At 35.8% G+C, this 72,089-nt stretch overlaps 1 protein-coding gene across 1 annotated transcript; it reads right to left on the bottom strand.

Annotated features, from left to right (window-relative positions):
- Positions 1 to 28,823: 28,823 nt before the first annotated feature.
- Positions 28,824 to 52,784, bottom strand: LOC126765043 (uncharacterized). The gene is made up of 4 exons (XM_050482626.1): positions 52,583 to 52,784; positions 52,003 to 52,455; positions 51,439 to 51,930; positions 28,824 to 28,903 (listed from the first exon to the last, which is right to left on the bottom strand). The coding sequence occupies exons 2-4, from the start codon at positions 52,115 to 52,117 to the stop codon at positions 28,824 to 28,826; spliced, it is 687 nt and encodes a 228-aa protein (XP_050338583.1). The 5' UTR covers positions 52,118 to 52,455; positions 52,583 to 52,784.
- Between the last annotated feature and the right edge of the window lie 19,305 nt (positions 52,785 to 72,089).

Genomic DNA, 72,089 nt, shown 5'->3' with positions numbered 1-72,089 from the left:
TTCGAGATATGTATAATGTTGAAAGACTGTCTAACCCCTCTCTAAACCCACAAATATAAAACCGGAATTTCAAGGCTTCTATAGCAAAATTATCCCCATTCCACGCCGGTACAATTAAAGAGCAGACGAAAAAAAATATAACAATTTTCATGCAAACGTATCTGAAACGTCAATTACCCAAAAGAATTATAACTTCAACTTTACACAACTCCATTTGGAAACAGAAAGCTGCAAACTTTGCAAAATGAAACACCCTATTCGAAAAGGTCCCAAATTTATCGCAATGAATATAGAGACACGTATATACACAATCAAAAAATATCGTTATGGTTATAACTGTTCTCATGTCGTAAATATCACAAAAAACACAATACCCTGATACACAAAGAATCCAGCCTTCGTCCTGAATCCACTCCGATATTACCAAAATCATTGGTTCGAACCATGATAATGCTTCAAGTATCCCATTACCCACCCAGAGCCCAAATACAAATCTGTAAACCTGTGCTACAACTATACAGACCATTAAACCAATAACTCAAGACCTACCCAACCAAAGTAGGAAGCAAATATTACTCGGAACTGCAATGGTTCAGGTAGAACATAATGACCAGCGATATTCTGCAAGAACATTTATTGATTTGGGATTGGAAGCCACATAGCTCGAACACTTCAAAGAAGTTTGGATATATCCACTCACTCTGTATCAGCCCAAGTCACTGGACTAAACAATGCAGTTTCAGCAACAACAGCGAGTATTTGTGAAATCACACATTGCTCACCCTTAAACACAAACTACACAGCAGAAGCATTGATACATATTAAATAGCCTAACTGATAATTTACCTTTATACCCGATAGATCCAAAGCAGTGTCTTAAAAATCTTGGATTCACTTTTGGGGACACCCAATTCTACAAACCCATACCAGTGAATATATTAATCGATAGTGATATCTTTCCAAGTATTATACTCGGTGGAGTAAAAAGTAACATATGTACAAGGTTCACTCTTAGCTCAAGAAACTCGACGTATTCAGCGTTTCAAGTCAACCCTTCCTACTATTCGTGACGAAAAGAAAAATGATGATCACCATCACAGAACCCGAAAAACTATCTCTTATCTTCAGAAAAATACATCACATCGTCATATTGCTTGCGGAATATGTAAAAAAGACCATCGTCTAGTGGCTAACGAAATTGCTGTGTTTGATGACGGCTTCAAATTTTTTGCTTATGACGCTTATACGATGAGTATAACTCATCAAACATCGCTATTGCGTTAGTTGCTTAGCCAGGTCGCACAAGACAGAAGGATGCACAAATAAAAATCAATAAGGCTACTTAATATCGCATTTAAGGTTCTATCAAACATAGCTGGTGAAAGATTGAAGCCCACCCTGAACAAACTGATTAGACCTTATCAGTGTAACTTTAGGATTGGAAAATCAAGTATGACTTTAGACCTGGAAAATTTACTATCGACCAGTTTCTCAACATGCGCTAAATCTAGGAAAAAACTCTTCGTCGATTTTAAAGCCGCCTTCCACAGGACGAAAAGGAACTGGCTCTATGCCGCCATGTCTGAATGGTATCCCAGCAAATCTGTGTAAACTCCATCAGGATTAGGAAGAACTTCCTAGAACCGTTCGATACCAATCGAGGTTTCAGACAAGGGGATTTCCTATCAGGCGACTTCTTTAACTGGAGAAAATAATACAAGCCGCAGAGTTAAATAGAGAAAGTACAATCTTCTATAAGAGTGTACAGCTGCTGATGTACGCCGATGATATTGATATCATTAGCCTCAACAACCGCGTCGATAGTTCTGTTTTCACCATACTGGATAAAGAAGCCAAGCGTATGGGTCTGGTTGTGAATGAGGAGAAGACGAAAAATTTTCTATCATCAAACAAACCGCCATCGTATACGCGACTTGGCCCGCACCTTACTGATGACAGTCTTAACTTCGAAGTCGTAGATAATTTCGTCTGTTTTGGAACCATCATTAACACCAACAATAACGTCAACCTCGAAATCCAACGCAGAACAACTCTTTCCAACAGGTGCTACTTCGAACACCATAGGCAATTGAGAAGTAAAGTCTCCTCTCGGAGAAAAAGACTAAACTCTACAAGTCCCAGCTCTAGGGTGCGGAGGAAAGGACAATGACATCATCTGATGAGTCGGTCTTAGCAGTGTTCGAGAGAAAGGATTTGCGGAAGATTTGTGGTCTTTTGCGCATTGGCAACGGCTAGTACCGCAGTCGATGGTACAATGAGCTGTACGAGATATGCGGCGACAATGACATAGTCCAGTGTTTCAAGGGACGACGGCTGCTGGATAGGTCATATTGTCGAGATGAAAGAAAATACTCCATCTTTGTCGGTTTTCGATTCAGTACCCACCTGGAAGACCTCCACTCCGTTGGAGAGATCAGGTGGAGAAGGACCTGGCAGCACCTGATATCTCGAATTGGTGGACAAAACTTTTATACTCCATAGCAACATGTTGCACACTTCATTTTTATGAAATAATCTGGGGATTTATTTTAATTTTTTTTTTTCGATGTAATAGCAAAAACTACTAAAGTAATTACTATATAATTTTTATTACGCACAATTTTTATGCTTACTAATGTAGTATGAGATCAAGATATTTTATTTCTCTATAATCCATTTTTTTTTATCCACAGCACTCTCCTATCAGATGTTCGTAATCCAGCCTGGCTCAAATTCTCTCCGACTCTTTAAAATTATAATTAATTAACCTGATATTCGTTTACATATATGTAGGTATATTATAGGCCGACTAATGCCTCAGATTGTGTGTATGAGTATATAAATTATTGGTTTAATTTCATCACACGACAGAATGTTCATATCATTTTCAATTTCATAATTTGATTGCGAAATGATCAGGTTTCTTTTAAATTTGTATTTTTTCACAGATCTTAATTTTTATTAATTTACTGGATAACCTTGGCGTCAAAAATTTCTGAATTGCGACTGGAATGAATAATTATAACCTCATTTACGTGCAACTGACTTTTTAGATACTTACCTCATTGTAAATATTTCCACAACAAACCTTTTAACGCATCAAACACCTAATTAAGTGTAACAAATTGTTCAAAGTAATCATTTGTATATTATTATAAAAATTGTATATACTTACGAATTTACATGAAACTACATCTGCGCAAACAAGCCAAGAATGAAAAGATCATTTTGAGGCGGCTAATTGTCCAATAGCCTTATCAGGGATTCCTGTTAACGTTAGTATGACTGTTCTAACCGAAACTTTTTTGAACGTATGATCGTTCATCCCTTTCTTACACATTGGGCTTATGAGTTAGAAGGTGTGTATTGGTAAGTTTCCGCGTTAATTTCATTAAAGGGCTACATATGCTTCCCCGGGTAAACAACAGCAGCTTTTCAACAATTTTTTTGTCATATAAAATATGAAATATTGTATTAGAAGTTGTTCAAATATCATTGAACATGCTTATTTATCAGCAAAGCCGAAATTCTACTGGATACAAATATCTATTTATATATTAATAAACATATATATGTACATACATAATGCATTTACATGCAATGCGCATGCAATAAAAACAAAAATGCATAGGGACACATGTCATAAATTTAGAGAAGAGATAAGATTATCATACACACACATATGTATCAAAACAACCCCATGTCAAGCAGCAATAAACAATATGCTGCAATACATACACACATACGCATATATTTAGATAGATAAGATAGTTTTACAAATTGTATATAAGCAAGAAAAATACGAAATAAAGATCAGATTTGAAAGAAAATAAACAATATGCTGCAATACATACACACATACGCATATATTTAGATAGATAAGATAGTTTTACAAATTGTATATAAGCAAGAAAAATACGAAATAAAGATCAGATTTGAAAGAAAATCTCAATCGAAAACATTCCTTTTATTTACAAATTTTACTTCCCCCCACCAGTGGTAAGGGTAAAAGAAGAATTAAAAGGAAATATTTCAAATAAAGGAGCCGTTAGCTATCACTTATTGCCCCCCACCCGAGGTAAGGAATAAGTGAAGCAAAACGCTTAACCTTTATTAACATATATTTGGTCCTTCGAGCCGGATTGTGGTCTCAGCCAAAGAAAAAGACCTGTATGAAGGAAAATACAGGCAAGTAAGACCTGTATTTAAAAAACAGGCAACATACAAAAAAGCCCTGTTTAAAATACAGGCAACATAAAAAAATAATTGTTAGACGGGTCTATATTCCCGCATATTGATTAAATAAAAATATATGTAAGACGGGTGTATATTCCCGCATTAAAACCGATCGCATAAGCCGTTTTAGCATAGACTAAACGCAGTGATTAACTGCTATCCAAGAAATATTCAGCGGCTGTGAGTCGAGGCACAGCAAGGTCAACTAGGCGACCAAATCAAATACCTCCAACGATTTCTTTGGAGAAAAGCAAGCAGTTCATCAATAAATAGGAGAAGTTTTGCGAAAAAATTCTCGAAATGGGTATAAACAGAAAGAAAATTCTGGATGCCCAGGCAGATTTAGCCGAAAAAGTGTTGTCCACATCCAACACTATTTCAGGAAAGGCATTAAAGAAAGCAAAAATTGAAGAAAACATTAAAATTCTTGAAAAGTACCAAAAAGAATTCGATACCAATCACGAAAAGTTAATGGCAGATGGCATAGGAGAAGAAGATTACTTCAAGAAGAATGAATACAATAACACTATGATTAAAATCGAAGAGGCAATCAATGCATTAAAGATGAGCATTTTAAAAGATAAGCCTCTAGTCGAATTTGATCGGCAAATTGAAACAGTTCAAATACGATGCACTAATCCAGATCAAAAAACTTCCATATTCATGAGGAAAATTGAAAACCTCAGAAGAAAAATGGAAGATCTAAGCATGGAACTAACGATTGACAACGATCAAATAAAAGGCTTAGACTGCTTATTCAATGACATCCAAAATCTAAAAAGCAAATTAGATTTTAATGTTGAAATTGAAGACATATTCGAAAAAATATGTGACGAATATTACGAAGATCTTCAGAATTTAAAAAGGAAATTAAAAAAAGAAGAGCCTAAAATTTCTTTTCGCCCTAACTTTGAAGAAAGAAAAAAATAATAAAAATTCCAACATTTTATGGCGATATTAAGGAATGGGCCAATTTTTACAACGTGTTTCAAGTTATGGTACATGACAACGAGCAGATGCCGAACATAGAAAAAATGCTGCGTCTTCGTCAATGCTTAAAAGGCGAAGCTGCACGAGTAATACAGCATTTTCAAATTTCGTCGAAAAATTATCAAGCTGCATGGAGTCAACTTAAGAAAAAGTACGACAATCAGCCAATTCTGTTCATCATACCAAAATTATCTACAACTGCGACGAAACTAATTAATGCAGTGCAAAATATTGAAGACGAAAAACTAATAACAGTTCGATCACTCCCTCTATCTTCTGTTGAGGAAAAAACAACGGAAATAATAGAGGAAGATAAAAAAGAAAATGAATTTGAAGAAGAATTCTTTGAAGAATTACATAAACCTTCAAAAACTGAGGAATCTTACAATCTCATATCTCTTCCGGCAGGCTCACATTTTGGAAAAATGTGGGAAAATGAAGTCCAGGTTAAATCGTTTGAAGACGAAACTGAAGTAGCTGATCATATTTTGGAAGATGATGCTAAAACACAGAAGGAAGATTTTACTACTTCACAAAAATACATAAAGGAAAAATGCACCGATGCAGAAGGTGATAATACCGGCAGGAATTCAGCGCCAAAGAGTACAAAAACGGTTGCAGCTTTGAAGGACACAAGAACATCCAAGGGTGGATCCAGCAGCATTAAGGACGAACGCCAATGCAGCAAGCCCGATGACGATAAATCAAAGAGAAAAGATGAGAAGTCCGGCGACCAAAAGGATAAAGACATTAGTGAACAAAAATCATCTTCAAACAAGACTTCGCAGAAGGATGACAAAGTGAATACATCTACAAAATTGTCGTCCAAAGGAAAACAGACAAAACCTTCACGTAATCTTTTGGTATCGGGGTTATCTTCATTAACGAGAGCCAGTGATCTGAAAACTATATTTTCTAAATATGGCAAAGTTATCGGAGCCAAGGTGGTCACCAACTCCCGAACTCCGGGAACACGTTGTTATGGCTACGTAACAATGTCATCATCGTCGGATACCAGTCGAAGTGTCGCCAAAAGACGTGTGGATACAACAAAAAAAGATGAAGACAAGAAGATACGAGACACAACTTCTAAGACGAGAGACGACAAACAAACTATTGATACAAAGGACGATGCATCAAAGAAACCTGAAGTGGAGAAAGATAAGCAACGCGATAAAGAAATCCTTTTCCAGGACCATAATAAAAAAGACGTAAGTAAAACTATCGAAATAGCCGAAATAGATCCAGTTGGAAAAGCGGATGTAGTAACAACCATTTGGGAGTTACTAATACCATGGCAGCTTGCGTTAACAAACGAAACGTCGATTACAATCTGCGGTTGGAAGTCACTTTTGTCGCCCAGGAGAATGTTCAAAAATGAACATGGTAATTCAGTACGCATTGTTATTCTTTATAATCGGCGTGCTAGCAGAAATCTTCATTTACTATCGATTGAAAACCAGGCGACGACTACAAGCTGCAGTCACTTTTGCCGCCCAAGAGAATGTTCAAAATTGAACAGGATCATTACTTCAAAAAAGGCGGAATAATTAATATATTTATATTTACACGATTTTATATTATTTACAAATAAGATAAGAAATATTGTAGCTATTGTAATAAGTTATACAGTCCACTAATAATCATTTCTTTCCCTCGGCAATATGTTCAAATATCATTGAACATGCTTATTTATCAGCAAAGCCGAAATTCTACTGAATACAAATATCTATTTATATATTAATAAACATATATATGTACATACATAATGCATTTACATGCAATGCGCATGCAATAAAAACAAAATGCATAGGGACACATGTCATAAATTTAGAGAAGAGATAAGATTATCATACACACACATATGTATCAAAACAACCCCATGTCAAGCAGCAATAAACAATATGCTGCAATACATACACACATACGCATATATTTAGATAGATAAGATAGTTTTACAAATTGTATATAAGCAAGAAAAATACGAAATAAAGATCAGATTTGGAAGAAAATCTCAATCGAAAACATTCCTTTTATTTACAAATTTTACTTCCCCCCACCAGTGGTAAGGGGTAAAAGAAGAATTAAAAGGAAATATTTCAAATAAAGGAGCCGTTAGCTATCATTTATTGCCCCCCACCCGAGGTAAGGAATAAGTGAAGCAAAACGCTTAACCTTTATTAACAGAAGTTTTGTTTTTCAAACATACACTATTAACAAAGAAATTCTGAAAGTTAAAAAAAAATATATTTTGAACTCACCCATTGCCGAGTTAAAACTTGGATGAAGGAAACAAAAATGAATTTTTGGGAGACAATTAAAAAAAATTAAAATTTAAGTGAAAATTTTGAGACATATTTTTTTTAATTTTTGTAATCGAAAAAAAAATTATTTGTCCAAGTCTTTAAGAATTGTATCTCAAAGATTTGTGCAATATTTCATGAAGATCGGTTGAGTAGTTCTCGCGAAATCTTGCCAACCGACTTCCAGAACACAGTTTCGAGAAAAACAGCGCACTTAGCCTAGCTAGCCTCGAGCACACAAGTATTCAAAGCTGTATTTCCGAAACTATCAACTTGACTTGCTGCTATGTTTTCAAAATAAGACTTAACATTTCATATTATCAAACTATATCAATATGTAACTTTACACATACTTCCATATATCTCATACAGCTCATCGTTCCATCGAATGCGATATTCGCCGTCGCCATAAATCTTTCGCAGAACTTGTCTCCTTGAAAACTCGCAATGTTGACTCATCAGATGTTGTCATCGTCCATGCCTCTGCACCATATAGCAGGGCGGGAGGATGGAGTCATGTGTAGAAGTTCACGCAAGTGATGAAAGTTCTCTGATCACCATTCACTTGGGAGTGGTCAGAAACGATTCTTTTACAAATGGTTCAAGCAGCCCCCGACTTCCGGTCTTTGACCAAGTATCCTTTGAGTATCCTAAGAATGTCCGTTTGAAGGCGAGATGAAGTGAAAGGTTTAACATCCTCTACACAGGGTTGTGCGCTGGGTTTGGGACCCACCACGTGAGAAACGCCCCCAATGAAAAAATTACGTTACCTGGATGCATCGACGCTAAATCTGAGGAACATTGACCGGAAATAACAGCTTCTGATATTTTATAGAGATAAGCTGTGCTAAGTTGGGTCGGATTAATAACCTCAGAAGGTAATTGGCAGGATGGAAAACTTTCAAATTTGACAACAGGCAACTTCTCACAATCAGGGAGCAGTTTACCTATGTCGCCAGAAAATGTATTTGGACTCTTTGAGACACCATCTATGTGTTCGAAAAGAGCACGAAATGGAAGTTCGTTGAAATGTAGAAGACAAATAACCCACTGAATAACATAATATATGTATATCATAGAATTACATGGGTGCCTAATTTTCCTTCAAAGAACCCTTTTGTCACCCAAATCAATTTTTGGGGGAGAGGGAACGACGAGGAAACCCGAAGAGTTCGCTGCTACGAGTTTTAACATTCCATTTTGAAATTATTTTCATGGTTGCAATGCGCTTGGTTTTAAATTAATAAATACGATATGTTCAGACGATACGATATGTTTTCTAATTAATTTTTACACTCTTGTAACCTATTGCTACAGAGTATTATAGTTTTGTTCACCTAACGGTTTTACGTATCACCAAAAACTGAAAGAGAGGGTTTTATATATAAATGATCATGAATGACAAGAGAACTTGAAATCCGGGTGACTGTACTACTGTGATCACAATGAAAGGTGAATTTTGTCCATTTCATCTCCTTCAAAGTAATCAAAACCCGCTGCAATACACCTATGTCAACGAATTTTCCAGCCATCATGGCACTTGGAAAAATTCTCAGTCGTGATGGCTATCAGAGCCGTCTTTGATTGAGCTTTTATATCCTCAATTGAGTCAAAACGGTGTCCTCGGAGTGGGCATGTGAATTTGCTGAATACCCAGAAGTTACACGAAGGTAAATTAAGCGAATGCGGTGGTTGCGGCACGATATTAGTTGAAAATGTGGCGAAATGTTCACGAATAACCAATGCAGTATGAGATGGTGCATTATCGCACTTCTTTGTTCAATAAATTCATACATAGTGAAAATCGAAGAATTCGCTTTTAGAGCCTCACAAAATGATGCGTATCTCAAATATTACTGAATATTTCGAAATGATATTTAGCATAGATGTCACTAACAGCACTACCAACTTACAGAAAAAAATTCTTCTTCTTCTTAATTGGCGTAGAAACCGCTTAAGCGATTATAGCCGAGTTAACAACAGCGCGCCAGTCGTTTCTTCTTCTCGCTACGTGGCGCCAATTGGATATTCCAAGCGAAGCCAGGTCTTTCTCCACTTGGTCCTTCCAACGGAGTGGAGGTCTTCCTCTTCCTCTGCTTCCCCCGGCGGGTACTGCGTCGAATATTTTCAGAGCTGGAGTGTTTTCGTCCATCCGGACAACATGACCTAGCCAGCGTAGCCGCTGTCTTTTAATTCGCTGAACTATGTCGATGTCGTCGTATATCTCGTACAGCTCATCGTTCCATCGAATGCGGTATTCGCCGTGGCTAACGCGCAAAGGACCATAAATCTTTCGCAGAACTTTTCTCTCGAAAACTCGCAACGTCGACTCATCCGTTGTTGACATCGTCCAAGACTCTGCACCATACAGCAGGACGGGAATTATGAGTGACTTATAGAGTTTGGTTTTTGTTTGTCGAGAGAGGACTTTGCTTCTCAATTGCCTACTCAGTCCGAAGTAGCACCTGTTGGCAAGAGTTATCCTGCGTTGGATTTCTAGGCTGACATTGTTGGTGGTGTTTACGCTGGTTCCAAGATAGACGAAATTATCTACGACTTCAAAGTTATGACTGTCAACAGTGACGTGAGAGCCAAGTCGCGAATGCGACGACTGTTTGTTTGATGACAGGAGATATTTCGTCTTGCCCTCGTTCACTGCCAGACCCATTTTCTGTGCTTCCTTGTCCAGCCTGGAGAAAGCAGAACTAACGGCGCGGGTGTTGAGGCCGATGATATCAATATCATCGGCATACGCCAACAGCTGTACACTCTTATAGAAGATGGTACCTTCTCTATTTAGTTCTGCGGCTCGAACTATTTTCTCCAAAAGCAGGTTGAAAAAGTCGCACGATAGGGAATCGCCTTGTCTGAAACCTCGTTTGGTATCGAACGGCTCGGAGAGGTCCTTCCCGATCCTGACGGAGCTTTTGGTGTTACTCAACGTCAGTTTACAAAGCCGTATTAGTTTTGCGGGGATACCAAATTCAGACATCGCGGCATAAAGGCAAAAATTCGAAAGACACGCGAAGTATAAATTAAAAATTCATCTTACAATTTGATCAGAGTAGTGTGTCTGTCCGTCCTTTCGTCCGTGCAAGCTACAACTTAAGTAAAAATGGAGATATCTTGGTGAAACTTAATATACGGGTTTCTAAGTACAAAAAAAAAAAAATTACGAGGTAGTAGGTGATTGTAATCGGACCACTGGCACGGCCGCAAATGGCCATTAACCAAAAACTTATACAGTGCCATAACTAAGCACTAAATTTAGATATAAAACTGTAATTTGGCACAGTATATTGCAGTAGTAAGGGGCACCTGTGGTTTTTGAAAAAGTGGCCATGGCCTCGCTACAAAAATCAAATTCGCCCAACACAGATATTATAACTGCTCTTGCCTAAAGTGTGAAAATAGATGAAATCGGAAGATAACCCGCTCTCTCCCCACATAACGGTACTGTTCAAAATTACTAAAAGCGAAATAAATCAATAACTTAAGGGGCTATACCAGTGTGACGTATGAAAAATTAGGCGATTTTCGTGAATTTTTAAGAGAAAGTACGCGATTGAATATTTCGAACTTCTTGGAAGGTAATAAGGTATATCTTCAGCTATATTTTAAGATTTTTTTTTACAAAAATGTTGAAAAATAACGGATTTATGAGCTGTCTTCGGAGGTGCCAAAAATGAGTAGCTGAAACAAAAGACTTTCGAAAAGTTTATTAAATATAAAGATATTTCCCATACAATGACCTATGATCTTTGCAAAATATCAAAAATTAACAATATGGCATAGTTTTGAAAAAAAAAAATGTTTTTTTTTGGTAAAAAATGGTCGTTTTTTTAATGTCAAATTGACAACTTTCAACCAATCAAAAAGATCGCAAATCGTTATATAGTAAATGTATTCAAAAATACTCAGTTTTAATTTGAAGTTGATCGGTCAATTTCTCGTTGAGTTATGACGCCAGCAATTGAAAAATATCGTTTGGAGAAAAACGCGTATAAAGTTTCACATATATATGTTTGCACCTCCGAGAACTGTGCCATCCAAAAACAATTCAAGATACCTTCCGATTTTACAGGATATTTATGGAAATATAAGCTATCGAAAAAGCAAATAAAACTTTTTTTAAAGTGTCACACTGGTATAGCCCCTTAATACTCCAGAAACATTAAATTTCACCTCCGAGATGGTGTGAGAGGGCTTTATGGGAGCTAGTGGAGAAATTTGACGATGGGCCTAGCACCGCCCACTTTTTGATGTAATCACATATCTCGTCACTCGAAAGACCGCCTACTTCCCAAATAACACAATTTTAAATTTATGTGACTTTAAGCTGCAAATGTCGGCAATATTTGAGTTATTTCAATGAATATCAAAGAAAATGTTTTACTCATAACAGTATATCTTTGTACCTAAAATAGATACAATTGGGCAAAAACTTGACCTAGCCAACATATATCTATGTAATATCAGGATTTTCGAACATACGGCTGAATTTACTCCATATGATTAGTGATTGCATGTGAGTTACATCTAACAAATCTTATGCCGAATAGAGTATATGTATGTATATATAAAATTGTTTAGATTCCGATCCTCTGGTTGACGGTTACATATTAAGGTATTTCCATGGCTTTGGTTATTGCAATTTTCAAGAGTATAAAATGTTCGGTTGCCCTTTCTTGCTTGTTTGTAATTAATATCTACAATATAGCATTATAATACTATTTTAGAAAATGGTGACGGAGGATAAAAATGAAATACTTCAACATTTAATTCAAACATTTAATAACTATTAGCAGTATTTAGTGTAATAAAATTACGGGCTTTCAATACTTCCCAAAAGAGTAGGAAATTCTTGTCACAAATTTGGCCTTAAATAGCGGGTATTCAATACATTCTGATGGATTAAGGAATTCCCGACATACATATAGTTAGTATTTCTTTGAAAATACGTATTAATAGCCGGTATTATATACATATAACGTTCTAACACATTCTTAGTAAGTCTTTATAAGCAAAATGTGAAAAATTAACTATACAACTCGATCTATGCAGCGTAGATGAACCGCACAAACATTTGCGAAAATGAAAATGGAAAACTCTACTCGAGGTGCTGGAGTTGGTCTTTTCCATGTGAACGCTAAGCAGAGACAAGACTCAGAGACTCAGTAGCCCCGTATACATATAGTATGTATATACATACAAATTAAAAACTCCGTTTAGTTCTCGTGGGCAACTACGGGCAACTGCCTCGTTTTCTTTATTACATTTTCTTAAATACAATATTTTGCTTAAGCCTAGATACAAATATTAATCTTACATTCTAGGAAGTACATATATCTACAATCCACTTGAGATAGGACATATGTAGGACATATGTTCCAAGTGGGAAGATTCATCTTACAATCTATGAGTTACATTTTTGGACCACCTAAGGCGGACAGTATTAGCAAAGTACACATAATGTTACTTACGGATACTTAATACGGACCATATGGGTCGTAAGTGTCATGTTACATATTTATGACAGATAAAGAATATGTTCATGTAATGTGAACTGGTGGTATTAACTCCCCCACCACTAAATTGAAGCGTCCCGATTCAAAGAGGAATAGTGCTTGATTCTTTCCATCATTTGATCTATAGGTTGGGCTTGATCTTGCATTGGAATTTGTTCAATGTTAATTTTAACCTGTGTGCTTTTATTCTTTTTGTATTTACAGATTATTAGTATTACTATTATAAGGCTGACAATTGTTATCAGACTGTAATTTATCATTTTACTTTTTTTTGCTTCATACCTGAGTTCTGTTATTTCCTGAATATTTTTAATGTTTTGAAAATGTATTTCTTCCATACTTAAATTCTTTGTGATTGTAATATTAATAACCTTAACTGGATTTGGTAATAATTTCATTGTGAGAGGCTTACGATGTCTATAGACTAAGTTATCAATTTGAACATTACAATTTTCAAACCGTATTAAATAATTACCGTTAATAGTAAAGTTGTTAGAATTACAGTTGTGATAAATGGTTTTATTGTTTGCATTGATTACGTAAATATGGTTTGTATCCATTTCTATTACTTTTGATTGGTTATTATACTTATATTTACAATTCATCTTAATTTGACTCCTAAATAAATACTCGATGCAATCGTCTTTGTATTCTTCTAATTCTTTTTTTATGGAAGTCTTTTTATATGTGATATCATTTAGACATAAAATTTCCTTTTCTTCTATATTTAATTCTGCTTGATTTATATTCGGTATAGGTTGAATGTATATTGATTGATAGGTCTCTTTAGTAAAACTAGGAATCTTTACTAAAATCACAATATTTTCGTTTTGAGTGACAATTACAATTTTGATCTTACCCAATTTTTCAAAAGTTATATTCAATTTTAAACTATCGTCATCTGAAATAATATCTCTACTTAAGAGGTTATTTTGGCTCGTCATTATGATCTCTTTTATTCTTACGATATTAGTCTCAATATGCATTAAATTCCCCAACAGTTTGTTTGTCCACCGTTCCTTTGATATTTTATTTAATTCTGAGCTAACTGCGTTTATATTCTGAAATAATTTCCTGTAGTGATTGTTAGTATTATCGCTAATAGCTTTAATTTGGTAGTTAAATTTTTCATTAATGTTTTTCTGAACATTGATTTGTTCGATTGCATTGTGGGCATTGATTGTATTTATTTCTAATTTGCCTTCTATTTCTTGACGGTCTTCGTCGTCCATGACGCCATAAATATATTTAAGACCTGTCCCTATAATATTAACTAATCCCCTTTTCTCAATTCTATGATGTGGGGTGAGTGTATATATCTGAGTTCTAATATGCTTAATTTTAGCCATTACAAGCGGATTTGGTTCTTTTTCTTTGAGTGCCATTTCCTCTAAATTGTCAACTATTTCTTTGTACATTGTTGTATTAATAAGATATGTAATTCTGTCGTATCTTTCAACCAACTTTACTTTTTCTAGGTTCAGAAGGGAATATCCATTCCCGTGATTGAGATCCATGATTTCGATTTGAGCTGTGATGAATGGCATTGCCGTATAAAGTATGATGATGTATAACATTGTGAACCTAAAGAATTTTAAGATTTAATATTATCTTTATGTATTATTCTGTTTCTGTTTTGTATTTTAATTGTATTTCCTAAATCTTCTAATACTACTTGTCTTTTGTACTTGGGGTTCAATTTATTTCTTTCCCCATAAATTTTTTCATAAATAATATCTCCTTTCTGATAACTTTTCTGAAGTCTTTTCTTGTTATGATGCTCTAGCATTTTATCTTGAGCATTTTGCAACAAAATTTTCATATGTATTATCGTGAGGCTCTTTATTAAATAAAATGTTGCAAGGTTGTTTACCTGTTACAGAATGAATTGTTTTATTATACTGTTGAACTGCTCTCATAATTGATTCAAAATTACTAATTAAGCTGTGTTCTTGCTTTAAACATCTGGAGATTTCAATCAGTGTTGAATGAACTCTTTCTATTTGGCCATTACTTGTACTGTGGCGTGGTGTACAATAATAAATTTGCACATTAATCCTTTCCATTAAAGACTTGAACTGTATCGTACTTAAGCCTGGTTCATTATCAATAACTATACTTTTAACATTTGGAAATGTTTGTAACAGTTCCAAAACTTTTTCTTCTAAATTTGATTTGTCTTCTATATATTTTACGATTAGAAATTTGGAATATGAATCTATACATGTAAGAAATTTAAGCTTTTGTGCGAAAAAAATATCTATATGGAGTTGTTCTCCTTCTTTTTTTGGTATTGGTGCTTCCCCTATTGGAATTAGTTTCGGATGTCTTTCATATTTATTACTATTACATATGCTACAATTTTTTGCATACTGTTTAAATTGTTTTATCATTAGAGGCCAATAATATTGCTGCCTAATTTGAGCCAAATTTTCCCTATAATTTCTATGCGCTCTATAATGTGTTTGCTCGATTATCGATCCTTGATCTTCTTTATTGCATATATCATTAGGGAATAGTTTGGTATATAGAAATTTTATCGTGGGAAATGTTTCCTTCAAAATGTTTTTTATTGCATATAGCACTTCAGGTGTGCAAAATATTCCTGTAACTACTTTTGGATGCATATATTTTTTTAAAATACCAATTATATTTTCAGGTTTGTCATATTCAATTAAAAAACGTTTATTATTAAAAGAAGAAATAGTCCCTAAGACAGTAATTCTTGCTCCATTATCGATTACTATCTGTTGCTTAAAATGATTCAAAGGTTTTTTTGTTTCATGAATTTGGTACTCATCGCTACTTTCTGCGGAATGTTGGGTTTCTATTAGTGAATCACTTGAGTCACTCGACTCACATGAACTAGTTAAATTATTTAATACTTGTCTTGATAATGCGTCAGCAACTACATTTGTTGTTCCCGGTTTATAAATTATTTTTGGAGAAAACTCCTCAATAAAAGCTCGCCATCTTTTCATTTTAACATTTGGATTTTTTTCGGACATTGCAAATGCTAATGGTTGATGATCCGTATGAATTTCTAAATTTTTTACTGCGTAGAGATAATGGCGTAATGTCTTTAATGTCCAAACTATGGCGAATAATTCTTTTTCGTTTGTTGCGTAGTTTTGTTCGGTAGAGTTTAGTGTCTTTGAAATAAATGTTATTGGTCTTTCTTTTTGCGATAAAACTGCACCTACAGCAACAATAGATGCGTTAGTAGTCAAAATTAATTTTTTATCAAAGTTTGGTTGAGCTAATGCAACTTGTTCTTGCAACGCTCTTTTTAAGGTTTCACAAGCAACAATTCCTTCTTGATCACGATTAATAATTGTTTTTTTGGACATATACTGCGATATTTTACCATTTTCTCCCTTTAAGTGTTTTGTTAGTGGTTTAGCTATTGTTGCACAATTTCCTATAAATTTCCTATAGTATCCCGTTAATCCTAAAAATCCTCTAAGTTGTCGTAACGTCTTGAGATATGGGTAATTTTTTATAGTTTCTACTTTTTTGGGATCAGTTTTTATAACTTTATGGGATACAACGTATCCTAAAAATGCAACCTTGGTTTCTATAAATTTTGATTTTTCTATAGATATTTTCATATGGGCTTCTTCGAGGGTTTGTACTATATATTTCAAGTGAGATATATGTTCCTTTAGGGTTTCTGAATATACTATTATGTCGTCAACATATACGTGACAAAATTTTCCTATAAATTCATGTAAAATATTATTCATTGCTCTCTGAAATATACTTGGAGCATTTTTAAGTCCAAATGGCATTCTTAGGTATTCATATTTTCCGTTATTTACGGAAAATGCTGTTTTTTCTATATCGTTTTCTTCCATCAATATCTGATGAAATCCAGACTCTAAATCTATTGTGGAAAAGTATTTTGATTCTCCCAAATTCAAAAGTATTACCTCGGGATTAGGCATTGGGTACCTGTCGGTTATTGATTTTTCATTAATTTTTTAGTCGATGACCAGTCTTAATTTCGGACTACCATCTTCATTTATTCCTTTTTTTGGAACGACCCAAACGGGAGAATTATACGGGCTTTTACTATGTCGTATAATCCCTTTTGCGAGTAAACTTTCGATTTCCTTATTAACAAAGTTATTTGCAGATATAGAATAAGGACATTGTTTGGACCATATAGGTTTGTCATCCTCAGTTCTAATTTCTGCTTTAATATCTGTTCTAAAAGGTAAATCCATGTTCACGTTTTGATGAGCTTTATTTATTATTTTAATAACATCCTCTCTTAGCAATGGAATGTTGATATCTTTTGTTTAATTATTATTATAGTTATACGTATCAGCAACTTCGTTAGAAATTTCAACATAATTTATTTTTAAAATGTTGTGAGAATTTGTTTCATTAATTTTTCTATCCTTAGTATCATTTTTGCTAATATTATTACTGACGGGTGCCTCAGGACTTTTTTGTCCCAAGGGGTTTAGTATAATTAAATCATTGAGAAAATTTATTTTCTCTGTTTTATTATTCCCATAAATCAATTTTCTATTCGGAATATCAATTGTCGCTCCGATTTTATTTAGGAAATTAATTCCAATTAAAAGATCGCTCTCTAAATTGTTAATTTCATAAAAACGTTCCTGTATACCAAACAGATTGATATTAAGAAAATATTTTATTATGGTCGAACCATGAATGGTTCTAACCTTCTTCTTAATAGCTAAAATGCCTTTATTATTATAAATTCCGGCTCGTATATATGAGCTGGTTGCCCCCGTATCTATGAGAATTCTAAAGATTTGCCCAGTTTTTTTATCGGTTTTAATAACATACGGCAAATCGGAGTTTACCCTAAAAAATGGTTCTCACCAATATTATTAATTCGTTGAATTTTTGGTTGAGGTTGTGTGCTTATTTGTGCACTTTCAATGGACCTTTTTGGTATATTTGTTAGCTGATAATTTGTCTGCCAATTATATCTGTTACTCCTCACGTGTGGTTGGTTTCTTTGATTGGGTTTATTTGTTAATTGGATTGATTGATCCACTTCCATAGGTTCTAGGTAATTGGCATACATTTGGTAGGAATTATTATTTGTTTGGGGGTACCTTAAGTTATTCTGAAAATTCGAATATCTTCGGTTAGCTTGAGGCTGGTTTCGTGAACCAATTTCATGATTGTTTTTAGTAAATTGCAAAGCAAATTGCGATCGTATTTGATTTGAATGAAGTTCTTGTGCCTTAGCAAGAGCATTTGGCAAATCGGTAGGTGTTAATGTAAATAATATTTGGTTTAGAGGGTAATTTAAACCAGTTATAAAAGTTCTTAACGCGGTTTCTCGATTCTTGATATTTAATTGTTTTGTAATATCGGAATTGGTGCCGTGCGTCATTATAGTTTTATTTATTAGTAATGTCAATTTCTGATTGACTTCATTATAATAATCAATTAAGGATGTCGATCCTTGTCTCATAACGCTCATTTCTTGATCAATTACGTGAATTGGTCGTCTGTCGGCGTAAGCAAAATCTAATCTTGCAAATATTGCTTCTAAATTCAAAACTGTGCCATGATTAGTTAACATAACATTGGCATTACCTACAATCTTATTTCGGAGGATAGTTAATGCTCCAAAATACCTTCTACTACCTTCAATATATAGGCTCATCGAATTCTTTGCAGCTTCTCTCCAGCTGACATAAGATTTACCGGAAAATTCTGGCAAAGACTTTATTATGTCTAAATTTTCGTCACATGTTATGGAATCGTTAATTCTTTGAGTTTCATACTCAGTTACATGTGACGCATCTGTTAGAATTTTAATTCTATTACTCAACTGAGCTATCTCAGTTCTTAAGTTTGCGGTTTGTGTAGCTATTAATCTAGCTATATCGTCTACAGTAAAATTATTCACTGCCATTTTGAAAAATTATAAAATTATCTTGATCTCTTAAAAATTCTTTATTCCTATCGCCTATTTTTTATAATCGTTATTTTTCGGGTTTGCCCTTTTTTATATACTATATGTATTTGTGAGTTTCATGAAGCAAATTAATACTCACAATAAACAATTTTTTTTACTTAATTTAATTAATAAATACATATGTATAAGCCTTACTTACAACTAATTTTATGTTGCTGCTTCTACTGCTACTGTTGTTACTGTTGCTATTTCTGCTGTTGCTGCTGTTACTACTGTTGCGGCTATTGTTGACTTTGCTGCTGCTGTTGCTTTTTAAGTCGAATTTTGGCGGTTGGTTGTGCAATGGTCGTCGTTGGCGGCCGTGTGCGAGGTTTAAATGAAATCAGTTTTTTGGTGAAATTTCTGATTTACAGAATTTTTTTATTTATTTGTTTTTATGTGGATAGTTTATAGATCCACTCACTTTCTTCTATTTGTTTGAAATTTTCAAAAATTTTCACTTTCAGTTTTTGGTTTTTCAATTCACATTTTAAAATCACTTTATTTGTGAAACTGTTGTAGTTTTTTGTTTCTCAATTTTACTTATTTTTTCAATTGTTGTAACGCGTACGTTAGCTTGTTTTTCGCTCGTAATCCGTATAGACGTTGCGCGTTCGATAGGCAGTTGGCAAACACTCGATTTTTTTTCAATTGTGGCGCTGAGATTTTTTCTTATGTCTCTTAGCGATTTTTATTTTGCCGTTAATTGCTTAGCGCGTTTCTAGTTGCTACCGTACGCTTTGAGTAACACACTAGTACTTTTGTATTTCTTTTCTCGCGAGTTCGCGATACTTGTTTGCGTTTTGTTTGTTTTTTTTTTTTTTTGGTTTTGGTCCAACAGGAGTTTTATGATTCTCCTGGCAGGATCGCCAATTAAAAACTCCGTTTAGTTTTCGTGGGCAACTACGGGCAACTGCCTCGTTTTCTTTATTACATTTTCTTAAATACAATATTTTGCTTAAGCCTAGATACAAATATTAATCTTACATTCTAGGAAGTATATCTACAATCCACTTGAGATAGGACATATGTAGGACATATGTTCCAAGTGGGAAGATTCATCTTACAATCTATGAGTTACATTTTTGGACCACCTAAGGCGGACAGTATTAGCAAAGTACACATAATGTTACTTACGGATACTTAATACGGACCATATGGGTCGTAAGTGTCATGTTACATATTTATGACAGATAAAGAATATGTTCATGTAATGTGAACTGGTGGTATTAACTTACATACTTTTTTATTAATATTGTACAAGTATATTTGTGCTTTAGAGTTATGAGCATTGCTTATTGAGAAAGGTAAACATTTTTGTTACGTTTTAAGTATGCTGACCCAGTATGTATGCTAAACCCAGATATCGATCAACAATTTTTTGTAGGTTGATAGGAAACTAACACTCACACAAATATTATATATAAGCCTAATTTTAGAGAAAAATTTCAGGTTCTGTTAAATAAATATATTTATTACTGCTTTTCAAATCCACTTTGTGTGCAACACATACATATATTTTATCTATAGATACTAGAGAATTGAGAGTGTACCACCAACGGTGTACTCTTTGTTGAAGTGCATCGGTGTAGTTCTCTGCTTTATACCTTTTGTAGAAAAGTTTCTCGGCTAGCTAAAAGCATAGCAAATTTAGACCCATCATAGTAAGTAGCACAGTTCTAAATAGTAGACAGAAAACCACGAAAACACGAGCAAATGCCCACATCATTACCGATGTGCAATTTATACAAGTTGGGTGAAAATTGCAATGATCGGTGAGTGAAGATATGTGTAAGCGTTGTACTAGGTGCGTGCATGTGCTAGATGTTCACATACGGACTTGTTTGTAACTGTGGCACACACACATTTGCGTTGGTGTAGAGATAAGTATATAGGTTTTCGGATATGTAAATACGTATCTGCATAAGTATGACATATTGAATAAGAAGTAGACTTCAGAAAAGTTTCCTTACATTCCACTCAAGCATGACTTTTTGTATTTTAAATTTTATTTCCCTTACTTTGCATTTCCGTTTCAAATTGCTGTATCGGCTTCCACATTTTCACTTACTTAATATAATTTGATATTTTGTCACAATTCTAACAACGGGGAAAGTTGGACTCATACTGTATCTGAAATAAACAAAAATCATACATATGTATGTATATGTAAATACAGGGGCACTGTGCTTATATTAGATCACAAACACAAATTCCTATATGAAACCCAACCTACATCTCTGGACCGTGCAACATCATTTTAATGTCTTCGATTTGTTTAGGCATTATCGAGTCTGCACGGTTAAATGCGCTGTCAAAAAAATGTATAGACGATTTAGCAATTTGCTTCTTCTTCTTCTTAATTGGCGTAGACACCGCTTACGCGATTATAGCCGAGTTAACAACAGCGCGCCAGTCGTTTCTTCTTTTCGCTACGTGGCGCCAATTGGGTATTCCAAGCGAAGCCAGGTCCTTCTCCACTTGGTCCTTCCAACGGAGTGGAGGTCTTCCTCTTCCTCTGCTTCCCCCGGCGGGTATTGCGTCGAATACTTTCAGAGCTGGAGTGTTTTCATCCATCCGGACAACATGACCTAGCCAGCGTAGCCGCTGTCTTTTAATTCGCTGAACTATGTCAATGTCGTCGTATATCTTGTACAGCTCATCGTTCCATCGGATGCGATATTCGCCATGGCCAATGCGCAAAGGACCATAAATCTTTCGCAGCATTTTTCTCTCGAAAACTCGTAACGTCGACTCATCGGTTGCTGTCATCGCCCAAGCCTCTGCACCATATAGCAGGACGAGAATTATGAGCGACTTATAGAGTTTAGCTTTTGTTCGTCGAGAGAGGACTATACTTTTCAATTGCCTACTCAGTCCGAAGTAGCACCTGTTGGCAAGAGCAATCCTGCGTTGGATTTCCAGGCTGACATTGTTGGTGGTGTTTACGCAGGTTCCAAGATAGACGAAATTATCTACAACTTCAAAGTTATAACTGTCAACAGTGACGTGAGAGCCAAGTCGCGAGTGCGACGACTGTTTGTTTGATGACAGGAGATATTTCGTTTTGCCCTCGTTCAATGCCAGACCCATTTTCCGTGCTTCCTTGTCCAGCCTGGAGAAAGCCGAACTAACGGCGCGGGTGTTGAGGCCGATGATATCAATATCACCGGCATACGCCAGCAGCTGTACACTCTTATAGAAGATGGTACCTTCTCTATTTAGTTCTGCAGCTCGTACTATTTTCTCCAGAAGCAGGTTGAAGAAGTCGCACGATAGGGAGTCGCCTTGTCTGAAACCTCGCTTGGTATCGAATGGCTCGGAGAGGTCCTTCCCGATCCTGACGGAGCTTTTGGTGTTACTCAACGTCAGTTTACGCAGCCGTATTAGTTTTGCGGGGATACCAAATTCAGACATCGCGGCATAAAGGCAGCTCCTTTTCGTGCTGTCGAAAGCAGTTTTGAAATCGACGAAGAGGTGGTGTGTGTCGATTCTTCTTTCACGGGTCTTTTCCAAGATTTGGCGCATGGTGAATATCTGGTCGGTTGTTGATTTTCCAGGTCTGAAGCCACACTGATAAGGTCCAATCAGTTTGTTGACGGTGGGCTTTAATCTTTCATACAGTACGCTCAAAAGAACCTTTTATGCAATGTTGAGGAGGCTAATCCCACGGTAGTTGGCGCAAATTGTGGGGTTTCCTTTTTTATGGATTGAGCATAGCACACTTAAATTCCAATCGTTGGGCATGCTTTCGTCCGACCATATTTTACAAAGAAGCTGATGCATGCTCCTTATCAGTTCTTCGCCGCCGTGTGTGAATAGCTCGGCCGGCAATCCATCGGCCCCCGCCGCTTTGTTGTTCTTCAGGCGGGTAATTGCTATTCGAACTTCTTCATGGTCGGGCAATGGAACGTCTGCTCCATCGTCATCGATTGAGGAATCGGGTTCGCCTTCTCCTGGCGTTGTGCATTCACTGCCATTCAGCAGGCTGGAAAAATGTTCCCTCCATAATTTAAGTATGCTCCGGTCTTGAAACCTTCTGTCAGCCGCCGCATTTTTTCGTAGAGTTTTCGAGCATTTCCCCTGTCGGCCAGCTTATCAGGCTCTTCATACTCACGCATTTCGGCCTCTTTCTTCTTCTGTCTACAAATGCGTCTCGCTTCCCTCTTCAACTCTCGGTATCTATCCCATCCCGCACGTGTAGTGGTCGATCGTAACGTTGCGAGGTAGGCAGCCTGTTTTCTTTCCGCTGCGACACGGCACTCCCCGTCGTACCAGCTGTTCTTTTGCACTTTCCGAAAACCAATGGTTTCGGTTGCAGCTGTACGTAAGGATTTTGAAATGCCGTCCCACAGTTCCCTTATACCGAGTTGCTGACGAGTGCTCAAAGAGAGCAGGAGTGCAAGCCGAATAGAAAATCGTTCCGCTGTCTGTTGTGATTGCAGCTTCTCGACGTCGAACCTTCCTTGTGTTTGTTGGCGTGCGTTTTTTGCTGCACAGAGGCGGGTGCGATTCTTGGCTGCAACAAGATAGTGGTCCGAGTCGATGTTAGGACCTCGGAGCGCACGCACATTTAAAACACTGGAGACGTGTCTTCCATCTATCACAACATGATCGATTTGGTTGGTAGTTTTTCGATCCGGAGACAGCCAGGTAGCTTGATGAATCTTTTTTTGCTGGAATCTAGTACTACAGATAACCATATTTCGGGCCCCGGCGAAGTCGATCAGCTTCAACCCATTTGGGGATGTTTCGTCGTGGAGGCTGAATTTACCGACCATAGTGCCAAAGATACCTTCTTTACCCACCCTGGCGTTAAAGTCGCCAAGCACGATTTTGACATCGTGGCGGGGGCAGCTCTCATAAGTGCGCTCCAAGCACACATAAAAGACATCTTTGGTCACATCGTCCTTCTCTGCCGTCGGGGCGTGGGCGCAAATCAGCGATATGTTGAAGAACCTCGCTTTGATGCGGATTGTGGCTAGACGTTCATTAACCGGAGTGAATGATAGTACTCGGCGACGGAGTCTCTCTCCCACCACGAATCCAACACCAAACTTGCGCTCCTTTATATGGCCACTGTAGTAAATGTCACAAGGACCTACTCGTCTCTGTCCTTGTCCCTTCTATCGCATTTCTTGGACGGCGGTGATGTCAGCCTTTATTTTTGCGAGGACATCAACCAGCTGGGCAGCGGCCCAAGCCGCTTCCCAAGTAAGAGTCCGGACATTCCAGGTGCATGCCCTCAAATCGTAATCCTTATTTCGTTTGCCGTGGTCGTCATCAAAATGGGGGTCTCTCATCCGAGGCTGTTTTTTCTTTTTCATTGGTGTGTTTTTTTTTACGTGGCTGGTCCAAACCCAGCGCACAACCCTATGTAGGGGATGTTTCGCCTTCTCACATTAGCTCGCCTTCGAACGGATGTTCTTAGGCTACCCAGAGGATACTTGGTCAAAGACCAGAAGTAGTGAGCTGCTTGAGCCATGTGTAAAAGAATCGTTTCTGGCCACTCCCAAGTGAATGGCGATCAGAGAACTTTCCTCACTTGCGTGAACTTCTACACATGACTCCATCCTCCAGCAATTTGCTTACTTTTGAATATATTCGACAGCTCTTTGATATTTTAAAATGGCTGCTTGATTGACTTCCAACGATCCTAAGAGTTCTTCCTATGTTTGGCAACAATCTTCATTGAGACTTGTTTAAAGTTCACCTGCTTCAAACTCTCCAGTCAGGGCGGTCTTCGTCTCTAAGCCAGTATCACCACTTTTAAATCGTACAAACCATTTTGCCACGTTCTATCAGCTAGCGGATGGTCATCATAAATTTTCACCAAAATACGGTGACTTTCGCCTGAAGTTTTAATATTAAAGTAATGAAGAATAACTCTCCACAAAAATACATTTTCAAGCACAAAGCTCGACATAGTTGAGTTAAAATTAATCATTTTTGTTAACACTTCAAATGTATGATATATTCTGAAAACGACACACAAAGACTGGAGCTCTCCAACTTCCACCATTGCACCACCGCCGAGTGTTCTTCTTCGTTTTTTAAACCTCTAAAGAAGGCTCCCCCTTAAATGCATATTCACAAAGTATTTACCATGAAAAGAAAGAGAAAGGAACCATCATTCCATATCATCAGCAGCGGAAATTAAACTAGAAAAACACTGTAATGGAGGAAATGAAATGAACTATGTGAAAATTGATTGTTGCACTTCACAGAGTATTTCATATTTACTTCCAGTACCGTTCTAAAGATATTTTTGCAACCCTTTTTCATATACATATGTATTTGTTCAAGTTGAAGCCGTTCTTATTAGCACATAAAAGAAATAAAATTAATCAGGCGTTGTTCCCTTTGAAATGTCGCCATTGCCCATGTCGTATATAGCAAATTTTTAAGCTGCTTGTCACTTCTAGGAAGCACCTGCAATACTTTCACGTTATATAGAGATTTGCATACACATATGTATATAGTATGTATATACTTTTTTTTCAAATGTAGTTATATATAGTACACACCTTGCTTTCTATACTCAAGGAGTTTTAGTTTGTTTTCTAAGTTGTAGTCGAAAAGAATCGCTCTTAAAATTCCACTCTAACAAACTCGAACCTCACTAGGTAAAATTCCAGCAACTTAGTGTGTACAAAAAAAATCACAAAAAATAAAATAATTTTCCTCAAAATTGTAGACATTAGGTTTCTCAAGACAGGGTGCACAGGTAGTAGTAACTTAGCGCCAGTATAGAAAGAAAACAATACCATAATATGTATGCATGTGCAACCATATAAGTGTCATATACACATATAGCAATGTAAATACGTACGCAGATTTGCTTAGGAGAACTCCTCACCACCGTAGTTAAAAAAATTTCGACCATAAGCAGGACCGATTAGCCGAGTTTTAGTAGGACAGTAATGTCATAATAAAATTTTCGTATGCCAGAAACAGCATTGTTGGTTAAGCTTTGAGCTAAGTGTGAATACCTCGACCTTATACCTTTTATATGCAGCATACATTGTGGTGCAATGTTTAAATAGTTTAACAATTGCAATGAAATTCGCAAATAATTTATTCCATATCTACTTGTTTGTTAGGATATGTATATTTATATATGTAAATAATATGAATCAACAGAGCTTTATATAATTAATCCGCACTTAAAAAGTATCTAATAAAAAATAAATTAATTAGTTATATCCACATATATGTATTTACAAGTATTTACACTCAAATAGTAAAAAAAAACTATTATACCATAAAAACACTTACTTATTTATATCTTAACTCTTATTTTAATTGTACTGGAGGTGGCGACTGCCGACGAAGTGCTTAATATATGGGTGCTTACCATACTGACCCAACGGCAAGTGAACGCCGAACCCCCTAAAAATAAAAAATTTACTACTCGTATTTGTTTTTGTTATTTTGTGGAAACGGTTTAGCCAAATTTAAAAGAAAACTTCGATCGCTGTTTATTTACGTGTGTTCAATCACTGTTCCTGAATTCACAAAAACATTTATAACTCTAGAGCCGTTTATTATATTTTTTTTCGTTTTTTCGCATTGCTCAACCGCAGCCGTATTTGCTGGTTGACAAAATGTTTAGCAGAATTGCAGTACGAAACTCTCTGATTCGAGAAAGAGCTGTCAAAGCATATATTTTTTATAACAATGCCAATGTTACCACTGCCGAAAAAAATCGATTGGGTATTTTAAAAATATGTTTTGGATATTATGCAATTTCCACACTCCCATGGGGCAATTATCGCATTCTTGGCGTAAACACCGCTATGCGGTTATAGCCGAGTTTACAACAACGCGTCAGTCGTTCTTTCTTTTCGCAACGTGGCGCAAATTGGAAATTCCAAACGTAGCCAGGTCCTTCTCTACCTGGTCTTTCCAACATAGTGGATGTATTCCTTTTCCTCTGCTTCCCTCGGCGGGTATTGCGTTAAATACTTTCAGAGCTGGAGTGTTTTCGTCCATACGTACGCCATGACTGTTTGTTTGATGACAGGAAATATTTCGTCTTGCCCTTGTTTACTAACAGACCCATTTGCTTCGCTTCCTTATCAATTCTGGAAAACGCAGAACTAAAGACGCGGTTGTTGAGGATAATGATAATAATATCACCGGCGGACACCAGCAGCTGTGCACTCTTATGGAAGATGGTACCCTCTCTATTTAGTTCTGCAGTCCGAATTATTTTCCCCTAGTTGCCGACACCTCTGAAACTTCCTTTGGTATCGAATGGCTCGAAGAAGTCCTTCCCGACTCTCACGGAGCTCTTTTTCGTGCTCGTAAAGGCAGCTTTGAAATGGACGAAGAGGTGGGCAATTCTCTCTTTACGGTTATTTTGCGATGTTGAGGAGGCTTATCCCACGGTAGTTGGCGCAAATTGTGGGGATTTCCCTTTTTGTGGATTGAGCAGAGAACACTTAAGTTCCAATCGTCAGGCATGCCTTCGTTCGACCATATTTTACAAAGAAGCAGTTGCATACTTCTTATCAGTTCTCGCCGCCGTGTTTTAACAGCTTGGCCGGCAATCCTGCCCTTCGAATTACGATTGGGGAATCGGGTTCGACATCACCTGGTGTTATGATTTCACTCCATTTAGCAGGCTTGAAAAGTGACCCCTCCATAATTTTAGTTGCTCTGGGCATCAGTCACTAGATCACCTTTGTGGGTTATACAAGAGTATGCTCTGATGTTGAAATTTTCTATTAGTCGGCGCACCTTTTCGTAGAACCTCTATCGGTCAGCTTGTCAAGCTCTTCATACTCACGCATCTCCCGACTCTCTTCAACTATCGGTATCTATCTCATCAATATGACGTTGCGAGGTAGGCAGTCTGTTTTCACTCCATTGCGATACGGCCCTCCTCATCGTATCCGTTGTTCTTTTGCATTTTCCGAAAACCAATGCTTTCGTTTGCAGCTGTGCGGAAGGAGCTTAAAATGCCGTCCCACAGTCCTTTTATACTGAGTTGCTGATGAGTGCTTTCAGAGAGCAGTAGTGCAACTCGAGTAGAAAATCGTTCGGCTGTCTGTAATTGCAGCTTCTCGACGTCGAACTTTCCTTGTGTTTGTTGACGTGCGTATTTTGCTGCACAGAGGCGGGTGCGTATTTTGGCTACAACAAGATAGTGGTACGAGTCAACCACCCCACCCTGGCGTTAATGTCGGCAAGCACGATTTTGACATCGTGGCGGGGCAGCTCTCGTATGTGCGCCTTGTCTTCTGTCGTAGCGTGGGCGCAAATCAGCAATATGTTGAAGAACTTCGCTTTGATGGGGATTGCGGCTAGACGTAAATACAGTTAAAATTGTTTATTTAATTAAAATTCTAATTTATTTCGTTTACAGATCAATCACGGAAGTTTAAAAAACCTATAAATAGTATAGCCAATACAGTGATTTTGGTCTATATTATCCCATGGCGTTCAAAGGAAAGCTGCCTTAAAAAATTAAATAACTTAGCATGGATACTTTTTTTTACCGACCCTTACTGGGGATCTTATGTAAGTACTCTTTTTTACCGACCCTCACATGGAGTAATATATTCGACAGATCCTGTACTGAGAAGATACTTGTGCTCATAAAACTTGAATTTTATTGATAAATCGAAAAAAATCACAATATTAAGAGAAATGAATAAAAGTTTATTGTATTCATAAATCTATATTTTAAAATAAAAAAAACTCAATTTTTAATGTAATGCTTTATTAAGTAAAATATTTTTTTGGGAAACCTTTTTGCACCGTACCTTGTTACATTGGTATTTGGTAATTTTCTTTCATTCGTACTTAGAATTTACTGTAGTCTTCATTACGAGCTAGTCCATAACGACAGTTCTTTGGATCGCTAACCTGCTTAGAAATCCAAGCTAGTGGTAAAACAAAATTGAAAGGTGAATTTTTATTTTATACTTTGCGTGTTTTGCAAATCGGTAAATTTTTCTGTAAGTTAGTAGTACTGTTAGTGACATATGTGCTAAATTGCACGTCAAAATATTTATTATAATTTGAAATACCCGCCGTTTTGTAAGGCTCTAAGTGAATTCTTCGATTTTTACTATATCTGAATTTATTGAACATTGGTTATTCGTGATCATTTCGAAACATTTTCAACTAATATCGTGCCGCAACCACCGCATTCGCCTGATTTCCTTCGTCTAATTTCTGGGTATTCTGGGTAGTAAATTCACATGACCACTCCAAGGACATCGTTTTGACTCAATTGAAGATATAAAAGCTGAATCGAAGAAGGCTCTGATAGCCTTAGACAGATAAAATCAACAGAAAGAATATAGAATAACAGTAAAACGCCTATTTAATTTCATAAAGATACCTCACAAAATTAATGATATATTACTACAGTTTTAATTAAAGTGGACGTTTCTCATTTTATTATTTCGACAAATATCGCATTTTATACTCTCGCAATATGTTTTACGGAATAAAATACTTTTGTTCACCATACCTAAACTAATCGAAATAGTCTTGGAGTTATACCATATACATATATAAAAAGTCATGAGGCAAAACGAGTTGATCATATAATGATATTTTACAAACCACTGAAGCTATTTCAACAAAACCTGCTGAAGAAGTTTCTTCTTGGAGTATGAAAATGGAATAAATCAGTTGATAACCACGCTCATTCCTACTATAACAGTTGTGTTGAAAACTACTGAAAGGGTGATATCGTCAAAGAAGATACTCGTATATGGTAATCGAAAAAGGCTTTTCGTATTTTATCAATAGATGTCGTTGCAGTCGTATATCTCCAGTGCTACCAATCACATTGTGTCGTACCATATAGTATTGGAAAGATGATATTTTTTTAAATTCAAAATCTGGATAAAACTTGGTAGGGATAGGCCTCTTAAGATAAGACATCTCACGTTTCAAAATGGAGGAAATCGAATCATAAGTTTTCAATTTCCCAAATATTTAATATGTGGTCCTGAGTGCCTATGGTTGACTTTTTAAACAAAATAGTGGTCACTCCCTAAGATATAAAAATAAGACTTAGAAAACGCCTGGTACTATGGTGTCCTAGTGCAAAAGACGGGTAAAATTAGGACAATACTTCCGCTATCGTCCATATGTTGATATATCTAATATTAGAATTTCAAACTTCCCAATGGCAATCAACATGTACTAAAATGATATCAAAGTAAAGCTAAGTGAAAATTACTATAGTTTAATATCTAAAATGTGTTAAATTACAAAAAAGCAACCGGAAATTGTAATTAAATTCCTCGGGTAAATGATAAAAAAAAAAAAAAAATTTGCTAAGTTGGTAGGATTGTCCTTAAGGCATTCTTCGTTCTAGACGACCTTCGGCCTCTTCAACTGGTTAAAATATTTAAAAAGTAAAAGAGATGGTGCTTAAAAATTGTCAGGTAAGTGTTAGGGAGATGGCAATGGCAATGGATCTCACGAGTCCGTTCGAATGGGGTATGAAGCGGGTTCTTGCTCGACTCACCCCGATAAAAGTGAATGAACTAAATTTTTTTTGATAAGAGTACGGTACTCTTTCTTTGGACATGCTTAATCATGCGAAATCCGATCCCACATTCATGAAGAGTGCTATAACTGCCGATGAGACAGTCGATCGAAGCCATGAAACAAAATCCGCTGAAGGAGCAGAAGGCCATCCCAAAAAGTGATTATAAAAATTGTTTCAAGGACTGAAAAATAGATGGCATAAGTGTATTACATCTGGTGCGAATTTAAAGCGGCGACAAAATAAATATTGATGAACAATTAAATATTTTCGGTTTAATTTCCAATGGATATTTTTTTGTCACAATGTATAACGATTTTCATTGTTCTAGCAGACCTTATGTATGCCGAACATATCTTTCAGTGTGTAAGCTATCTTCATTGCATGTTCCAGTATACTTGATTATTGTCAAAAGTTAATGTAATTAGTTCAGACTCAGCGCCAAAACCGTAGTTTTTTATGAAAATAAACAATTAGATGAATACACTAATACTTTATAACATCTAATATACACTTTACTAGCTTTCTCCACGGCTTCACTCGCAGTTAATCCCTTAAATAAATATCAAAGATTATTAACAAGATTTTGACATTTTCGACAAACAATCATATTTGCGAAAAAAAAATTTCTCAATTTTGAAATTAAATTTCATTGTCTTGAGTTGAAATTTATTTATAGCGGGATTCTGTAACCAGTCTCTAGTCTCTATTTGTGACATTTTGAGGTAAAGTCTCAATTTGAGACTAGTTACTATTCACTAAACAGTCTCTAGCGTTAGTCTCAAAATATTGCCTCAAATTTGAGACTTGATAGCTAGCAGGTCACAAAAATAAAATAACTCTTGTATGCCATTTTGAACATACTTAATAGAGATTGTCGTTTTTTATATTTTGGAAGCAACTCAAACACGAAAGATTAAAAATAAATTTCGTAAATATTATGAAACAAAGTCAACATATATTTTCAAAAATTGTCTCTAACTTAAAATCTCAAATTTAGAGACTTGAGACTGTATCACAGTACAGAATCGCACGGTTAATCGAATAAAATTGTAAAATCGACGGCGATTTTGCAAAAAAGCTCTCTGCGGGAATAAAAGAATAGCTGTGTAAATTTTCACGTCTTTCCGTGTTGTATTTCGGACGATCTGTCCGTACATAACGAAACAGCGTTTCATTTTTATATACATACATGTCTAAGATTTCGAGTTTCATTGAAATTTGCCAATCAAATTATAACCAACTATATTTCAAAACTATAAAAAACCTTATCCTGTATTCATATGCCGTTCTGTATAATGAAATTAAACACAATTTTAATTTATAAATAAGACGAAATTATCTCCACGATTTTTATTTTAACACTGCTTCGTAGTAGGGTGAGTTATTAAGAGTAAGTTGTCAATTAGCGTAAATGAACACTTACAGGAAAGCGGTATTAAATGCTGTAAAAGCTTGACGGCCTTCGAACCAAAGCAGGTAACTTGTTTTTACGCTGAGGTGAGACCTCATTTTAGAAACCTAAAGGAACAGAGAACGAAGTCACCAAGATACTTTAGATGAAAGTTTGCATCATTATTATGTTAATTGGCCGCAAAAGCGAAATACTGCTGCAAACCTAAAATTCCTATTATTATAATTTATGCTACTAAGCAAAAAATTTCCATAAAAAGCCCAACAGTGGGGAGCGGGTAGTAGGAAAACTTAGCAAGCAAGTAAACGGCTTAAAGATATTTTTAAATTTTTGTTTTTATTGTTCACAGAAAAAAATCTTTATTTACGATTTTGTTTCCTCCAATAATTGTATCATCTTACCATCTCAAGTTGGTTTTGAACGCCATAACAGAATGGAACTGAACACACTTTAATGACAGTGGCACATTTACGCGGAAAGAATGTGTTCAAAACAAAACCAAAATTCAAAATTTATAATTAAGTTATGTATATTATGCTTGTTCTCCTTTAGGTAGGCTATATTTTTTCTCTCTTAACAAACACACATTAATAAAGCTGTGGGAGGCAGATGTTCACGATTAACGTAAAGGTTCACTTCCACCGCATAAAACCAAAAGGGTCAACTAGAAACAGAAAAAAATGTTTATTAGTTTATTTAAATTGATGGCAAATGAGGCACATGAAGTGCAATGAATAAAATACACCATGCGCTAGAAGTTTGATTGAGGCCTACGGCTGTGAATACTTTCTACAAGAAACCTCCACCAACGCTACATTACCTGGTCTTCGCACTCAGCCACAAAACCAGCTATCGCCTATAAAATACTACAGCAACTTTTTACCTTGACTAACGCAGTTACTTCGGGCAAAAATGCGTCAAAGTAATTAAACAAAAGTAATTAAGATTAGCAACGCACAACCTTCAAGTCGTCAGTGGTAGAAAAACAGTTCGAATATAGTACTATCGCCATCATCAATACCTTTGGTTGTTGGTTTCCGCGACTACACAACAGTCAACAGGCAAGCCATTCACATATCTTTATACATATAATCTCATTCTCATTATCAACACCATGACCCCATCACTCTTATTCATATATACAACTTCATTACAATCGCAGCTGAAAAAATTTATCAGCACGTAGAACAAAGATTTTATCACCTTCTTAAGGACACTGTTACAAAACTGATGCAAACAAATGTACTATATGTGTATGTATGTATGAGTTTGCATTTCTGTGTAACATATCGCATTTGCAACTGATTAACTATAATTCTTTACTGCTCACTCTCATTCTTTTCGCTTACCATAAATCCATCAAAGCTTAAAATCATCAGCTATGCCACTAAATTTATCACACCTAAAAATATTCTGTTGTGACTATTTTATCGACATAGGCCACAAAGATACACTGGTATCAGTAAATCACGCTCTCTTATGTTGACCGATATACGCGGTATCAAGTCACCAGGAAGTTCGAAAATCGACCGGATTCAAACCGTTTTTGACACACAGACATACTTTTTTCACAAAAAACTTCTCCCTGAATTTAATTTTATTTATATCTCACCTATTGAACGATACGGTAAGAAATCAACTATAGGTACTGGGTACCACATATTTGGTACGTAGTGGCTTAAATAGTTTTAGTTACTTTATGATTGGAAAATTAAATGGAGATTTGGACACTTCTTTGGATTGGCCATTAAGCGTCCGGATCCCAATCCAAGGGAACGTAAGGGTCCTAATACACGTTAAACGCGTAAAAAGAAACGCAAAACAACGGTTGACTTTTGGTAAAAAATAGAAGAAGTGTGAGTGAAATCAGTAATTGCTATCCCAAAAAGAGTAAAACGTGTCATAAACGCTAAAGTACCACAAATTAACATACCTCTTTTAACGAATTTTTTGCTACAAAATTGAACTATTTTGTGCGTATTTTAATTTGAAATGAAACATTACCAAATTAAATTATAATATAAAAATATTTCTTAGTAAAATATTAATAAAATATTTTTCATATATTTGTGAAATGTACTTAATCGAACATTTTTCACCTTAAACATCAAAATTACAAAATATTTTGAGTGCGTCTTTTTTTTTGTTTCGCTTAGTATATACTTTTACATTTAACCCCACATCCCACTCTGTTATTTTTAAGTGATTCAAAACTATAAACTCGGTAGCAACATGTTACAAGATTATACAAATTAATGAAATAATGAATTATTAAACAATATATTTATGCTGCCCGAAATAATTCTCCGTTCCCCTTTCTTCAAGGAATAGACATTAGGTAATTGAAAAATTGCTAAACAAAAATTAAAATAATCTTATAACAATTCCAGTTTGAAACTAATGCTACTTACTTATAAACGATACTTGACAACTCTTCTTTTTCATTAAAATTTATATTTTTACCACAAAACATAAAAGAGATATTGAGCAGAAGCAAGCAACACTTTTGGTTTTTCGCAAGGAATAACAACCATTGTTGTATGAAACTCCTATGGAAATATGTGCAGGACACATTTTTATATTTGTTGGGTTATACAAAATTAACTTTTTGAGAAAACCGTAAATATTGACACATTTTATTGCTTATTTGAGTGTGTTGACAGTACTAAAGAATTAAATTTGTAAATTTTTACTTATTTAAAGGTATGCAATATAAACCGTACTCCTGCAAAAATTTAAAAACCACGTGATTCAAATGGATCATGCTTTGAAGTAGTCCTGGTTACATACCTAATCGCACATTCTGCTGCCTTGGACCATTTCAAAAGTTAATAATTATGTTTTTCTTGGTTGTTGGTCTATATCAGACTGGATAAAGAAGCGAAGCAGATGGGTCTGGTCGTGAATGAAGGCAAGGCGAAATATCTCCTGTCATCAAACAATAGTCGTCGCACTCACGACTTGGTTCCCACGTCACTGTTAGCAGTCATAACTTCGAAGGTGTAGAAAATTTCGTTAATTTTTGAACCAGTATTAACAGCAATAGCAATATCAGCCTCGAAATCCAACGCAGAATAACTCTTACCAACAGGTGCTACTTCAGACTGAGTAGGCAATTGATAAGTAAAGTCCTCTCTCGACAAACAAAAACCAAACTTTATAAGTCCCTCATTATTCCCGTCCTGCTATATGGTGCGGAGGCATGCGCAATGACTTCGTCTGATGATTCGACGTTACGTAGTTCAGCGAATTTAAATATTCGACGCAGTACACACACAATTGTATAATATCCTGACCTGGCTGCGCTTGGAATTTCCAATTGGCGCCATACAGAAAAAGAAGAAACGACTGGAGCGCTGTTGTTAACTCGACTATAACCGCGTAAGCGGTGACTACGCTTTAAAAAAGAAGAAGATTAATGAGTGTATTAAATCAGTGTTAAAAAAGCCGTTTTCGTGAAAACGAACCGCTTTAGCGTCTGCTTCGCATTGTAATTTTTTTTTTTATTGTAATGATACCACCAGATAAACTGCCAATACGTAATAAAATATGGCAAATTAGTAAATACATATGCTCCGATTGGGAAAATAACCATGATGTCAGTTCAGAAGTGAAAAAGTTTGTAAACTTCTTCGAAAGAGAGCATCAATCCAGCAATTATTTTTTGGTAAGTGAATTACTGATTTTTAAACATATATAGTTTCAGTAAATTATGGGAAAATTTATTATTTATATAGCTTCACTGATGACTGCAACAAATACAACAATCTAGCGCAATTGTAGAAATTGTCTCAAGCCGAGAGGAACATTGCTGCAGCTACAAAATTTCCCCCTAAAAGAGATAAATTACTTTAAATAACGTACTTGTATGTTCATCTTACATAAAACAAGTAATGGAAGGGTTAAGTTCGGGTGCAACCCAACATTTTATATCCTTGCAACTTGGAAGAATCAAATAAATAAGATGTAAAACGTCAGCGAAAGGATCGGAATCTAAATAATTTTATATATAGACCTACTCTATATAACTCATACACTGGCGAACAAGTAGGTAAAAGATTTGTTAGAAAAAGAAAAATCATTATACGTAGTATATGGGAGTTGAATTATTGACCCGATTTTATATATTAACTATAATCATGCCACATGCTAAAAAAATGTTTCCTGGGTTTCATAAAGTACCTCACTTACAATAAGATGGAGTAAGTCAGCCGGATGTTCGAAAATCCTGATATTAGTTATATGGGGGCTAGCCCAATTTAATGTATTTTAGGCGAAAAATAAACTGTTAAGAGCAAAAAACGTTCTGTAATTTTTATTCAGATAACTCAAATATCACACGAAAGTTCGAAAATCTTTATATTAGGTATATGGGGGCTCATTGAAACTTTGACCCAATTCAACCCATTTTCGACACTTATTAACTATTATCAAGTAAGATTCTCTCTGAATTTCAATTATATATCTCGCACATTGACCGATATTTTAAGTCAACTAAAGACACTATGGTCCACATATTCGGAACCTGAGGCTTGAACAGTTTTGTTTGGATTTGAGCAATTTTTGGTCAAATGGGGCATACTTTAAAGGAATCTATAGTGCAAAATTTTTTACTGTTATATTAATTACTTCTTGATTTGTGTGCTAGAAAGTAAAAGAATCAAATGGAGTTAAAAAATTGCGTTATATAGGAAGTAGGCGTGGTTTCACCGGCTGCGATTACGCCCTCTCATCCCATCTCGAAGATAAAATTTAATGTCTCTGGTTTATTTATGTACTGATTTATTGCTCTTTAAGTAGTTTTGGTTATCTTCCAATTTCATCTATTTTAACTGCTTCTATTTGTAATACTTGCGCTTAGCAAATTTGGTTATTGTAGTTTTAGTGTCTTTTTCAAACTGCCAACAGGTGCTCCCTGCTACTGCAATCCACTGTGCCAAATTACAGTTTTATATATTGATTTAGTGTTTAGCTAGGGCATTTTATATGTTTTCATTTCGTCCACTTACGAACTTTTTTTTTTACTAAGGAACGCGTATGCCAAGTTTCATCAAGATATCTCTATTTGCACTCAAATTACAGCTTGAACGGACGAACGGAAAGACTGGCAGTCACCGGGTTTCAACTCGTCTCGTCATCCTGATTATTTATTTATAATATAATTAAATATAACCCTATATCTCTCTGTTAGTTTTAGGTGATACGTAAAACCGTTAGGTGAACAAAACTATTAAACTCTGTAGCAACATGTTGCTAGACCTAGTGTAATAAGAGTATATGGTGGACCAAACAATTTAGCATGGTGGGTTTCACTATGTTATACAGCGCTGAACCAGATGTGGTTACGCTCAATGAAATAGCAATGATGATGTTACTACATTTTTTTAGTGATCATTTCAATAAGTATATCATCGAGAGCATAATTTCGCTAAAAAAAGTTTTTGTAATTGCAAATTTTCTCATCATTGATGTACTCGTGCAGATTTAATGATATATACTACATATAATTTTAAACTCAATAATTCTCCAAATATGTATTCTTGACAATTTGTGCTTTTGAAGATTCTACTAAAAATAATTACGTTTGTATATCTCCACCCGTTTTGGCCAATATTCAATGACTCGGTGCAGAATTTTAGGTATAGTCTAGTCTGCAAAATTCTTGGGAATAAACCTTTATTTAACCTACCCCTGTAATACAATATATGATCTTGGCGTCAAGTGGCGCCCGGACCATTTCCCGAAATTACTGCTGAATTTCGAAAGAAATAAAGCCCGATAATACCGCCAAACCACAATCCATACCAAAGATCAATTTTCGAGGATACAATTTCGTTTCCTGAACCACACAAAGTTTTAACTCACCCAATAGCGACAATTTCGTTTGTTAACGAGCCATTAATCCAGAAATGGGCCTCCTCTAAGAAGTTTATTTTCGATGCAAAAAAAAGAGGCCATCGCATAACGTGAATTTGCATAATAACCTTTAACAATTTCCAAGCATTGTACCAAATTGAAACGTGACATGATGAAATGGCAAACCTTACCGAATATACTGACGGAATTTTACACAAATCCGAAAACAACTATATCCGTCATTACTATTCATCCCAGGCCAGAAAAGACGCAAACTGGGTAGGTTTGGGCTTGGCCGCGGTCTAAACTCCAATGGGTAATCGGAGTTTTGTAGGACATTAACTATTGAAAAAGTTTCACTTCCTAATGGGAAAGTTCTGCGCTAGTTTTGAACTGGTTAAATTTTTCGCAAGACTCATGTATACACACCTATGTACATGTATACACTGGATTCCACTTTTAATTAATCGTGCGTGGACTTTTGAGAAGAAAACTTTTACCTTTACTTTTACTTTTACTTTTGTTACCCTACTTTCAGGAGTCACAAGTTCTCCAATAAAATTTGCACATATGTTTTACTTCCTGCTTACAACTGTATACAAAACCATCTTCTATCTTCCAGCGAATAAAATGAAACTGCGTTAATAAAAATGAGACGCAACAGTACCAACAATTTATAAGAATCGTTTGGGTTAGAATGGCGGCTAGAGACTGTTACTTATAAAACATATAGAAACTGAGACGAAATACCATAAAAAATTAAACAAGTAAAAATATTAATTTCGGCTGCATCGAAGGTATTTTATCCCTGACAGGTCCATTTTTTTTATAGGAAAAAGGTATGGACGGTTGTCTTGATTTTGAAGGATCAGTTTAAATGACAGTGATCCGATCTGAAAAACTTGATCGGAGTTTGTAGCGTTGCTTTAAACAATAACACCGGTGAAAAACATTTTTGGGCACGGGTTATACATGTTGCTATTATAGCTCAAAATTAGAATAAGATTAAATAAATTCTGCATTTGCTTTTATGTATATTTTATGGAAAATTTTAAATCAATAAAAATATACACAAATTTGACATCTGAATAATGTATTAAAAGATATCCATCATCCATTTAGCATTCATTCCTACAATAGACATTTTAAATAGACTACCTTTTTTTTAAATTAACGGTTTAACATCTCTTGTCGTGTTCCGTAGAAGTTTCCCTTATTACCGTCATATTTTCAACTTTAATTAATTTCCATAGAAACCATGCACTACTGCTTAAAAAGGTTCCATGCGTTTCTTTCCTCATTGCTAAGTACCTTCGGAAAATATCACAATCAATATTTTGTTTATTTATGTATAGGAGGATGCCAGCTTTTATATTCGCCTCCAAAAGCTTTGAAAAAAAGTCTTAAAATATTTGAAACTGACCAGCTTACAATAAAATTTAACATATAACATAATTAATTGCTCATAGCTCATAATTATTATAAAACAAGTAAATAAAGGCTAAGGTCGGGTGTAACCGAACGTTTCACACTCTTGCAACTAATAAAGATCAAAGCCGAATAAATACCTTGGGGGGTTGACTTGAAATTGAACATGAAAGTAACGCCGTGAATTGATCCATTCTTTCTGAATTTCATTAAGGTTTTTACATATTTGGTCATAGATGCGGTATGAAGTGAATCAGAAGTTCGAAAATATTTATGTCATATACATGTATATGAGGAGTGTTGATCCGATTTTACCCATTTTTGGCATAAGTTGTAATCGGATTTCGACAATTTTTGGGCGTATGATTCAATACCTTGAGGACACTATTTGTGTAAAGTTCTACTTTATAACTTTATTGATTTTTATATACCAGAGGCGGATCCAGAAATAGTTCTTTTAAAAACATTTACTTGCAACATCAAGATTATTATATTAAATATTGTAGTCTTCATAGAGTTAAATATCATTGTGGAAAAATTTCATATCGACCTTCTTATATCAAATCTTACTAAATTGAAAACAAAACACATTGTAAATCGTAGATCTGCGGGTGACATACCTTATTTCAATATATTCAAAAATACTGTAGTCAGTTCATGTATTGAATAGAAAAATTTCACAAAACAATTCGATGTGCCAGGCCGATCAATCTATCTTGAACCATGTTCGTCGTTAGCCACGTTTCAATGCGGCGAAGTGTCAAAAAAGAGCATCCACAGTTCGAATTCGTCACAGGAAGTGTAGAATATGCGAAGAAAACTATGAATTCTTCAACGTTTTCAATGCAGTAGTCGGTAATTTGCTGTTTTTTGACATTTGCAAGTTCATCTTTAAGCTTCAAACGTCACACGACGTTATCTTTATCCAAAAGACCTTTAAATCTATCTATCAAGCAGTAAATAAGATTTTACATTTTGTCTTCGGTTTCGGAACGTTATAAGAAACGTATCTAACATAAGTATTTGATACCTTTGCTAGATCGACCGATTCTTTCTGAAGAATCACAATCAAATTTGCACCCGGCTGCTATGAGTATCGTTGCTTTTCTCGCTGTTTCCTTATTTTTCCAGTTAATGATTGTTGTTTCTTTAATTAAGAAAAGTTGCCACAGTAAAAAAACGCCATAAAATGTCCGAATGCTGGATGCACAATGGTTTTAGCTGTCAGCTGTTGACTTTTTTATATTGGAAAACTTGGAGGATAAACCGCGAAGAATGTAGCAATCTATTTCAAGTTCCCTATCAAACCGCGTTGTTTCAAATTTAGCACTTTCATTTACGGATCCGATTGGATTTACATACTGCATACGTTGCTACAGTTAGTACCTTCAATGGTATCTTAGCATTATCTTTACTATTATACTATATACAATACTATTGATTGTTTGCATTGAATAAGCTCCGAAACTACTTGACCGACTTGAAAAATTCTTTCACTGTTGGAAAGCTACACCATCTGTGGTGAGCATAGGCTATATGTATTAAATTTTCAAAAAGTTAGGGTCCAATAATGTAACCCAAGGTGTGAAAAAATTGTCAAAAACCTTTCATAAATCGCGTGCGCCGACAAAACTATTGATTATACCAGGTTATTCAATAAATTTTGTCGTTCGATAAGAAAAGCACAATTTTATAATTCAAAATACACTTTATTATTCTGTATAATCTCCCTGAATGTTAATACACTTGCTCCAACGACCCTCTAGTCTGTAGATCCCATTCCTGAAGTGAAGTCTGCAAAATACGCTTCCACAGCCGTTATGACGTCTTCATTTGATGAAAAACGCTTGCCACGCATACATTTTTGGAGTTCTGGAGACAAATGGAAGTCTCTTGGGGCCAAACACGGTGTATGCTCCAACAATTCGAACTTTAATTCATGGATTTTAGCCCTTGTCAAAATCCTCTTGTGACACGATGCATTGTCCTGATGAAAAAGGTTGCAATAATATTCAGAATTCATTTTTTTACCAATTTGCAAATAATCCACAAACCAAATTTCTCGGTGATAGACCCAAGTCTCATCCATTATGATGAATCGACGCACAATATCCACTTTATCCTTTTTAAAACGCTCCAAATATTGCTGAGAAAGTCGCATTCGAATGTGTTTTTGTTCCATTGCTAGCGAATGCGACACCCACTGTGCACACAGCTCTAAAACCCAAACTTACACTTAAAATATGGCTCACACTGCCTAATGAGATGTGTAGAGACTCTACTAAATCTCTCTCAGTCAATCAACGATCTTCCATATCCTGTATTTTGGCTATGATTTCTGTTGTTGTTCCGCTTTTTGGACGTACTTCACGTTATATTCAGCAACCCATCTTTCTACTATTCTAATTGTAGGTGAACAATCATTATACACTTTTAACATTCGTTGGTGAATTTCTTTTGGCCCTACACCTTCCAAAAATAAAAATTTTATCACTGCATGATATTCAATTTTTTCCATTGTAAAAAAATACTGTGACACGGCGACACTAAATCCCTTGTAAAAAAAGGATAAATTGACAGATTTAGGAGTATACCAACAAAACAAAAAAAATTTTGGTGCTACTAGCCCGCGTTCTCTTATTGAACGACAAAGCTTATTGAACAACTTGGTAGAATAAAAATAATGTACTATATATTTGCAGACCATATAATTATCTACACATCTAATGTCGCAACAACATATGTCTAACTACAATAAGCGTGTTTTATTTGACCAGAAAAAAAAGGTAGTTGGCAAAGCGAGAAATCTCATTTTGACAAACCAAAATTACAGATTTTTTGGATGAGTATTAAGTTGAAATTAAGACAAATATGAACACTTGTTTTCAGTTTTTTATATTCTAGACCTCAAGTAACTAAAATAAATACATATACATATTTGTATAGCATATTAATATTCCGTTTACAAATTTGAATTTTTAAACTAAATTGTATATCAGCTGATTGTTCTTGTCCGCATTACCAACCCAATTAATTTTTAAGCGAATATATGGAATAAGCTAAGTGCGTTTTATTTGTCCATGATTTAGCTATTAGCTTGTGGTGGTCAAATAAAACACGGCTAATATAATAGTTTTGTCACAATAAGTGTTTTTATCATTTTAAAAAATATGAACAAAGTTATTTGAAAAATATCGCATGGTCGCCGCATGCTGGCCGCTCAAGCTGCTAGGTTAGGCGGCACCATAACGGGACAACTCGACAGGCAGAAGTTTATAGCATACCAACTGTCAAATCGATTGCTATTACAGTTGGGAAATTCTTTATGTGGGCATTTGATATTTCATTTTCAAAATGACGTCGAGCAGGTTCGAACTCTTGAAAAATTTGAAGAACATGAAAAAAGTGTAGGTTACTACTATTTATTCGAATTACTGCACTTTTAATACCAATATACATATATTATCCGTATACTTGTATATACTATATTATCATTTTATATATACTCATTTCGACAATTTTTCCAGAATATTCATTGATCTATTTAAGGGTAATAATTTCGGAAAAAAATATCTACACATATGCAAACATTCCCATTAAAATATTAACTATAAACCAGTGGCGCTCAACGCAATAAAAATCCAAACACGCGTGTTTGACTGATAATTCTGCTACTGCGAAAAATATCACACGCACACGAAAGCGGCTGAACACGTACGCTAGGTACGTACGAAAATCTATAGCAATGTTTGTGCAGCGCAAACGTAAAATGATAGTATTGAGGCGTGCGCACCACTGCTATAAACTTACCTACAAGATGCACACATACATATGTATACACCTATTATTCTTACCTACATTCCAGCCCAACTTTAAATAATATTTTGCTTGTCGAGATGCCCGGTAAAAATAATAATCGATGTAGAGATGGAGTCATACAAGTACGTAGAAATTCACGCAAGTGAGGAAAGCTGTCTGATTGCCATTCACTTGGGAGTGCCCAGAAACGATTTTTTTACATATGGCTCAAGCAGCTCACGACTTCCGGTCTTTGACCAAGTATCCTCTGGTTAGCCAGAAAACATCCGTTTGAAGGCGAGCTAAAGTGAGAAGGCGAAACATCACAGGGTTGTGCACTGGGTTTGAGACCCGCCACGTAAAAACACTACCAGTGAAAAAGCGATGAAAAAGCATAAACAGACTTGGATAAGAGAACCCCCTTTTGATGATGACCATGGCAAACGCACTAAGGATAACGATTTAAAGGCAAGCACCTGGAGTGTCCGGTCCCTTTAATGGGGAGGTGCCCCTGACCAGCTGGTTGACGTCCTCGCTAGAGTGAAAGCTGACATCATCATCGCCGTCCAAGAAATACGATGGGCGAGACAAAGACTGAGGCGAGTAGAGTCTTGAAGCACTTCAAGCTCCTTACGTACAGCTGCAAACGAAACTATTAGTTTTCGGACAACGCATAAGAACAGCTGGTACGATGAGGAGTATCGTGTCGCAGAGGAGGGAAAACAACTGCCTACCTCGCAACGTTATGATCCATCACAACACGTGCGGGATGAGATAGATACCGAGAGTTGCGTGAGTATGAAGAGCTTGATAAGCTGACCGACAGGGGAAATGCTCGAAAATTCTACGAAAATTGCGGCGACTAACAGAAGGTTTCAAAACCGGAGAATACTCTTGTAGAACCCGCAGAAGTAGTAAAAGTGTAGTGAAATCATAACTGCAGGAGAAGGTGAACCTGATTCCCAATCGATGACAATGGAGCAGATGTTTCATTATTCAACCATGAAGAATAGCAATTGCCCGTTTGAAGAACAACAAAGATTGCTGGCCGAGCTTTCCAAAAACGGTGGCGAAGAACTGATAAGAAGCATGCATCAGCTTCTTTGTAAAATATGGTTGAACAAAAGCATGGCCAAAAATTTGAATTTAATTGTGCTCTGTTCAATCCACAAAAAGAGAGATCCCAAAATCTGCGCCAACTACCGTGAGATAAGTCTTCTAAATATCGCATATAAGGTTCTATCGAGCGTATTGCGTGAAAGATTAAAGCCCACCGTCAACAAAGTTATTCGACCTTAACAGTGTGGCTTTAGACCTGGAACATCAACAACCGACATATTATTCACCATGCGCCACACATTGGAGAAGAGAATCGACACGCACCACCTCTTCGTCGATTTCAAAGCTGCTTTTTACAGCACGAAAAGGAGCTGCCTTTATGCCGCGATGTCTGAATTTGGTATTCCCGCAAAACTAATACAGCTGTGTAAACTGACGTTGAGGAACACCAGAAGCTCCGTCAGGATCGGGAAGGACCTCTCCGAGCCGTTCGATACCAAACGAGGCTTCAGACGAGGCGACTCTCTTTTCGCACGACTTCTTCAATCTGCTCTTGAAGAAAATAATTCGAGCTGCAAAACTTAATCGACAATGTACAATCTTTTATAAGAATGTACAGCTCCTGGTGTATGCCGATGATATTGATGCCAGGGGAAGCAGAGGAACAGGAAAACCTCCACTCCGTTGGAAAGACCTGTTGTTAACTCCCGGAGTGTGAAGTGAGTGTAGGTAAGTATCACTGGGGTAGTGGAGAGGAGTCAATGTCAAGAAATAAAGTACTTTTTCATTTCAAAAACGATATTTACATATATGTATGTATAAATGCCACCGGTATAAAAGCTCAGTCGCGTGGTCGATCCACTACCCAGCATTAGTGTGCGAAATTAAGCAAATATTGCTATAATATATATTTTCTATACTGAATGTATATATGTACACTTTACATTCGTATAGCAGGTAATTCAACCCAAATTATAAGTTTTTTTTTTTAAATAAACAAAGTTTTTTCAGAACCAAACATCAGTTTTCTTTTCAGAACAATGTAAATCCATTTTTTTTTTAATTTTTCACAGATAATATACTTATTGTAACTTTTAACTATCCAATCAGCTTAGCGACTCTTTTTATAATTTTTCAGTTACATTTTTATAGATTTTAAGCAAATAATTTAGCACAGTGTACCTTTTTTTCGTTTTAAAATGCCCAAAAGACTAGATATCAACTTTCGGGAAATAGTTCCCAGGCGAGGATATCAAAAACACGTCGTGATGGAGAATCTTTAACAGAAATTGAAAATCGTCCTGCAAATCGAAGAAAGTGCGCATTGGCTTTCAGTGTTCTACTAAAACTGGGCCGATGAACCAAATGGTACATATGTGCTGTGCTTCTGAAAAAGTCCATCTCCCCAATAAGAAGGATCCGCCACAGCCAATCTGCACATTTTTTAAACAACTTACATACATACGTAGGTAGAATAATCTTTTTCAAATGACGTCATTGGGCGCGAAAGAAATAAGGGAAGAAAATTTTATGCCTACTTTTAAAAGATAAGGAAAAGTGTATCATCTAATAGATTGCCTTCTAGCATCATCAGGCCAAAGTCCACAATTCTTGCAAGTCTATTTCATTTCAGACACAAATGCTAAAAATTGATTTAATTAACAATTACAAATCGCACTGAATAGCAACAATAAGAAGTTTTAAACAAAGCTTGGAACGTAACTCTCCAGATAATTTAAAACTAGTAAAATAAATTTTATGTAATCTTTTGCAGGGAAGCTCTGACTCAATAAAGAAGCACAGAAAGTAAAATATATACGCCTTTTTTTTTTAAATTAAATTAGAAACAAAAACCAATAATACAAAAAATACACTTTCATGTTCGAATTTCCTTCATTTTACTCATTTTTAATGACCCCCCTCAAAAACGAGAAAGTATGTGTGGAGAGTATGCATAAAATTACAACTTTTGAAATGATTGTTTAATACCCCCCAACTCCCATAAAGGCTGCCTGTGGCTCATTTATTATGTGAGTTATCGCATATTTAGTAATTTTCAACATATCTATTATGTGAGGATTGGTTATCATCGGATTTCATCAATTTTCACAATGTATACGTATAAAGAAATGCTAGAAAGACTTCTCCTCCGCAAGTTTTGTTGAGTTAGCTTTTGTGGTTTGAAGGACATGTACATACATTTAACCAGTTAGAGAGCGGATTTAAAAAAAAATAGTTGATACACAAGTGGCTTAGTAATGACACTTTTTAAGTTTTGGTTTAAAAGCGTTTTTTGGCCTGGCGGTGGTTCGACTACGCCCTTCTACTAACTCGAACCCATTTTTTTCAAGGATTACGAGTACCAAGTTTCTTTACGATATCTCAATTTTTAAGGGGGTATTCTCATGTAATCACTTCAAAAAATCTATTTTTTTTGTATATTTTGACAGTAAAACCCATTGAAAACATGCTGTGAAAAATTCAGACCGAAATTCATAGTATTTGATAAGTTACAGCTCATAGTCGCCGACGTGTCGTAAGCGACTGTCTACCAGGCGCCATGACAAATCTGCAGCTCTTGAAACTTTAAACGCATTTTTCTCGAATCATCATTTTCTGAAACTGTCATGGTCCTAAAAAAAAAGTATTCAACCGATTGCTTTAAAATTTACATACATATGTTCTTCTCCTCATTTATAGTTATCGTCCCTACCAGAATTGCTTATTTTCGAAAATTTTTCATATTTTTTTAAACGATTTTTAATGAAAAAAACAAGATTTTCGTGACTTTTTTTTGGAGTTCGACCTTTTGCTTTTTTTTTTAGTGAAATTTATTATAATTGGTAGGGACGATAGCCGCAGAACTGCTGAGTCCATTCGATTTTTTTATTTCAGACAACATGAACAGCCGCTATCACCATGATCAGTGAACTACTTTTTTTTGTTGGGGACTACTTTGATATAAAAAAAAAAATTAAAAATGTTAAAAACGAAAAAAAAATTTTGTTTGTACATTTCAAGATACAAATAAAAATATATCAAAAAATTAAAATGATTGAATTTTGTTGTCGCATAAAAAAAATTTTCCTAAAAAGTGGTAAAATGTATGCGTTCACATGAGAGTACCCCCTTAAATTAAAAATAGCCAAATCGCCATAATTGCTTAAAAGGCAAATATTTTCGATTTGATTGTCAACAACGGTATTACCAATTCCAGACCAATTTTTCTTTTTTCAACTCATATATTTTCCTAGTATAACTTGCAATTTCATTAGGAGTATTCAGACCGAACTTGTTAATCTGGTAGTTCGTTAGTTGATACTTGGTTAAAACACTTAACTGTAAACATACTTTTTGCTGTACATCAGTGGTGGGTGTAAATTTTGTTTCAAAATAGCTGATTCAATTATATTAAATACTTACCTTTGAAAAATTTGTCAAAACCTAATTTGTAGTAGACAGCAAATGTATTTTTTCGCAATGACGACGATAATTTGTTAATTTTACAAAAACACAACCAACGTAAAAAACTACCAAGTAACGACTAACGAATTAACAAAGGTGGTCTGAACACCCGTATTTATTGCCCCTGAATTAATTTTCTGGAAAGTATGGCAATGCTTTTTTGCGTTTGCGATTGCTTTTCTCCGAATTTCTTATAGGTTCTCCGAATTTTCAGCTGCAGTGGTTCCACTTGGATTGACGGCCTGCTGAAAGCTGAGCAACTCGTCCACGCCCAGCTCTAAAGGGGTTAAGCTTCGTTGAGTGTAAGGCCCTCCCCCTGTGGCTATAGTCTCCATCGGATTATCTGCATTTTTTGAAGTAAAACTTCTTTACGCGCGCTTGGCTTGGGGAGTAAGCTGACGAACGCGTTACGAAAAGTGTGATCAGGCGAGGCGAACGCTAATTGCTGGTACATGTGTACATGTGTACGCATACATATGTATGTTTTGTATGCTTGTGCATTATTTGTTCGGAAGTGTATGCAAATATACATATGTATGTACATATAAATATATATGAATGCAAGAACATGCAGATCAATGCGCGCGCATGTAATACATTATGTATATTGATAAGTTATAAAATCATGATTTAAATTTCTGAATGCGCACATGCGTATACATAATAAGATTATGATATGAGCATGTGGAGAGACAAAAGATTAATATGATAGAAGATGTAAATATGTACATGCATAAAAAATTTGTTTATGTTCTCTGTGCGAGAGGTGTGTTTTGTACACATTTTTCGCTGTTCAAAATGAAATAAATATAAACGAAATTCTTCGTTGGGAGTGTACATATTTCTGTCTCTGCCTATTCTCTGCTTCGGCATATATGCCATGTCATCATATGCCGTAAATACATATATTTCTGTCTCTTCATATTCTCGGTTAGAATATGTGAGAGAATTGCAAAAAATGTTAAAATTGCGAAGCGAATTCCGGCCTACAATAAGGGTATTCCATCAAACTCATAAATGCCTTGTATATATTGTTGTGATCAATTTAATTTCTATTAGTAGGAAATATAATATAACACAAAAATATTTATTAGTATAGTATATTATGTAAAAATTAAATAAAATTATTAGATATGCAAGTCCAAATTGACTATAAATATTACTATGCATGCATTCATACAAAATTATACTCAAATCATAATTATGTTAACATGTCAATATTGAATTGCCGACGGCAAAACGCAAAAGCATATATGTATATTTGCATACATTGCGATTCCCAAGTTGAAAGAAAAATTGAAGCATGAAAATATCACAATGCTGTTGTTGGGAGCATCATAAGGAGCATATACATATTTATGTCTCTTCATATTCTTGGGCATGTGAGACAAGAACATAAAAAATTTGTTTATGATCTCTGTGCAGGTATGTTTTGTAAAATAAATTTAAATATTTGTAGGAAATTAATATATGTATATGTGCATACATGTATATTTTGTACACACACATTCATATATATATACATATAGATAGAGCGAAAGAAGTTTTACTTCAGTCGTGCGGTCATAAGCACACTCACTTTTTTAATTTTAGTTTGTAGTCCAACCAAACCTAAATAATACGCAAATAAATACGGGTATATTTATGTACATACATACAAACATATGTACATATGTATATGCAATCGTAATTATTTATCTTATTCCATTTGCTTCCACTAGAGCCAATGTTATTCTACTCAGCTGCAATACCTTCCCACAACCCCATCCTATTTTTTGTGGACCCAAACGGCGCTTTTCCTATGGCTAGCCCAGAATTTTTCTCCAATAACCCTACCTTCGAATTACTTCCGGTTGGTTCTTTTTATTCTAAAATTTTTAAGACTTTTTAACATTTTTTCCATTTACAATATAACTCACGAATTAGTTAATCGTTCGCCAAATTTTGACAGTTACAGCGACAAGAATTTCACAAATCCGTAAGGGACAATATCAAATATTCATTTTTGCCACTTCACGGCGAATTTACTGCGTGTTCGCTGAAAATTTCATTCGCTTCGCCAGTGGCAATAAGTTTGTATGGCAACTATATGGTAAAGTTGTCCGATCTGAACAATTTATGCGGAAGTTATAGCGCTGCTTCGAATAACAATCTTGTCAAATAAAATAGTTTTCCAGACAGGGATATGAGTTTGATCAATTAGTTTGTATGGAGAATTATTATTATGTAGAATATTACTTTATCATTTATGAACGACCAAGAAATCAATTTAGGCCAAATATTGATTTTATAATGTTAGTTTTGTAGTGCTACATGCTCCTAAATTTTAGAGAGAACGATTTTTCCGACTATGTTGGTGGTTGGAAAAAGTACACAGTGACGTACCTGATAGTCTTTCAGCCATACTGTAAACTTGGTGTGAACGCCATTTCCAAAGAAAAACAAGTAAGGAAGAGCTAAGTTCGGGTGTCACCGAACATTTTATACTCTCGCATGATAAAGTGATAATCGAGATTTCATTATACGTCATTTACATATTTTTCAAATACCGTATTTTTGTAAAGTTTTATTCCGCTGTCATCATTGGTTCCTAATGTATATACTCGTATTATACAGAAAAGGCATCAGATGGAATTCAAAATAGCGTTATATTGGAAGAAGGCGTGCTTGTGAACCGATTTCACCCATATTTCGTACATGTCATCAGGGTGTTAAGAAAATATTATATACCGAATTTCATTGAAATCGGTCTAGTAGTTCCTGAGATATGGATTTCGTCCATAAGTGGGCGAGGCCACGCCCATTTTCAATTTTTAAAAAAAGACTGGGTGCAGCTTCCTTCTGCAGTTTCTTCCGTAAAATTTATTGTTTCTGAAGTTTTTTGTTAGTCGGTTAACGCACTTTTAGTGATTTTCAACATAACCTTTGTATGGGAGGTGGGCGCGGTTATTATCCGATTTCTTCCATTTTTGAACTGTATATGGAGATGCCTGAAGAAAACGACTGTGTAGAGTTTGGTTGACATAGCTGTAGTAGTTTCCGAGATATGTACAAAAAACTTAGTAGGGGGCGGGGCCACGCCCACTTTTCCAAAAAAATTGCGTCCAAATATGCCCCTCCCTAATGCAATCCTTTGTGCCAAATTTCATTTTAATATCTTTATTTATGGCTTAGTTATGACACTTTATAAGTTTTCGGTTTCCGCCATTTTGTGGGCGTGGCAGTAGGCCGATTTTGCCCATCTTCGAACTTAACCTTCTTATGGAGCCAAGGAATACGTGTACCAAGTTTCATCATGATACCTCAATTTTTACACAAGTTACAGCTTGCACGGACGGACGGACGGACGGACAGACGGACGGACGGACAGACAGACATCCGGATTTCGACTCTACTCGTCACCCTGATCACTTTGGTATATATAACCCTATATCTGACTCTTTTAGTTTTAGGACTTACAAACAACCGTTATGTGAACAAAACTATAATACTCTCCTTAGCAACATTGTTGCGAGAGTATAAAAATCTCTGAGTTTCATTTTTCTTATCGTGAGCTTCATATTCGCATATATCAACTTAGTTGAAAAATTATTTTCGTAACCTGAGTCCGTCCCGAGATTCCAAAATACACCTTCACCAATTTTCAGCCAAACCGTTTCAGCCGTTATTGAATTATATGTAAATATATACATACATATATATATATATATTACAAGATCAACGGTGGTTTAATTTTTCTTAACAGTGAAAATTATATGATTTAACTAGAAAACCCAGCGAACTCCGTTTCGCCATCAAATTGGATCGTTTTATGTAACATTTCGTCTGGTAATTAAAAGCTAAGAATCATTTTTTTTTTGGTTTTCTATTTGAAAAGGAAAAATTACATTTCAGAACATCCATCATAACCTTTAGATTTTGCTGAAATACCCTGGCGATTATGTCATGGCGATCTTGCGGTTTTTGGCCCCGTTCCAACTCACGTTCAATTTCCGTCCACTTCGGATTGCATGTTAACGTAATAAATAAATCCGGAGTTCCATAATTTCGCACGTACGTCATAGCGTCTTGAGCGTATTCGTGCATGTGGCGTGGGCTTCCGATATGAGATGATGGGAGAATCGTCATAAGTCCAATATTCTGAACATCACCATATGAATGAATAACATCACGCAAGTGTATATAGTCCTCAGATCGTAGCTTTGCCTGATTGAATCGGATGAACGCTAAACGTTCGGTCTCGACTTTGACATACATGTCGACAGCGAATTGTTGGAATAGCCGGCAGCACTTCAGAATGACATTCTCCTCATTTGTACGAATCATCATACGATATGCATAGTAATTCATTGCGCTTAGATTTTTATTCGTTGATACGCCTGAAAATGCAAAATTAAATGAATTATTAGTGGAAACCAATAATAGCAATAATAAGTGTGTGAATATTGTACCTGTAATTGGATCGACCAACTTCAACGTGATGCCGTATCCGTCCTGCCCTTGCCAATAAATGATTGGATATTGTAACGCATCGTACAAACGATGTGTCTCGTTTACACGATGCATGATATTGCTTCTTCGCTGAACGACAATGTCTCGCGATTTAGTTAGATCGCCAACAATAATTGCAGCAACATCATTAACGGTTGGTGCATTGAATCTTCGCACATGTTCACCTGTTGGGGAACAATCCGCTCTTATGACATATTTGTGTTATTATTGGTGGAAAAATGCTTGTAACTGTTCAATAATTTGTCTCTTTAACTGTTGTGTTCCCTGTATATTGCACCGCACATTCAGCTGATCCACCATCGACGAAATGAAATATATTTGCAGAAATTGATGATTGATTCATCTGGTCTTGGCACCATTGAACCATGCAAATGATATATTTGTCCTTGTATCTGTAATTGCATACAATCATTTGTTGAAGAATACGGTGTCACTTCTGATCGTGTGATGGTGTAGTGTGTGGTGTATATGTAGTTGTTATGTGTAGCAATTCATTTTGTTGGTGTGATGATCGCTAACCTTGCAAGTCGGCATGAATCCGTCTTCTCGAATGATATTAGCTCCAAAGGAAGTCATGCGAAAGCAGTTATTGTATTCAAGGATGTGTTGAAGAAAATGGCTAGAATCGGGATCACTTCTATCAAACAATGGTTTCAGTGGCTGTGGTGGTGTAAGTACAGTAATACCCCGACTTACGCTACCCCGTTTTACGCGAATTCGAAGATACGCGGTTTTTCATTTTGACCGATGGTTTCGAGCCCACTCAGTGTTCAATTCGACAGAAACGTGTTCCGCGTGAAATCAATGCGCAGTGCGTTTTACTTATAATTTCTAATAATTCGTCTAACGAAAAATGAGTCATTTGAGCCTAACAAATTTGCAGACGTAAACTATCGACTTTGAAGCATAAAATAGTCGTCATTTGTCCAATATCTAAATTTTCATCGTCACTGTAGTTCGCAGTGGGATCATATTGGAATGCCAAACGATTGTATGATGCCAATGATCTTCGTGTCCTCACGCGTTTTCTCAATTGGGCATTTTCTCTTGTTGAAATTTGTCTTTCTTCGCTTAAGTTCTGTGAATAAACTTGTTGCTGGCTTGCATGTCTTGTGCGGCGGCCAATGTTCGCACGGCGTCCTTTAGGCATTTTGGACTATGGACAGATTGGTGAATTTAACCTCAAATGCACGATTAAAACATTTAATACTACACAAGGCGGTCATATCTACAGTGATCAAGATTACCTTCAATGTTTTAGATGCTGTAAGAATAATGAGAAATGCCTGCTGTTAGAAATTAAATGAAAATTTTATCGCCAAGCAATTAATTTAGAGGTCGATTGGACATGATTTTTGCTATTTTGAGCAAGATATTGACCAAACTGATTCGCTAGACCCAGTTTTAACAGAAAACAGAAACTAAAACGAGGGATTTACGCGCGCAACACTGGCTTATGAAAGTAAGCTGTCGAACGCTTCTAAAAAGGTATTGTTTTCAAACTCTGGTCCCGATTAAACAAACTTTATATGTATTTATATGCAACGTTGAACGCGACTTACGCGATTATTGAATCAACCCACCTATTCTTAAGTCCGGGGTATACAAATCCGGATGGTTTGACACAATCCAGCCGTTTCATGTTACAATTGCATATCGTATGTACATTTGTAAATATATATGAATGCAAGAACATGCAGATCAATGCGCGCGCATGTAATAAATTATGTATATTGTAATAAAATAAAATCATGATTTAAATTTTGAATGCGCACAGTACTTACATGCGTTTCTCAAACATTTTCACATAATAAGATTATGATATGAGCATGTGCAGAGACATAAGATTATATGATATGATAGAAGATGTACATTGATAATGCATAAAAAAACGAACAAAATTATGTTCTCTGTGCGAGAGGTGTGTTTTGTACACATTTTTCGCTGTTCAAAATGAAATAAATATAAACGAAATTCTTCGTTGGGAGCGTATTTCTGTCTCTGCCTATTCTCTGCTTCGGCATATATGCCATGTCATCATATGCCGTAAATACATATATTTCTGTCTCTTCATATTCTCGGTTAGAATATGTGAGAGAATTGTAAAAAATGTTAAAATTGCGAGGCGAATTCCGACCTACAATAAGGGTATTCCATCAAACTCATAAATGCCTTGTATATATTGTTGTGATCAATTTAATATCTATTAGTAGGAAATATAATATAACACAAAAATATTTATTAGTATAGTATATTATGTAAAAATTAAATAAAATTATTAGATATGCAAGTCAAAATTGACTATAAATATTACTATGCATGCATTCATACAAAATTATACTCAAACTCCATGGTTACTTTTAATTGCCAAAGTCTCAGAAAACACGTATCGGACTTGAGCGATCCCGCAATTGATTCAAGCAATATCCTGTTTTTATCAGAAACCTGGTCAAATGACGATGAAAACATTGAGATCCCGAATTTTGATTGTATTGCGAAATTCAAGCGTAAAAATGTTAGATCAGCAGGAGTGGCAATTTATCAGAAATCGAATGATACCTCGAATATAGTAACTTCGAACATGGACATTCTATTACGACATATTCGTGAAGTTGATATTGGTCAGTCATCAATTGGTGATATATGTGCTGCTCACTGTATTTTGGACGATGGAACAAACATCATAATGGTAGTTGTTTACATTTCGCCCAATAACACAGTTAATAATATCATAAAGTTTATATACAGAAGGCTTATGGTCGAGTAGGTTCTGAAGAACTAGGAGAAAACTATCATACGTTGCCACTAATCTTAGCAGGAGATTTCAATATCAATTTCGCATCCAAAGATGGACAACTCTTGATAAACTTTCTACGAGATAAATTAGAGTTACAAATGAATAATGACCGTAATGAGCCAACTACAAGACATGGAACAACAATCGATGCAGTTTTTTCTAGATTTCTGTCTAATTTTAATTCTAAAATATATGTATCGTATTTCTCGTATCATAAGCCTATTGTCTCGGTTTTACAATCAACCACAGTAATTACTGATGTACCCAATAATGAATAAAACAATGAAAAAAAAATAAAAGATCTATGGAAAAATATTAATTTACTAATGAAAACATAAAATAAATTTAAATATTTGTAGGAAATTAATATATGTATATGTGCATACATGTATATTTTGTACACACACATTCATATATATATACATATAGATAGAGCGAAAGAAGTTTCACTTCAGTCGTGCGGTCATAAGCACACTCACTTTTTTCCAATTGAAGTGATAGGAAACGAATAACTTATTTTTTTATGTTTTTTCACAATTTCACAGTGAACACAATACCGGTTTGTCACATGAAATTAACTGAGCAGAGAACAATGAGTAGCTGGTAAACAATCACGCACCGGCGCTATATTCTTAAAATATTTGCTTGTAGTACATGCTGTGTATCAGAGAAGGCACTGTATATAAAAAAGATTTTCCTGCTTCTATGTTGAAATTTTTCCTGAATTTTCTTTGCTATAAACCTTACGGAGCTCGAGACCTTACCAACGAATGCAAAACCGAGGAAATCGGTTCATTCGTTCTGGAGTTATAGCGTCAGGAAGGAAAACCCTACTTATTTTTATATATTAGATATCGTAATGTATAAAAAGAAGCTTATTCGCTTTTTCTCCAAGCAAATTGGTTAATATTTTAAGGAGGTCATCCCATCTGACGTCTTGTTTTTAGGATTTTTCTCTACGATCAGTGAATATATAGAGCTTTAAATTTTTTTTATCATTTATTAAGATATACTTTCACAGTATAAATTTAAATTTTCAGCTAAATATTGGGTAATTGAAAAAGTATTTTCGTATTTTGTCTGTAGATGTCGTTGCAGTCGTATATCTCCAGTGTTACCAATCACGTTGTGTCATACCATATACAGGGTCCGGCACTTAAAGTGTAACCTACTTCAGCGTTCCAACGTTCGCGCAGCTGTCGCAATGGAATCAACTGCTTATAAATTTGCTGAATGACAGTTAAAAGTATTGTTCACAAAAAAATTTTTCCAATTGAGCAATTCGATAGGGTTTACTTGACCTACCGTTCATACGAGAATCTAAGTCACCACAAATAATGGTTTTGGCCGCTGTCACCGCAGATAGGCGCTCTCCATCCTGGCGTCAAAGTAAATGCGACATATTATCGGGAAAGTGTTCTGGAGGCTGCTTTGAAGCCGTGGGCAAACAAACATTTCGGTCGCAAACCATGGACGTTTCAACAAGACTCAGCACCGTCTCACAAAGCGCGAATGAACCAAGAATGGCTGAAAAACAACATTCCGAACTTCATTACGACCACACAATGGCTCACCAGATGTGAATCCAATGGATTATTCTCTGTGGGACATTTTGGAGAGCAAGGGCCGAAGTAAAAAATACACCAGTCTCCAGATGCTGAAGAAAGCCATTGTCCGTGAGTGGGCCAAAATACCGGCAAGTCACATTCGGTCAGCTTGCGATTCGTTTTTTGACCGTCTCAAGGCCATAGTTAAGGCAAAAGGTGGTCATATCGAGCAAAAGTGATATGGTTCAGAATTTATTATTATTTTCACACATTTTGTACTTTAAAATAAATAAAAATAATTTTGCAAACCGAATTTATGGCTTTTTTAATTGGTAGTGGTGGAAAGATGAGATTCATTTAATCAAAAAGAATTAAATTCGGGGAAGTTGAAAAAAAGTTACAGCTGTTCAAAAATGAATAAAAATAATGAATAATATAATATATACATATATGTATATATCATAGTGGTCGAATTGTTTTTTGTCCTTTCGTCCGTGCAAGCAATAACTTGAGTAAAAATTAAAGTATTTTGCATTATAAGTAGTAAAACACAGATGAGAAAATCTGACTATTATCAATTTGCTGCAGGAACATGTATTTGAAGTTTAGCAATTTATAAAAGCGGTCATGGCCCGCTACTTAATTAATTTATTGCAGATAACTAATAAACCTCTATTGCTAAATAAACAATTTTTGACCTGCCATTCCATGCGTTGGTGGTACGACCCTCTTAATCTTTAGAGAAATTAAAAAAGTAAAAATTTTAATTTTTCTAAAAATTAAGAGGGTCGTCTTTACAGAGATTAAAAAAGTAAAAATTTTAATTTCTCTAAAAATCCTTCTATAAACATCCCATGTGATGTTGTTTTAAAGATGCAGCAGTTAAAATATGAAGCTGTGCATATCTCAAAAACGAGTTGACCGAATAACTGGAACTTTTAAGGGAACATGTAAACGCATTGAATGAACTATGAGAAAACAAAAATTCCTATAAGTTCTATTTTTTTATGGCAAAAAACAAACAAAAATCAAAATTTTAAACTTTTTTCAAAGGTCTCACGAAAGTCAAATTTTTGGTATAATCATTTGATAATAGTCCATTTCGTATATTTAAGCTTACAGATTAAAACCCGCGAGTGCAAGCCATTTTTCCTAAGCGGGGATGTTCAAATCACGGTAACTCATATTTTACACACTCATATTTTACACTTAAGCATAGGTCGTAATTTTGTTCATTTGCCCTTAAAACACTCTGAAATAAATTTTTACCTTATTTGGAGTGCGATAACCCGGGCCGACTTGCATCGGTGGATATTCACGGTTTTCGTCATTTGTTCTCAATTATTCTCGCTATTAACGCGTTTTGTTATACATTTAAAAGAAGGCAGTGGAATTAAAAAGCAATAAAAAATTTGTTTTCTTAATTGGAAAAAATTCTAAAAAAATACAAGATATTTACCAGCCCATTGAGGAGGATTTTAAGAACAATTTAGATAATTTATTTGACTGATGAATATTGAAGAATATAGATATTTTTACAAAAACAACGGTTACCAGGGCGTCCAGGGTGTTGTGAGCAAATGTGTTTCGGAGGTTTATCATCATCTGTTACTGTGCAAGATTCTATTCAAATGCAAGGGCAACAAGTTCAACTTACCAGCTCTGATGAAAGCCTTGAGGAACCCTTCGCATCCACCTCTCAAATGGAGTTCAGAAACTACTACAAAACGAGGAAGGAAAAACTTTATAACGTCTGAATTAGTTGCAGCTTTAAATACATGTCAATTAAGCATAAGGGATTCTGTCTATATACTTCAGGCTGTATAAGAAGAACTAGATCTAGGTGTGATAATTTTCAGATATACAAATCGTCTATTCACCGAAATCTATAAAATCAGATTTTCTGAATAATATGCCTGAAATAGTGACCGTTCACTGGGATAGGAAATTATTACCTGGACTTGACGTGAGAAGTTCTAAAGAAGAACGCCTACCAATCTCAAATAATGTGCTAGTACAGGGCGATTGAAGGAGCTTATGTACTTTTGGAACAAAAACTAGACAGGAAACTACGTTTACGAACTTGTTTTAAAATGTATCTTCGAAACAAAAATCCTCAAAGTCACAAGTAGCCCTGATATCACACTGTCCATGAAGTTTAGAGACAACTGGAAAACTATTAATCCTGCTGTCATTGAAACAAATACCGATATCGTCACACGAAATTGTTGTAATTTTATAATCAAGAACTGCAAAAAAACATCATAGGGAACTAATTGAACTATCTATTATTTTCTTAAGAGGAGACAGTGAAAAAAAATTAAAATGAGACCTCATAGAGCAAAAGCAATTTCTGCTACTCTGTGCTCAGGAGCATAGAAATCTGTATCCAGATTGTGAAAAAAGACCCTCAAGGGAAAATATCCTGCTTGATCTGGAATTTTATATTCTTTTAATAAGTATTTCATAAAAAATTTAATATTAATGTTAAAAATACCAATTTTCAAGATCTTCAGAGTCCTGTCGGCCCGGGTTAACGTTGACGAAGGAGGATGAAATTTTATATTTAAGTAAGTCTAGGTAGCTTTAAAAGAAATAGGAGGTATGTATTTCGATTTCTGAAAAATTTTTTTTCCTCCCATATAACAATACTGTCCAAATCAGTCCAATGAGAAAGGGCATAATAGGGACAAAATGGAAGCGCCATGCTTTAATATATTCTGGTTATAATAAAATTGTAAGAGCATAAAATAAAATATTCCTTATTTAAATTTTAATTGAATACCAAAAAATGTTAAATCAATATCCTAGATTCAATCAGGCAATTTACTGCATATTTAACCAATGTGGAGAAAAAGGCGAAGATTTATTTAACTTAGTTCCATTTTTTGAGTACAATTTTTGTATTGGAGAATTGGAGAGGATGGAGTCAATTGTAGAAGTTCACGCAAGTGCGGAAAGTTCTCTGATCGCCATTCACTTGGGAGTGGCCAGAAACGATTATTTTACACATGGCTCAAGCAACTCACGACTTAAGGTCTTTGACCAAGTATCCTCTGGGTAGCCTAAGAACATCCGTGCGAAGGCGAGCTACAGTGAGAAGGCGAAACATCCCCTACATAGGGGAATGCGCTGGGTTTGGAACCCACCATGTAAAAAACACTTCCAATGGCAAATTACCAACAGCCTCGGAAGAGAAATCCCCCTTTTGATGACGGTCATGGCAAACGAAATAAGCACTACGCTATTAGGGCATGCACCTGGAATGTCCAGTCCCTTAATTGGGAAGGTGCCGCTGCCCAGCTGGTTGATCTCCTCGGGAAAATAAAGGCTGACATCACCGCCGTCCAAAACATGCGATGGACGGGACAAGTACAGGGACGAGTAGGTCCTTGTGGCATTTACTACAGTGGCCATATAAAGGAGCGCAAGTTTGGTGTTGGATACGTAGTGGGAGAGAGACTCCGTCGCCGAGTACTGTCATTCACTCCGGTGAATAAACGTCTAGCCACAATCCGCATCAAAGCGAAGTTCTTCACCATATCGCTGATTTCCGCCCACGCCCCGACGGAAGATAAGGACGATGTGACCAAAGATGCCATCTATGAGCGCTTGGAGCGCGCAGATGAGAGCTGCCCCGCCACGATGTCAAAATCGTGCTTGGCAAATTTAACGCCAAGATGGACAAAGAAGGTATCTTTGGCACTACGGTCAGTAAATTCAGCCTCCACGACGAAACATCCCCAAATAGGTTGAGGCCGATCAACTTCACCGGTCCGATTTTCTACTCAGCTTGCACTCCTGCTCTCTGAGAGCACTCGTCAACAACTCGGTATAAGGGAACTGTGGGACGGCATTTCAAACTCCTTACGTACAGCTGCAACCGAAACCGTTGGTTTTCGGAAAGTACAAAAGAACAGCCGGAGGAGGAGTGCCGTGTCGCAGCGGAGAGAAAACAGGCTGCCTACCTCGCAACGTTACGATCGACCACTACACGTGCGGGATGGGATAGATACCGAGAGTTGAAGAGGGAAGCGAGACGCATTTGTAGACAAAAGAAGAAAGAGGCCGAAATGCGTGAGTATGAAAAGCTTGCCGACAGGGGTAATGCTCGAAAATTCTACGAAAAAATGCGGCGGCTTACAGAGGGTTTCAAGACCGGAGCATACTCTTGTAGAACCCCCAATGGTTATCTAGTTACCGATGCACAGAGCATACTTAAATTATGGAGGGAACACTTCTCCAGCCTGCTGAATGGCAGTGAACGTACAACGCCAGGAGAAGGAGAACCCGATTCCCCAATCGATGACGATGGACGTTCCATTGAAGAAGTTCGAATAGCAATTACCCGTCTGAAGAACAACAAAGCGGCAGAGGCCGATGGATTTCCGGCCGAGCTATTCAAACAAGGCGGCGAAGAACTGATAAGGACCATGCATCAGCTTTTTTGTAAAATATGGTCAGACGAAAGCATGTCCAACGATAGGAATTTAAGCGTGCTCTGCCCAATCCACACAAACGGAGGCCCCACAATCTGCGCCAACTATCGTGGGACAAGCCTCCTCAACATCGCGTATAAGGTTTTATCGAGCGTAGTGTGTGAAAGATTAAAGCCCACCGTCAACAAATTGATTGGACCTTATCAGTGTGGCTTCAGACCTGGCAAATCAACAACCGGCTAGATATTCACCATGCACCATGAGAATCGACACACGATTTCAAAGCTGCTTTCGACAACACGAAAAGGAGCTGCCTTTATGCCGCGATGCCTGAATTTGGTATCCCCGCAAAATTAATACGGCTGTGTAAACTGACGTTGAGTAACACCAAAAGCTCTGTCAGGATCGGGAAGGACCTCTCTGAGGCGTTCGATACCAAACGAGGTTTCAGACAAGGCGACTCCCTATCATGCGACTTCTTCAATCTTCTGCTGGAGAAAATAATTCGAGCTGCAGAACTTAATCGAGCAGGTACAATCTTTTATAAGAGTGTACAACTGGTGGCGTATGCCTATGATATTGATATCATCGGCCTCAACACCCGCGCCGTTAGTTCTGCTTTCTCCAGACTGGACAAGGAAGCAAAGCAAATGTTTCTGGTAATGAACGAGGGCAAGACGAAATATCTCCAATCATCAAACAAACAGTCGTAGCACTCGCGACTTGGCTCTCAAGTCACTGTTGACAGTCATAACTTTGAAGTTGTAGATAGTTTTATATATTTAGGAACACCACCAACAATGTCAGTCTGGAAATCCAACGCAGCATAACTCTTGCCAACTGGTGCTACTTCGGACTGAGTAGGCAATTAAAAAGTAAAGTCCTCTCTCGACGAACAAAAGCCAAACTCTGTAAGTCACTCATAATTCCCGTCCTGCTATATGGTGCAGAGGCTTGCACGGTGACATCAATTGATGAGTCGACGTTGAGAGTTTTCGAGAGAAAAGTTCTGCGAAAGATTTATGGTCCTTTGCGCATTGGCCACGGCGAATATCGCATTCGATGGAACGATGAGCTGTACGAGATATACGACGTTGACATAGTTCAGCGAATTAAAAGACTGCGGCTACGCTGGCTAGGTCATGTTGTCCGGATGGACGAAAACACTCGAGCTCTGAAAGTATTCGACGCAGTACCCGCCGGGGAAGCAGAGGAAGAGGAAGACCTCCACTCCGTTGGAAGAACCAGGTGAAGGAGGACCTGGCTTCGCTTGTAGTATCCAATTGGCTACACGTAGCGAAAAGAAGGAACGACTGGCGCTGTTGTTAACTCGGCTATAATCGCGTGAGCGCTGTCTACGCCAGTAAAGAAGAGTTATTTTTATCCATGCATTTAGTATTGGCCAAAACTAAAGCACCTCCTACTGTGTTTTTTTATGTTTAAATTTTTAAAAATTATAACAGGACTATTTGGACAATTATTATAATTTACAATTATGTACATATGTATATTAATTAATAAAAAATATAATATTAGTTAAATATTCTTTCGAGATACAAAATTTTAAAGAAAAAATTTTTCAAAAGTATAAATCTGAGTGGACAAAACTAAATCAACCCTAATATTTGTTAGGAAAAATAGTACCAGGCTACTTTAAAAGTACGTTATTCGTTGAAGACGTTAGCAATAAACCGGTTAAAATATTATTAAGACATTTTGTAAAGAGATTTTTGACGTCGTCACTGCTCAGTTGCGATTTAGAGTTTAAGAATCAATATTGGCGGAAAATACTTATTCAGCCGACTTTACAAATAAAATAATAAGTGATTGACAAAACGGTTTATCTCAACATAAAATGAGTTAAAAATATTTGGTGAATAGATCAGTGGTGTCCCCGATTAATATATAAATTTCAGCAAACTGGCAATGTAGTTTCTCGGCACAGCTGAGGAAGACAGCAAAAAACTACATAAAGAGACGATTCATTGATCAAAAGGTTACTCAAATTTATCTCACAGTCTTTTCCAATCAAATACAGAAACACTTTTGTTTACTAATTAATGCACGAACAATTGGAAGACGAGCTGTTGAGGGTGGGTTGTTCTGTTGGCTTCCCGCTAGAAAGTCCTTTACTTCAGCAAAAAATTAAAAGGCCAAACTCACATTTGCGACAGCTCAGATCGATTGGAGTTTAGGTATGTTTACCTGTATCGACGTATGTTAAATATAATTACTTATAAATTTGGATGTTATTTCCGAACATTTTTGCGCCAGGTTTTTGCATTTGGTGCAGCAATCATTGCAGCTGTCAATTGAATAAAATGTAGCAAGTAAAGGAGGTATTAGTCTGGGTGTATCCCAACATTTTGTACTCTAGCAACTTGCAAAGATCAATGACAGGATTAAAAATCTATTATGCGATGAAATCGTTAATATATTACAATCAAATTTAGTATTTTCCCTCCCAGGGTTTTATCAACGTACTTCACATACAATCACCAATCATGTATATTAAAGTCAACCGTATGTTCGAAAATCCTGATATTTGTTATATGGCGGCTAGGGCAAGTTTTCGCCTAATTTTATCTATTTTAGATATAACGATATACTGCTAGATATAGGTAAAACACGCTCTCTCATTTCTATTGAGATATCTCACATCCGGAAGTTCGAAAATCTTTATACAAGGTGCTTTCCAAAGTAAACAGGACTTTTTGAATCTAGAGCTTCATGGTGGCGTCATCTATGTGCCGACTGGTTCCTTAGAATCTACTATCTTTATTGATTGCCCATTTTCATGACATTTCATCGATTGGAAGTGAAGTTATTGCGTTTTAGGTGTCAGTATGTTTGTGTTACCGGTGCGAAAATGAGCTTCGAACAAAGAGCCAACTTTAAATTTTGTTTTAAAATTGGTAAAACTTTTTCCGAAACGTTTCAATTGATGAAACTAGTTTATGACGATGATTGCCTATCCCGTGGTTCAACGTTTTCAAAGTGGTCGTGAAGACATAAATGACGATCAACATGTGGACCAATCAAAATCCGTGATCACCGGAAATTCCATCGAAACAGTGCATGAATTCATCAAAAATCAGCAGAAAAATCATCATAGAAATTCATGGAAATTGAATTAAACAACTCCAAAACATCGATTTATCACATTTTGACCGAACAATTGGGAAAGGTATGTGCACGGTTTTTTCCGCACACATTAACTGACGACCAAAAATTGCTCAGAATCCAACATTCGAAGGACATCATTAAAGAGCTCAAAAAGGAGAAAAACTTCCTTTACAATATTGTGACTGATGACGAAACGTGGTGTTTCCAATATGATCCCGAAACGAAACGCCAGAATGCTGAGTCGAAGGCACCGGACGAGCCGAAACCCAAAAAAATCGCGCATGGAGAAGTCAAAAGTGAAGACAATGCTGATTTGTTTTTATAGACTATTTTGAATAAAATAAATTGATTTTGCCTAAAAAACTATTTGTTCTGTTTTTCCTGTTTACTTTGGAACCTTGTATTAGGTATGTGCTAGGGGAAATATTAACCCTATTCAACCCATTTTAACACACAGACATCTATGAATTTCAATTACATATCTCACACATTTAACGTTATTTTCGTTCCTAACTTAACTATAGTTACTGGGGTACACATATTCGGCACCTATTGGCTTGAGCAGTTTTGGTCCGATTTGGTCAGAAGATGGCATACCATGAAGGTACTATTCATAAAATTTTGTTCCGATACATTGGTGATTCATTTGTATACCGGAAAGTGAAGGCAATTAATGGAGTTTCAAATTATGTTAAATGGGAAGTAGGCGTGTTTGTAGTTCGGTTTCATCCATTTTAGCACCGTAACATAGGAGTTTGAAAAAATCATATTTAATTTGGTAACGAAATATGTATAAGATTTTACGTAAAAGAGGGCGATGCTACGCCCATTGCCCAACTTTGACTCCGGCTTCTATAAAGCTATTTCAGACAATCTCGGAGGTAAAAGTAAATGTCTATAGCGCATTTAGTTATGAATTTATCCCGCTTTTAGTAGCAGTACCGTTAAAAGGGGAGTGGGCGGCGTTTTTATCCGATTTTATCAATTTTCACACTATCCGCAGAGGTTGTTCTAGGTCTTATCTTGTGCGAATTTGGTTATTTTAACTTGAATGGCTTGGGAGATATATGCATTAAATCTATTACACAGGAGCCCATGCTATTGCGATCCCCTGTGTCAAATTACACCTCTATATCATAATTTAGTGCTTAGTTATGGCATTATATAAATTTTCGTTTAATGGCGTTTTGTGGGCGTGGCAATGTCCGTTTACGCCCATCCATTATTTTTTGCAAAGAAACCCTTGCGTCAAGATTCATTGCGATATCTCAAGTTTTACTCAAGTTAGAAGAAAATGAAGAGACTCAGTGCTCTTCAAACACCATGAACATAACCATGATTTTGGCTACAATGTCGCAGATATCAACGTAAATGGCAGTACAAGTGTCGACGCAGGTGACTTCACAAATGGCAGAAGAGTCATCACAAATGTTGGTGCAGTTGATTGAGCGGCTATTAACACAGTTAGAGGCGCAAATATCAGCACATGTTTCCTCACAGTTGAAAGAACGGATGCATGGATTTCGGAATATCAGAATAAAATTAAAACTGAAGTGGATGAATTGAAAGATCGTCTCCAGGAGCTACGATTCTAGTTCCGTTCTATGCTTTTAAGCTTCAATTCGAAAAGCGGCATATTTAAATAATTGGAACGCCGCAGATAAAGTATCTGCATTGTTTGATACATTAAAAAACTTGAAGAGGAGATATTACAGACAAGTTCATACTGCGAGTCGATCAGTTATAAAACGTTGATGGGTGCATTATAAATACGATATGGTAGTTTGCAGAGGAAGCAAAATCGTCCTCAGAAAGTCAATGAGCCCTGCAGAAACATTTTTTACTGAGATTGATAGGTTATCTCACTTAGCTAATGCACATAAATCCGTGAAGTTCATCTAGGAAACGAAAATTCAGACCTTCGTTAATGGAATTCGAGACGACACTACAGAAACCGTTTCGTATGCTCTGACAGAAGAAATTGCGTCTTTGCTTATTAATCTAACTTAAACCTCATCAAGTAGAAATAGAAGATCACACCTGGGTGAACCAATTACGGAAAAAGTGATCATGTTGCACGCACCTATAGCCAGTACAATTATTCAGTTGGACTTAAACGTAAGGACGAAGATCAAGCAACTGTCAAATCCAACCAATCGTTATAGTAAAGCGAGCCAGTCGAAAATGGGACATGCTGGCTCCCAAATTTGTGTGCCTTGTAATATCCGTTTCACAAATAAGCCGGAATACGAGTAATGTTACCGTTATCTAGTCTAGGTATTAAAAAGATTACACTGGAATATCTGTTTGGTATACCTCGACGATATCATAGTGTTGGGCAAAAGTTTCAAAGAACATCTTAAGAACTCGGAAGAGGTTTTTCAATGGATAGCCAGTGCTGGTCTACAGAGGGCATTCGCATAGCTAATGAAAAGATAGAAGCAGTGAAGTTCCAAATTTTGCCAGCGTAGCTACAAGCCTACATGAACTCACGAAAAAGAACAGAATCCTTGAGTGAAATTAAAAACTGGAAGTGGCTTTGTCTCGTCTAAGTACTGCGCCAATGTTAGCTTACCCAGCCCATTATCAGCGTTTATTTTGGATACAGTAAACAACCCAGAGAAAATGATTGTGTAACTCGTAGGAAATTACTGGCGTTGGTGAAGTGCATCAAATATTTTCATGAGTACCTTTACCGAGGTCGTTTGGTTGCGCCGTTTGAGAGAATTACCATGAACGTAAATTAGGAAACAAATAAGTTTTGCAAAAGGGAGAAATAATAGCGGAGGTATTCATCACGAATTGAATACCGAGATATAGTGTGACAATAGAATTACAGTCGGACCAAGAAATTTTGATACAGCTCTATTTCAGGAGATGTGGCAAAATTGAGTAATCGGAAAACCCGTACAATGCACTACATCCGCATACCGATGGCACGGTAACACGATTCAATCGAACTTTGGAAAAACATTTGACGAGAGTTGTGGACAAGTATCAAGAAGATTGGGATACCCATACATTCTTGCTTCTGATGGCTTATCGGTCTGCTGTAGATTAATTTTTGGTAATGATCTTCGATTATCGATTGATTTGAAACTTGGAATTAACATCACCGGAGGAAAGAATGCTAAAGAAGTCAACAGCATCCAAGAAGACAAGATAAGGGAAATACATGCTATAGTAAGACAGCGCACCAAAATTATGAGTGATAAAATGAAAGCAAAATAAAACAAGACAATGAACTCTAAGCAATCTATAATATGTATAAGGGCTGCTGTATTATGCAACAGACAATTCTAATTAGAGTGTTGCTCGATAAAGGGCTGTAAGAAAGAAGTTTTAAACTCGAATTACGAATAAGAGAAGCGTTAAGTTCTTTTAGTAAGAAATATTAGGACTTGTATTTAACAATCCAGTGATCGAACTCAAGCGTGAGTTACAAGGTAAACAATTTATCGAGAAATCCGTTAAAATATTAACTTCTTTTGAATAAGATGTGTTCGATATAAACTCGAAGAGCTTAAATTTAATATCGTGAGTTGAAATGTGAAAAACGTCAACCAAAGAATCGAAATATGAGGTTTTGACCGATTCCACTATAATTTATGTTGAGGACCAAACCGTTAAAATAATTTTACTTCCGTATTTCAATCCACATATACGGTGTGTGGAGGCTTGAAATGTTATGATCAGATTTTGACAATTTTTAGACTTGAGATGGCATACCTCAAAGGCACTATTTGTTCAAAGTTTGGAGATGTTCGAGTCTCAATCAAAATGTGGCAATTTCAAACGTTCGAGCAATTCAAATTTTGACATTTCATGCTCACAAAACAGACAAAATAGGGATCAGTAAAATTTGTGATGCAAGAAGTGAGGTAAGCGAAATCGCTAACGAATAATATATTATTTGAAATGTTCTTTCCAACCCGAAACTTAATCAAAATTGTGCCATACTCCTCGTTAGATGCTGGCTCGACATCGAGCAGGAACTTTCCGCGGGAAAACGAAAAAAATTAGTATTATGGGGCAAGGCGGTTATTAAAATGAGATTGGTCAATGCTGACATTCCACAATCAAGGACCTAATGCAATGAATTCATTTGCAACTTACAAACGAATCAAGAAGCGAAACGGGCAAACTGGGAGAGAGGCATCAAGTTGGGAGTTTTGTGAAGAGTTTGACGACGTGTACGGTAGGCGGCATTCCATATAACCGCCAGCCGAAAACCTACAAAAATTCCATAACCGATAGCGTATCGTATGTGAAGTGAGTGGGGACGAAAAGACTGACGACTCATATGAAAGTCAACTCCTAAATGAAGCATTGGATTTCTTAAAAAATGAAGCTCTAAAATAACAAGCTCGTCGTGAAGAAGAGCTACAATTTTAAACGAAAAAGTTGAATTTTCAAAAAGAGAAAAAATAACCTTATGATGCAGCTGCGGGAAACTTTAGAAAAGTTAACTGATCTCTAATTTTTATTGTTTTTGTGATCTGCACTTGAAGTAATTAAAGTGTTACATGTACATACATATGTATGTATATTTACTTACAATTATTTTTATTTAAACAATAAAAAATTTAAAAAACAAACAACTTGAAAAAAAGAATTTTTAAGTTCTTACCGCTGGTGGTGGAAAAATAAAGACCTTTCTTAAGTGAAAATTTATTCATTCTAATTTTTGTTTTGTATTTTCATTACTTACATGTATATTGTTTTTGGAAACTATAATAAATAACTAAATATACATATGTGTATGTGTCTATGTTTATATGTATTGCGGCGTATTGTTTATGCTGCATGACATGGGGTTGTTTTCAAGTGTACAATTCGATACATGCGCGTGTGTGTGTGTTCAATATTACCTGATCTGTGAATTTATGACTTGTGTTTACCCATGCATTATTATTGTTATTAGATGCGCATTGCATGTAAATGCATGTTTATGTACATACTATTCATGGTTATGTATGTTCAATATATTTGAAAATAGATAATTATATTTAGTAGTATTTCGGCTTTGCTGATACTAAATAAAAAAGCATGTTCAATGATATTTGAACACAACATCTTTAAACTATTTCTTTTGATAATACCTTCGTTAGAATTATTTATGGTTTCAGGAGTTTCAGAATCGTTTTCATTAAATGTTTCCAAATTTTCCAATAACTAATTGACTTCAGAATTAATAAAATTGTGCCGCAATGTTAAATTAAGCTGAAAAACACAAGCTTATATTACTTTTGATACCTCTTTCATATTTTGAATATCAATATAAATCAAAATTTTGAACTTTCCTCTCAAAATCGCAAAAGCTTGTACTATAAATACTCGAGTTGAACTTAAATAATAATTAAATTGTTTCTCCTCTCTCAACAAATGTCCATTATCTATAAGGCGCGATCAAATATTTTGAAAGAAGATAAGGTGAGTCGGCTAAAATGATAGCATCTTTTGCAAGTTGTATCTCTCCGGACGTAATTCCTTCGTATATCGTACTAATCGTTGGCGTCATGGCAGCTCCCTGGGAAGCCGATGAAAACCTCCAAGAAACGAAACGTGCTGTCTCAAATGCCCTAGACATTGCAAATATTTTATGTATTTAAAATATTTCTAGCTTAACCATCAGCATATATACCATACGTATCTACATAATAATGGAATAGTTCCCCTTTTGGTCATAGTAGCTAATTGCCCCCTTTTTCAGTGTGTTTATTTTAAAATCCATTATTTTCCATCCAAACAACCGACTACAAACATTTGAAACATCAGCTTCTATAACTTACAGCAAATGTTTCACGAGGCATCCGAAAATGTGATAAATATATATCCAGAGAATAAAATCGAATTGTTTGTATTTAAGAAGCAAACTACAATCTCTGTTCACCAAGTTATCTACTGTCAAATTGATTAAAAGAATTTTTTTTAGACTTCTTAAATTTTCACTTCTTCAATGTTAGCCCCGTAAAATATTAGGTTAAGTATCAGATGAGTATCTGCAAAAAAACATAAAGGTTGCAATATTGCCGCAGTTATTTGCATACTCGAACATCCCCTTTTATTCGAATATATTCGCAGGAAAGTGAAATTAAAAATTGTGCTATATGAGAAGTTGGCATGGTTGTAGTCCGATTACACCCATTTTCACAATGTGGTCCGTAAATATGTGATTTCACCTAAATGTGGACAGTATCACGCCCATTTTCCGATTTTGAGCTCCTATAGGGGTCCTATAAAGACCACCCTGGGAGTAAAATTGAATGTCTCTGGCGCGTTTAGTTAGTAATTTATCGCTATTTGAGTAGTTCTTAACATTTTCACACTGCCGCTAGGAGTTTTTATAGGATTTGTCCTAAGCGAATTTAGCTATTGTGGCTTTAGTAGTTTAGCAGATATGGACAGTAAACCAATTAGAGGGCGGGGCCACATTTATTTCTTCGACATTTTTAGCCTACCTACTTGAACTTCCTGAAGCTTTTGTTAAAATAATATTTTCTCTTCCTACATCACTCAAACATTGTAAAGGTGGAGTTGGTGGATAAGGTTACAGTGACATTAGTTACAGTCATTTCACTGAAGTCCTCCACATCACTGGATAAAATTTAAAAGTTTACGGCTATCGCGAAGAAATGTAGCACAGAATTATAAATATTTCACGTCGTTGTCACTGAACACAACCGTTATAACTATAAACGCATGTCAATGTATTGTCAACAAAAGCAAAACGCACTTTTAAAATATAACCGAATAATAATTACGAAGTAAACTATATGTTGAAAAACTCTTATACTTGATTACTATTAGTTCTGCAAAAATTATTTGAATTCTATTTACTTCAACAATTTATTTACTGAGTAGTAAGAAGTTTCAAATATTTTCCACCAGTAAGAAATAAAATAATTTTAAACACGATTTGGATCATCAAATGACCCCAACGTACTAACAGGATTTTTTAGGGCATTTATTTTGTTTGTATATATTATATAAAAGTCAAAGTTTCACATTTGCGCATTCTAATACAAATTATAAATAACAGCAGGAGTGTTAGTAATTTTCTTAATAGTAGCAACTATCAGTTTTTGTCGTATGGTGATGCAAGTACAAGTATTCCGTTGATATTTTTGTATTTATGTACATACGTACATATGTTCCTTTGATCAGAAACGGCACCAGTTCGCTTGAGAAAACAGAAAACACAATTCAAAGATTCTGGATTTTCACTTAATATTGACCAGTTGCAAGGTATTACATCGACAGCCACTTTTGAATATTTTAAAAAATAGAAATATCATTGGTAGAAAAAAATGCTCATAAAACTACACAGCTGTACGTTTTGAATTATATTTGTTTAAGCCAATTAAAAGACATCGTTCTGATTTTATTTCCGGCAATACTAGCAACACTTCCTGTTTCCGTAACTAGTGGAGAGCGCAGTTTCTCTTATTGAAACTTATCAAAGCCTACTTACGTTCTACAATATGTTAAGAAAGACTGGCAGGTTTGGCAACATTATCAATTTAATATGAAGTGGCACAAACTCTTAACAATAAAACAGTTAACAGTTATGTCTAATTTTCCAAATTAAAGACACGAAAATATTAAAAAAAAAAAACTTTTTTAATGTACTACTTATCGTATTGATTTTTTATTAATTATGGCTATATTACTGTTTTTAATCCGACCCTATTTTGGTTGAAGTTTCGAATATCAATATTATCGATATCAACTCAACCCGTTAAAAAAAAAGTTGGTTGAAATTTTCAATACTGTGTCAATGGGGCTGACTAGAGTATCAAAATATTTAAGCAAATACCAAGCAGTTGTTGTTGAACATTACTGTATTTATTTAGAAAAAATATTAATAGAAAATGGAAAATGAGTAAAAAAAATATTTTATTTATATTTTAAAACTATTTTAATCATTTATTTGGTACAAACACATATACAGGTGGTAAAATTTGTTGAGTCTCTGGAGAAAAATCCCGAAGCTGAACGAGGCAAGCTAAAATTTGGAAACAGTAAATATAACAGTAAGGAACTATATGAAGTGTTTCAAAATTAAATTTTTGGAACGGTTTTCTGCTTTTCAGGTCATTTGCGTTTTATTCACT

The sequence above is a fragment of the Bactrocera neohumeralis genome, unplaced genomic scaffold (assembly GCF_024586455.1).
Source record: "Bactrocera neohumeralis isolate Rockhampton unplaced genomic scaffold, APGP_CSIRO_Bneo_wtdbg2-racon-allhic-juicebox.fasta_v2 cluster10, whole genome shotgun sequence".
Taxonomy (NCBI): Eukaryota; Metazoa; Arthropoda; class Insecta; order Diptera; family Tephritidae; genus Bactrocera; species Bactrocera neohumeralis.
Note: the sequence above shows the minus strand (reverse complement) of the source record. Positions and strands in the feature narration are given on the sequence as shown.

Coding starts and splice junctions, on each gene's coding strand:
- LOC126765043 (XM_050482626.1), bottom strand. CDS start 52,117: ATGCATCGTGTAAACGAGACACATCGTTTGTACGATGCGTTACAATAT. Junction 51,931..52,002: donor GTTGGTCGATCCAATTACAG/GTACAATATTCA, acceptor TTGCATTTTCAG/GCGTATCAACGAATAAAAAT. Junction 28,904..51,438: donor TATGATGGATGTTCTGAAAT/GTAATTTTTCCT, acceptor TTTTACCACTAG/CTTGGATTTCTAAGCAGGTT.